This window comes from Bidens hawaiensis, unplaced genomic scaffold (genome assembly GCF_021521415.1).
Source record: "Bidens hawaiensis isolate Kalapana, Puna unplaced genomic scaffold, B.hawaiensis_p1.1 tig00025707_1, whole genome shotgun sequence".
NCBI lineage: Eukaryota > Viridiplantae > Streptophyta > Magnoliopsida > Asterales > Asteraceae > Bidens > Bidens hawaiensis.
In genome coordinates, this window is record NW_027494110.1 from 288756 (window position 1) to 356471 (window position 67716).

At 38.0% G+C, this 67716-nt stretch overlaps 2 protein-coding genes and 3 pseudogenes across 3 annotated transcripts; 3 read left to right on the forward strand and 2 right to left on the reverse strand.

Annotated features, from left to right (window-relative positions):
- LOC143572069 (receptor-like protein EIX2) overlaps positions 1–2516 on the forward strand; it is a 3589-nt pseudogene extending 1073 nt beyond the window's left edge.
- A 2956-nt stretch (positions 2517–5472) lies between these two features.
- Positions 5473–12406, forward strand: LOC143572063 (receptor-like protein EIX1; annotated as a pseudogene).
- Positions 12407–13542: 1136 nt separating this feature from the next.
- Positions 13543–18111, forward strand: LOC143572074 (beta-glucosidase 24-like). Its single transcript, XM_077057330.1, has 12 exons — positions 13543–14030; positions 14121–14190; positions 14259–14317; positions 14552–14627; positions 14820–14897; positions 14983–15070; positions 16481–16733; positions 16802–16917; positions 17011–17228; positions 17331–17362; positions 17451–17740; positions 17823–18111. The coding sequence occupies exons 1-12, from the start codon at positions 13845–13847 to the stop codon at positions 17995–17997; spliced, it is 1641 nt and encodes a 546-aa protein (XP_076913445.1). The 5' UTR covers positions 13543–13844; the 3' UTR covers positions 17998–18111.
- Positions 18046–36208, reverse strand: LOC143572073 (lipoxygenase 2, chloroplastic-like; annotated as a pseudogene). The gene is made up of 9 exons (XR_013142206.1): positions 35900–36208; positions 30154–30419; positions 28602–28839; positions 27945–28262; positions 27781–27866; positions 27482–27590; positions 26763–27330; positions 25312–25759; positions 18046–18509 (listed from the first exon to the last, which is right to left on the reverse strand). The product of XR_013142206.1 is annotated as a lipoxygenase 2, chloroplastic-like (transcript).
- Positions 36209–39949: 3741 nt separating this feature from the next.
- LOC143572076 (lipoxygenase 2, chloroplastic-like) lies at positions 39950–47695 on the reverse strand. Its single transcript, XM_077057332.1, has 8 exons — positions 47278–47695; positions 46020–46279; positions 44152–44389; positions 42053–42370; positions 41876–41961; positions 41681–41791; positions 41045–41613; positions 39950–40894 (listed from the first exon to the last, which is right to left on the reverse strand). The coding sequence occupies exons 1-8, from the start codon at positions 47642–47644 to the stop codon at positions 40135–40137; spliced, it is 2709 nt and encodes a 902-aa protein (XP_076913447.1). The 5' UTR covers positions 47645–47695; the 3' UTR covers positions 39950–40134.
- Positions 47696–67716: the final 20021 nt, after the last annotated feature.

Below are 67716 nucleotides of genomic sequence, written 5' to 3' on the forward strand. Positions count from 1 at the left end.
AACTTCGTGATCTTTCTCTGTCTAAAAACATGTTAGATGGCAATGGCAAATCTTTGGGTTATCTTTGTAGTGTGAAATATTTAGATTTTAGTTACAACTCTGCCACTGTCAAATTTCATGATTTCCTGAACAACTGGTCTCGATGTATATCAGTTGAGTTACAATCATTGTATGCGTCATACAACAAGTTCACGGGGTCATTACCTGATGAGGTCCAAATGTTTCCCTCTCTGGATTATCTAGCCCTTGATCATAATGAGTTAAATGGATCAATAAGTTATAAGGTGTGGGAACTACCCAAGCTTGAAACTCTTGACATTTCTTCCAACTTTTTTGGAGATAACATCTTTGAAAACACTAGCAAATCTAAGATTCATTATATTAATCTTTCAAACAACTCACTTAAAGGAGTTACTTCCGAAGCTCACCTGTCAAACCTTTCTTATGTAGTATCTATAGATTTGAGCTCCTGCAACCTAGGGCCTCGCTTCCCTAATTGGATTCAAAATTTTAAAAATCTTACCGAACTTAAGATTGCCACCAATAAAATTTTTGACACAATCCCTGTGGAGTTTTGGAAGATTTGGTCTTCCCAATTAACATATTTGAATCTCTCAACCAACAACATCAGTGGGGAAGTACCAGATTTACTACCCAGCTTTGACCTAACTTTTCCTCAAAAATAGATTTGAGTTTGAACAACTTTTATGGCCTTAAACCGAGCGTTCCATATACTTCAGCATACTTAGATCTATCTAGAAACCAATTCAATGGTGGAATATCCTTTTTATGCAAAATTTCCAATGGGGTTTTAACATATCTAGACCTCTCGCATAACTCATTTACTGGAAAACTTCCCAACTGCTTGTGGCATTTCAAAGAACTTGGAGTTCTTAATCTCGGATACAACAATTTGTCTGGAAGGCTTCCTCCCTCTTTTGCTTCTTTGATTGAACTTGAGGTGTTGTCTTTATACAACAATAACTTCTTCGGAGAATTGCCTTTGTCGTTAAAAAATTGTACGAAGTTAACATTTTTGGATTTAGGGGCCAACAAGTTTACTGGTAATGTGCCTCTTTGGATAGGGGAAAGCTTATCAAGGTTGTATTTCTTAGCCTAACGTCAAATAAACTTCGCGGACCCATCCCTTTACAATTATGTCAACTTGCAAACCTTCAAATCCTAGACTTGTCACTGAACAATCTTTATTGAACCATACCCTCATGCATGAATAATCTGACTACCATGGCGAATTATCTTACTACCATGATTCAAGATGGGTTCTTACATCAACAAAATGTACATGTAATTTCGGATGGTACTTCAAGTGGTTCCCAGATTACTAACCCCCAATCCATTTATGCTGACCACAAAATGATCCATTGGCAAGGATATGCATGTGAATTCAGCACAAATCTAGGGCTTTTTAAGGGCATTGATCTATCAAGCAACAATCTGATAGGACAAATCCCTTATGAGTTAACCGAGCTCCATGGATTGCTTGCATTGAACTTGTCAAACAATGCTATACTTGGGAAAATTCCAAGGAATATTGGTAGCATGAGAAACAATCTGGCTTTGGATTTATCAAGAAACAATCTTTCAGGGGAGATACCATCAAGCATATCCGAGATGAATTCATTAGATTATCTGGACGTGTCATATAATAACTTGTTGGGAAGAATTCCATCTGGCACTCAACTCCAATCCTTTGAACCTTCAAGATACGCAGGAAATGCTCGACTATGTGGACTTCCCTTGACCAGGTATTGTCCTGGTGATAAACAATCAGAAGTACCACTTGTGGTAGTAGGTGAAAGTGAGGATGACAAGAAAGATATATATGAACTTTGGAGATGGTTTTATATAGGCGCACACTGGTTTCCCAATCGGATTTTGTATTGTGTGCGGCACTTTACTTCTCAACCACCGTGCGAGAAATGCTTTCTTTCATTTTCAGGATAGCTTGCAAAACATGGTTTACGTAGAGGTGATGGTTTTCATTTCAAAATTGAAAAGGTTTGTAGGCAATTAGTTGTGTGTTGTCTCTAGTACTTAAGTTGCTTTGAACTACTTATTCGTGTTAGCATTTGAGGATACAAGTGTAGTAGCTATGAAAGATGTAATGTTTGCCTTGTATTTGGATGGGGCTTTGAGTCCCCTTTTTAAATAAAGTTTCCACTCACCATTGTGGTCATTTCTCTGCACCAAAATTCAGAAAAAAAAATAGATCAACAACAAAGACTTCACATCATTTTTCAAGTGTTGCACGTGTTACTATCCTAAAAATCAGATAACATCTCGGTTTCAGAACATGAGTCTGTTGAATGGGATAAACATAATGGATATGCTCTAGCTTGCATTAATGTAACCCTCGATTCACGGTTTAGCAATCGAAAACATTTTAATTCTTAAAACAAGGCCATTTGTTATATAAACAGTGTAAATTATGATTCAATTCAGCCCCCGAGCTTAACAATTTTTGCTCAGACATTTCATCGAGCCAAGCTTATTCATCGTCTTAATTGTCTTACATTGCGCCAACGTGTTCTGATTCTGAGAAGTACTTGAGGATTCATTTTTTCTTTCTATACATTTTGGGTATTTTGGCATGTGTTAGTTACAAAAGCATTGAGACATGTCTCACAAGTAGAGCTATGTTGCATGTTAACCGGACCCATTTATTTAAAAGTTTATGATTTGTGAACTCGATTCGAGTCAAACATCATCTAGTTTGACCATGCTATAAAAGATGGTTTGCAACAAATGGTCAAAATTGCAAAATCCTGCAGCTTTTTGCTAACAATAATCCTCTGTTTGTAGACTTTCTTCCCTCTTTTTATTCATTTAATTATTTTCAAGGTTTTTAGCACTATAAACTCAACAACTATTGGTTTAGACTTTGTAATATGATTAGGGTGGTATAGTGGTTGGGGTGGGCGAGTTGTGTAACGGATTAGAACAGGTCATGTCAAAATTATATACCTTTATAGCAAGAAGATTTAAGGATCGCACTTTAGATGAATTTTCTCTGGTTGATCAATGTCTCTTTTCTATAAAAATGAGTCGTTTTAGAAAAACAGATCTTACTAAATTTGACAAACGTTGTATGTAAACAAATTTTCTCAAATTTATAAATTTGATATTGTATACTAATTATTTGTACTATAATTTTATTCATTTCTTTCAAGTAATAGACCTTATTAATTTTTTATTATTTGACAAATCTCGTATAACGGGTTCAAATGATAATACTTTAGTGCATTTACTAATTAGTGGGTTTTTTTAGCTGGTGGAATTCCATGAGGATATAAAAGCTTTAAAATAAGAACCCGATTGCAAAAATGGCTCAACAAAGCCACTTTGAAGTTTTTTAAAGTCAGACGCTTAAAGTAGTGGAGACGCCAACCCAATATGGATTATATGCGTTTTTGCCACTTGCATGGCCCCACCGTCAAGGGTGGTGTATACACACTACACAAGCACAAATGCTATATAGACAAGCAATTATATCTTGTAATATCTTACTATTATTTTATTGAATTAATATATTGTTTTTCTTTTTCGAACAACCAACGATTCCTTTAAATGGGCTACTAGTTGCATCAGGATATACTTGTCTTCGATCTGGGGAACACCCTCACATGAGGCGCACGCCTGTTAACGCTCGTCCGAAGGTACGACAGTACGGTGAGATAAAACTCGGTCACTTCAACGATCCGACTAGTAAATGTCACATACTCGCCTAGTCTCTCATCATCACCCGTTGTCGCCAATACTAAACGATTGGGGCATGAGTCAAATGTATGTCACACAGAACACCAAGTCTCTTTCTTATCACTTCACAACCAAGTAACTTACAGTTAATATGTTGTTTTAGTTAGGCATATTAGTTTCTTTTTTAATTTATATCACATGAAATTGGGACAAATCAATTTCTTTGTCCCATTTACTCGTCATAACTAAGTGTTTCATTTAATTTAATTTGATATGTTCACACTAAGGTGTTTAATTCGCATATTTTATTTAAGGAATTGGAATTGTGAATCCAAAAGAATTGTATTTGAATTTTAATTTCCTTAAGTATTTTAAATTTTAAGAAACGAAAATTTGATAAAGAAACTTGAATTTGTAATGATTTATGGTGACATAATGACAATCAAAGAATTGAAATCTACACCTACCACAATCACCTACCAGTCACATCACCATTGACGACACCAATTTACGCCCCTGCCCCGCCACCTCCGCATCGCCACCCAACCATTATCACCATCAAAGGTGCCATTGGGGGATGTCAGCGGTTGGGCTGGCGAAAGAGGAGTGCGAAGACGCGTGAAAAATAATTATAATTCTACATATTCGCTTAAATTTACATTTTTTCTAAACAAAATTCTTGATTTGGGCTCACAATTAATTGCTAGTAATAATTATGTTGTGTAAAGAGGTCAATTCTAATACGTAGAATGTTTAGAATATGATGGATGTCATGGTTATCACATAATATTGCTAATGATTATTTTAAGAATAAATTGGTTTCTTTAGACCACGTGATAACTTTAGTAGGTGGAAAAGGATGAATTTTGAAGACTCAAAAGTCAAAAGTCTTTGGTGTAAGTTGGGACCAATAATTCCAAGAGTCTTTGAAAGTCTTTGAAGGTGTATAAGTTGGGACCAATATTTATTGAAATTTGATGTTTTCAACGGGGTTACAAGATGAGGTTAGATAACCGATTCATTAACGAAACCAAACACATTAAGGACAAAATTGAAATTATAATTCCAACAAATTCTATGAACCAAACATATTAAAAAACGGATTATTAAACCTATCTGGATTTCAAACTAAACCGTGATTTGATATCAGTTTGAGAACTCCTTCGTTTGAGAACCGGTTACAATTGGTTTTAAATCGAACCGACCCTTTTCACTTACAATATCGGTTTCAACCAGAACCGGTTTGCCAAAACGAACGGATTTCTTAGCTAAAATATATTTTACATATTTAGTTATTACTTAAGAGATCAAAACTATTAGACCACTTATTTTTTTCTCCCGGCGATGTTTATGTTCCACTTATTGTGTTAATATTCTAATATCTTTTTTGGAATAATATCATCTTGGCTGCCTATATCACATAATAACCAATTATATATATGGGGTTTGGATCAAATACAAATGAAATTAACGTGCTAAACGTGATAATTAAGTAGAGTAATTATATATACAAGTAGAGTAATTATGTAATTACTCTATGATAATTACTCTATGACTTAATTACATAATTATGCTACTTGTATATATAATTACTCTACTTGATTCTCACGTTTAGCACGTTAATTTCATTTATACGTTAACCTTTCCATATATATATATATCAATTCTTGTCTATATTTTGGTCAATGATGTCACAAGGTAGAAAAAATATAATAAGGAAAAGTTGCCTAGACTCAAGCCATTGGACGTGTAATATGGGTCACACTAGGTCTTTTTAGGATATAAATACAATTTAGGGGTCAAACTGTATGTGAGGCTTGTCTCTTCAAACTCTGTTTATATAATTCGGTGCATATGTGTTGATGTTACAGATAAAAGAAAAGCCTTTGACACAATACAATGACAAATAAGATTTGCCAAAAGTTTCTGTATCTTAATTTGTTTATTTTCTCACTTCTCTTGCTACATATAAAAACTACAACTTCCACTTCAGTTAGCCACAGACTCGTACCGGCAGCTGCTCATTATAAGTGTATCGATAAGGAGAGAGATGCCCTTCTTGATTTCAAAGCTCACATTGATCAAGACCCTGATAGCCATCACAGTACATGGACAACTGAAAAGGAAGAAGACTATGAGTGTTGTAACTGGAGTGGAGTTACATGCAACAACCAAACGGGTCATGTCACACAACTTGATCTTTACTACTCTAGTCTTGGAGGTAAGATTAACCCTTCTTCACTCAACTTCAGTCACTTGAGTTATCTTGACCTTTCCTTTAATTATTTTAATGGAACCATTCCCGTGTTTATTGGTTCCATGAGTCAGTTAAGCTATCTTGATCTTTCTAATAATTCTTTCAGTGGTACCATGCCCTCGTCCATTGGTTCCTTGGTCAGATTAACAGATCTTCGCCTTTCCAATAACTCTTTTAGCGGAACCATTCCTGCGTCCATTGGTTCTTTGACCAAATTAACATATCTAGACCTTTCTTACAACTATCATTTAGACGGAACTTGCATTCCCCCAGAACTTGGAAACCTCACAAACTTGCAAGAGCTTTCACACCGAGGACTCACAAGTTGCACCATTGAAAACTTATATTGGTTGTCCCGTATGTCTAATTTGAACTACCTCTCTATGGATGGTACTTCTTTGGCCAAAGCAAATAAATGGGTAGACGTGATTATAAATCTTCAAAAACTATCAATTTTAAGTTTATCCGGATGTGACCTCTCACATGTTATGCATCCATATTCTTCTCCATTTCTCAACTCTTCTTCATCATCTATTAATACCCTTTATCTAGGCGATAACAATCTCAACGCATCCATGTATCATTGGTTGTTGCCATTAACTAGCAATAAGCTTGCTATGCTTGATCTCTCTAAAAACATGTTAGATGGCATATCCTTTGGTAATCTATGCAATTTGACATCTTTAAATTTTGCTCACAACTCTGTTCCTATAAAATTACCTGATTTCCTCAACAACTGGTCCGAATGCACATCAGTTGCGTTAACAGATTTGTAAGCTCCATTCAGCCAGTTCACAGGGTCATTATCTGATGAGATCCAAATGTTTTCATCTTTGGAATATCTGGCCCTTGATCATAATGTGTTAAATGGATCAATAAGTAAAAAGGTGTGGGAACTACCCAACCTTCAAAGTCTTGACATTTCTTCTAACTATCTTAAAGATGGCATCTCAGAAAACATTGGGAAATCAAAGCTTCGTGATATTAATCTTTCAAACAACTCACTCAAAGGAGTTATTAACACAGCTCACATGTCAAACCTTTCTTATGTAAAATCTATTGATTTGAGCTCCTGTAGCCTAGGGCCACACTTTCCTAAATGGATTCAAAATATTAAAAATCTTACCCACCTTAATATTGCGAGTAATAGAAGTCTTGACAATGTTCCTGTGGAGTTTTGGAACAACTGGCATTTTCAATTGACATATTTGAATCTTTCATCCAACAACATTAGTGGAGAGGTACCAAATTTGCAATCCAACTTTGATCCTAATGATGTTTCAGTAATAGATTTGAGTTCTAACAAATTTTATGGCCATATAACGAAGGTTCCATCTAGTTTAGTGTCTTTAGATCTTTCTAGAAACAAATTCCATGGAGGATTGTCCTTTTTATGTAAAATTGCCGTTGGGTCTTTAGGATATCTAGACCTATCGCGCAATTCATTTACAGGAAAACTTCCAGATTGTCTGTGGCATTTCACAGGACTTGAAGTTCTTAATCTTGGGTATAACAATCTATCTGGAAGGCTTCCTATCTCTATTGAACATTTGACCGAGCTTCAAGTGTTGTCTTTATACAACAACAACCTCTTTGGAGAATTGTCTTTCCTGGAGAGAGCGATGTGCATGGACCAGGTGAGTAGGGATGCAGCTCCGTGGACCGCTCATCGGGCCTGATAGGTGGTGGTATCACACCCTTCTCAAAGGAACCGTACGTGAGACTCTCACGTCATACGGCTCCGTCCCGGAATCAGGACCCCTTTCCTTTGACCAACGGGTCCTCAAACCAACTTGTCCTTCCTTTTTATTTCTCGGTAAGCGGTTTTGTTTTTCATTCATTGATTGAAGTCGAAATTGCTGAATGATATTTAGACAAAAATGGAATTGTAATGCTGTATTATATGTATTTAACTAAGACCCTCTTTTTTATATTACTTTTATATTAATATAAAAAAGAGGGTCTTAGTTAATGTCATTAAAAAATTGCACGCGGTTAACATTTTTGGATTTAGGGGCCAATAAGTTTACTGGTAACGTTCCTCTTTGGATAGGGGAAAGCTTACCAGAGTTGTATGTTCTTAGCCTAGCATCAAACAAACTCCTTGGACACATCCCTTTACAATTATGTCAACTCGCAAATCTTCAAATCCTAGACTTGTCAATGAACAATCTTCATGGAACCATACCCTCATGCATTAATAATCTTACTACGATGGTTCAAGGAAGATCCTTTAATCGACAAAATGTACATAGAGTTTTAGATTCGAAGTACAATTATGGGGGTTCCGTGTTAGGATTAAACTCACACACGAAACCGAACACGAGACGAAAACAATAAACGAACACGAGGATTTAACGTGGTTCGGTCTAAACTGACCTACGTCTACGGGTGGCAACTAGGTATATCTTTATTGAGTGACCAAATATTACAAGTACATAATGTTGTTTATATAGAGACTGAACTAGGGTTAGTAAATTATTATGCAAGAAATCTAAACCGGGCCGGGCTTGGGCCTGACCGCCCACACCCGTCTCCTCTTTTGACTTCATATAATAAACCGGGCCAACAAGGCCTACGAACCCAACAATCTCCCACTCGGAGGCCTTGAGTACTCTCGTCTGCACTCCTGATTGTACTTCTGTAATCTGAACATTAAACTTCTTCTAGTTGCCACCGCCTTCTCATCAATTAACCTGAAGGCCCGTTGAAGCTCCCCGGAGCTCCAACACGTCAGTCACGGCTGAAACTGCCCCTGACCCATTCTCTGTCCCTACCGGCTTCCACTGTAACGAACTACCGGATCCTGAGATAACCTGAGAACAAACACTCTCCATATTCAGCAAGTAATTCATTGGAGAGACTTTTACAGCTGGAATACTGGTTTTCTTAATCCACTGTCGACCTGGAACTGTAACTGAAACACGACCTGTGCTCCCACTGTCACGATGTCCCCCAACTGATTTAACCTTCCTATCTCGTTCATCCTGAATCTTCACTTTGGCTCTGGGTTTGTTACTTGCAAAACGAACCTTCTTCTGCCCACGAGATTCTGTGAACCCGATTTTGTCTTTCACCAAAACTTGATCCACTCCTTTCGATGACATATCGACCATATACAACGAACCCATTTTCTTGCCACGAGCAACAACGAGATTCCCTTTGACTACTTTCCACTGCCCATTCCCGAACTTAACATCGTGCCCTTGGTCATCCAACTGCCCAACTGATATCAAACGTTTCTTCAAACTTGGAATAACCCTCACGTCTTTCAAAGTCCAAGAAGTACCGGCTGAAGTTATCAAATCAACGTCTCCCATACCCGTAACCTCTAAAATATCATCATTCGCTAGTCGAACCTTTCCAAAATCCCCAAATTTAAGATTCTTCATCGTTTCACTACAGTGAGTGGCATGAAACGATGCACCAGAATCCATCACCCAAGCATCAATGCTACTCTCAACACTACAAACCAAAGCCTCATCACTACTGACCCCGTCATCTGTGTCGTCTTCTGTAACGTTCACCTCTTTCTTACCATTCGGACACTGATTCCTGAAGTGTCCTTTCTCTTTACAACCCCAACATTCAATATCCTTACGAGTCTTAGACTGACTCCTCTTCCTGCTCCCACTGCCTCGCTGTTTTCCCCTACCTCTACCTTCTGTGACTGATGATTCACCTGAACTTCTGCGTCTTGATTCTTCTCCCAGAATCAGATCTCGAATCCCATCGAAAGTAATATTTGTAGACGAACTACAAACTGCAGTCACTGTTTGCGACCAACTGTCGGGCAAAGAGGATAATAACAAGAGGCCTTGAACTTCATCATCAAACTTAATGTCAACTGACACTAAGCGGGACAAGATCGAATTAAGATTATTGATATGAGTTGTAACTGACCCACCCTCTTTCATTCTTGTTGTCACTAGCTCTCGGATAAGATAGACTTTATTCGCTGCCGAAGGCTTCTCATACATGTTGGATAGCGCCTCCATCATACCACGTGCTGTGGTTTCTTTCATGATGTTAAACGCCACATCTTCAGACAACGACAAAGTAATACAAGCTCTAGCTTTCTTGTCTAACTTCTTCCAATCTGCTTCTGACAGCTTTTCTGGTTTTTCATCCTCAAGCACTACATCCAAGTCTTTCTGACAAAGTAGTGCCTCAATCTGCATCTTCCACCAACCGAACTTCTGTCCGTCAAACTTCTGTATCGAAACCTTTCCGTCTTCTGCCATAACAATGACTAAAACGAAAAACTGGATAAAAAACAGAGACAGACACAGCAACACAAGCCTGAACTTAACAACTGTTCTACTGAACTCTGTTAAAAAATCAACCTATTTAAACCGCAGCGGAAATACGAACTGTAAATCAGAAAACAGAAACTTTAACCGAAACGATAAAACCTGACAAACGCGGTTGGCACTGGTTCTCCGTTTCTTTAAACGACTTCTTCTGATTGACAACGGTTCTTCAATAAAAATAGGATCTTGATTCAACTATTCTTGGCTCGTATTTTGCAACTATGATCTTGACCCAATATTATTTATGGGCTAAACTACCCAAACTTTGGTCCACACAATTAATCAAATTAGGGCCTGCTGCCCTTATAATTTAAAAGCCCAAAAAAAACTGATCTGGTCTAACTCCTAAGCCCAAACACAACTTCAATTGAACGTGGCTAAATGAAAATAAATATGTGGTTCAAACAAAAAAACTAGGTCAACACTTATCTTGATGGCGGCTGTGGATACTATGGTATTTCACCAAACTCAATTGTTTATTCTTCTTCAATAACCTGTCGACTACAACGACGAACAAGTCTAGAAACAGTAAAGAAAAAATATCGACGGAACTGCCGATTTATTTATTTTTCTTTCTTTTTACTCCGATCGGCGGTTGGTAGCGGCGGTACACGTTGGTGATGCGGTGGACCTGCTTTCGAACAGTAACAAAACCTTCAATCGACGGCGGAAACCCTAACGGCGATCAGAAAACCGTAGGCGGCGGCGGAACCCTAGCGCAGTAGGGTGGCGGCGGCTGGATGGTTTGGCGGCGACTCGGCTGGTTCAACGTGTTCTTCGCGTGATCTGAACCTAAGCTCTAGATACCACTTGTTAGGATTAAACTCACACACGAAACCGAACACGAGACGAAAGCAATAAACGAACACGAGGATTTAACGTGGTTCGGTCTAAACTGACCTACGTCCACGGGTGGCAACTAGGTATATCTTTATTGAGTGACCAAATATTACAAGTACATAATGTTGTTTATATAGAGACTGAACTAGGGTTAGTAAATTATTATGCAAGAAATCTAAACCGGGGCGGGCTTGGGCCCGACCGCCCACACCCGTCTCCTCTTTTGACTTCATATAATAAACCGGGCCAACAAGGCCTACGAACCCAACATTCCGCACTATATTACTTGGAAACCAATTATGTTGACCGTGCAATGATCCTTTGGCAAGGAAATATGCATGAATTCAGCACAAATCTAGGATTTTTAATAGGCATTGATCTATCAAGAAACAATCTAATAGGACAAATCCCTCATGAACTTGTTGATCTCCATGGATTGGTTGCACTGAACGTGTCAAACAATGATCTAGATGGGAATATTCCATGGAAAATTGGTGATATGAGAAACCTTATTGCTTTGGATTTATCAAGAAACAATCTTTCATGAGAGATGCCTTCAAGCATGTCGAAAATGATCTCATTAGGTTATCTAGACGTGTCATATAATAACTTGTCAGGGAGAATTCCATCTAGCACTCAACTCCAGTCCTTTGAACCTTCAAGATACACGGGAAATACTAAACTATGTGGACTTCCATTGTACAAATACTGTCCAGGAGATAAAGGTTCAGAAGTACCACCCATGGTAGCTGAAAGGGAGGATGACGAAAAAAGGATAGATGACCTTTCGAAATGGTTTTATATAGGTGGTGCCACCGGTTTCCTTATCGGATTTTGGATATTGTGTGGCACTTTACTTCTCAACCATCATGCGATATACGCTGTTTTTCACTCTCTGGAAAGATTGCAAGACAGGGTGTATGTCGTGGTGGTTGTGTTCATTGCGAAATTGAAAAGGTTTGCTTGTAAATAATTGTATGTTGTGTCTAGTATTTAAGTTGTTTTGAAATTCTTAATCGTGTTAGTATTTAAGGATACCAAGTGTAGTATCAATCAAAGATGTAATGCTTGTATTGTATTTGGATTTTGTTTTGTGAATAAAGTTGCCACCAACACCACGGGTGACCATTTTCGTGCCTTGTGTCAAATAGAATAATCTAAGGTATAAAAAGATTCATGAAATCCATGATATACTTAATTTTCATTTGGAGAACAATAGATTCAAAACTGAAACAAGAAATTTTATGCAGTTTTGAATGTTACTAAAACCATTCATTTAATTGGATAGGTTTTTCAAAATGTACCTAAAATCCTGCACTCCACAATATACCTTATAACATTGTCAGATAATTTAAATGATAATTAATTCATAAATGACAAATGACAATCCTAACCCTATGTGCATTATTACTATGATGGCATGATATTCATTTGCAAGTTACAAACAACAAATCCAAATATTTGGAAGGAAGCAATGTGAATATTACTTGAGATTTATAAGAAAGGGAAGCAATGATGACGACGACGACGATGATGATGATGGTAAGAGGAAACAAAACAAAGAGGGAAAGGAAAAGAAGTAAAGTACAAGCTAGTAAAAGAGGAAAGCCGAATGGAGCCCAGTCTAACAGTTTACGCAATACTGCGAGCAGACGGAAAAACAAACCTCATCAAGCCACGGAAGTTGATGTCATATGCAAGTGTGGAATGGCATATTTGCTTTACATTTGAGGCTAGTGTTGGGTTTTAGTCATGTTTTTGTTAATCCTTGTTTTTATTGTGTGATCATTAGGAAGCTTTTGATAAAACATCTAAGCATATAACCGGTTTCTTGCATTGTATTAGTACTACATTTTGTGGCCTAGCCCATAATAGTAGTGTTGAGTGGTTACTGGCTTACAACAAACTATAAAGTATATATATTTATGTACTGAGTTGGTTGCATGAGGCTTTAGGATTTGATTTTAATAGGTGTCAAAGCCAGGTTATTTCTTAAACTGATTATGGTTTTAAACCGGTTTTATTTCGGTCATCAAGTCAAAATCTGTTTTTTCCTAAATTGGTTTCCAACTGGATGACTGAGTTTAGCTTCAAACCAGTTTCGGTTATTTACTGGTTCAGTTCTTTTTAACTAGTTTGAATGGAGGGATTCCTAACACGACTAAAAACCATGGGGTTCGGTTCGACCCCTAACCGGTTCTTGCCAAACCGGTTTCAATATCGATTCCCCTTTCCGAACCTACTTTTTTTTTGTACGCCTCCAATATTAGAGATCGCACGTGACCTGAAAATATTTTGTTTTTATATATAAACATTTATACTCCTAACACGATTGATACTCCTAGTAATTACTACTCAAATCCTCCACATTTTTTTGATAAATAATTTGTAAACATAAATAAAACATGCATGTACATATACGGGTATACACAATACATACATATGGTTTTGCACACAAATGATAAAAGTAGGTAGATCATGTATTTAACTAAGGTAGATAGGACATGCATTTCATTGATCACAAGATAATCCCACGTTTCCTGGGCTTCCCATCATACATAGCAAAGACATAACAACCATCATACTATAACTCGACATTAGAAAACTTAATACTTGCTAAAATGTTGTCTGTGTTTTCATCGGTCCAGGTTGTTTAACAGAAAACAATATAATCATATACATTTTCTAACCATAGAAGATTAAACTAGTGTTTAAAAATGCATTTAGAAGCTAGTGTTGTGATTCTTGGGCTCATAACAACAATTATTTATGTGTGTTCAAATATTAAAGGGTTGGAAGCAATTTCTAGTGTTGGGTTACCTCCCAACTGGGCTTTAGCTACTATAAACCGGTCTAGTTTTCCTAGTGAATTTACTTTCGGTTCTGCGTCTTCTTCATTTCAGGTAAATTAGTTATAATTAAGTTTATATTTATTAAATATTTGCGATATTTATAGCGTACTTGTTAGTTATATATGTTGATTATATTTACAGAATGAGGGTGGAGCAAATGATGATGGTAGAGGTCCAAGTATATGGGATACTTTTGCTCGAAGACATCCTGGTACGTTTTTCCTATAATTATTGCTCGAATATATATGTTTTTAACATACGTGTTTGTTATAACGTCAGACAAGATTGCTGATCACAGTAATGCGATTACGGCCACTGACAGTTACCATCGATACAAGGTTTTGTTTTTTTTTCCTATGCGCATTTTATCAGTGTTTTGAAAACCAAATGTTAAATGTATTGTCTAGTTCAAACAAAATCTGGTGGTTAAACCAAACCATGACACATACGGATTTTTGGTTTAACCACTTCAAACCAACCAACCTGTCGGTCTGGTTTTCAAAACACTGAATTTGTATTTGAAATTCGCTACTTCTTATTATATTTTTAAAATGCAATTTTTGTATTTAAAGGAGGATGTGAAGATGTTAAGGCAAATGAGCATGGATGCATACAGTTTTTCAATCTCATGGTCTCGAGTTATACCACGTAAGTAAATCAATATCAGAGTCGGCTCAACATTTTTTGTGGCCTAAAGCATATTCTAAAACAAACACGTTTTGTAAAAAAAAATTACTTTTTCTCCGGGTCTTAAAACGTAGGAATATGACACATTTTGTATATATATCAGTTATAGCTTGATTGTGTCTATTTTAGAATGTAGCATTCTTATTGTTGCAGTTGGGAGAATAAGCAGTGGTGTTAATGAGCATGGAATCTCATACTACAATAATCTCATAAACGAATTGCGTTCAAACGGTTATTATTTCTAACTTAAAAAAAGTTATATTCATACTATATCACACTTACATGATTAATTATTTTGATTTTCATTGATATATAGATATTGAACCCTTTGTTACTCTATTTCACTGGGATCTTCCTCAAGCTCTAGAAGAAGAGTATGGAGGTTTCTTGAGTTCCCGTATTGTGTAAGTAATTGACCTTAAAGAAACAAATTATTAATTTGTGACATGAAATTAAACCTTAAAATCATGCTTTTTAATCTTAAAATATTTTTAGCTAAAGAAACACCACGGACATGAAATTAAACCTTAAAATCACAAAAGGGGGTGGCGGCGCACAGGGCCGTCTCTAAGAATTTAAATACCTCGGTCGAATCAAAATAAAAAGGCCCGTAGGCCTTAACGAGTAACCAGTGGCGAAAATAAAAATTTTTAGTTGGGGAATTTTTTTTTGCGTTCTTAATTCAATAAGCCGTGTTACTAATTCATCTTGTGAAAACGCAACTTTGCATTTAATGAATTTAGTGAAGTCTTGGTGTTTGGTTTAAGCTTAGTGTATCTTTTAAAAACGCGTTTATAATAATAATAAACTCTTTTTAGAAACTAAAAAATAATCTTAAATTAAAATAAAATTATTATTTTGTTAAGGGCAGATAAGATTATTAAATTTAATATTTAACTAACAAAAATCTAAAATGTTAAATAAAAAGAACTTCATATATAATTAGTTTATTCCACTGATATTTAATCAATAACGAAACAAAAAGAAACCTATACCTTATCTTTGAAGTGTAGTTGCTTGAAAAGAGGGCAGCAAAAACAGTAGGTTAACTTATTTGGGCTTGCAAACAAAACTAAGAAGGCTAGCAGTTATTGGGTTTTGTTTAAAAAAATGCCCATAATAAGATACTAATTAAAAACTTTAAATATACTAAGTCAACATCTTCCGCTTGTCTTCTTTCATGTTACATCCACCTTTTACAGTCACTGATCTGAGCCGCAACCGCCACCGGTCGGAATATCTTTTAACCTTGCATTTCTTTTTTAACTTTGAAGCTCTATGAGAGATAACTATGAGGGTCAAAAAGTAAAACATTTACATTTGAGAACTCCGGCACACGATAAATTAAGCCCTCAAAAATTACGTACCTCGGACGGTCGTCTGGCTCGCCTACCATAGGGCCGGCCTTGGTGGCGCAGCTTGTTGCCCGCTTATATACATCTATATTGTAATTGGATCATTTTATTTAACATATGTAATCACAAACTATTGACTTTTTACAGTAGTCTTATAGACTGTACGTATAACATGCAAAAATGGTCATCTAGGTTGTATGACTGGCTGAAAATGACAATGTGGTCATTTGAGGGGATGTATGACGTGGTGTTCACCAAATCATACAGGTCATAAGACGTGTTTGACTAACACGGAAATGAATGATGTGATCACCATCAAAGTCATACGGTTTGTATGACCATTTTCCGCTCTGTTATATGGCTTGTATGATGTGACAGAGACGCTGATGCATGTATAGACATGGGGTGGCGTGTCTTTATCATTATCCACTATAAAACTAATTAACTACATGCATGCAGCAACGATTTTCGTGATTTTGCCGAGCTATGTTTTAGAAGATTTGGTGATCGGGTCAAATACTGGATCACCCTAAATGAACCATGGAGTTACAGTGTCGGAGGTTACGAAAAAGGCTATTATGCCCCTGGTCGGTGTTCTCACTTTGTCGGTAACTGTTCAGCCGGTGATTCAGGAATCGAGCCATATATTGTTACCCATAATCTGCTTCTAGCCCACGCTGCGGCGGTTAAGTTGTACCATGATATTTATAAGGTTGAAACCTTTGTCTAATATTTTTATGTCTACGATCCTTTTAAATGACACGTTGGAAACATTAATAGGGACCTCAAAGGGGCAAAATCGGAATATCACTCGTGACACGATGGATGGTACCGTACTCTGATGAGAAATTACATCGGGACGCTGCACTTCGTGCTATAGATTTTGAGTTTGGTTGGTAGGTACTCGTTACTAGAAAACTGACTTTCAATGACGAAAAAAATCACATGTAATATTCGTCCATTGCTAGAAAACTGACTTTCACTGACAGGTTTATGAATCCATTAACGTTCGGGGAATACCCTGAGGCTATGCGAACAAATGTCTTGAATAGATTACCCCGATTCACAACAGAAGAATCATACACATTGAGGAACTCACTAGATTTCCTCGGATTAAACTATTACACTGCAAATTATGTGCAACATGTTTCTGAGGCCGTCACTGATAATATGACCCGATCATCTGATGCTCAAGCTAGATTATCAAGTACGTATGTTAGAAAGAACGGGCTGTATAGTATAACTAATATTACCATATACACGTATTCATCATGTATATAACATTTAATGAGCTTTTTATTTTTAATAGTTGAAAGGAATGGAGTTCCAATTGGTAACAAGGTATTAATTTCTTTTGTTAAACCTTATTTTTTTTTATTGTAAACAAGATGAAAATGTTTAGAAAACTCAAACACGACTTCGATTGCAGGGTGGGACGGAATGGCTTCGCTCATACCCGCAAGGGCTGCACGATCTTCTCATCTACATCAAGAACAATTACAACAATCCCACAATTTACATTACTGAAAATGGTATGTACTTAGTAACATGTTTTTTAATACTTTTGGTACCATATCTTGTTTATATAAAAACTTTATATTTTCTTGAAGGAGTTGACGAGACTAGCAATTCATCGTTATCCCTACGAACGGTTCTCCAAGACGATTTCAGGGTTCAATACTACGTCGGTCATCTCCAAAAGCTTCTACAAGCTATCAAGTAAACTATAATAACCAAAAAACTAACCATGAAATATTTTTATTTAGAAACAAAATGACACAAAGTTGTTGGATGAATATAGTGCAGGGGTGAATGTTAAAGGCTACTTTGCATGGTCATTATTGGACAACTTTCAATGGGATCGTGGCTATGCGGTTCGGTTCGGGCTGCATTTTGTAGATTATGGGAACGAGTTGAGACGATACCCAAAGTTTTCATCCACTTGGTTCACTAATTTCCTACGCATTCGAGGCTAGAAACCTGAAATATAGACTAAATATGTCAAAGTTCTATTTCTCTTTGAATAAGAGATGGATATCTTGTTATGGTTTACCAATGAAAAACAACAATGAATAATGAATTAATCTTTGTTTTTTGCTACATAACAATTAGTACAAACGTTTAATCAATCATGTATGTAATTATGTTACCATCTTAAAGTGAAACTTGAAGATAGTTAGATAGATATGCTATACGGAACACCCTTTCCGGTCAACCCGGGTTCAGAAAATGGTTTGAGAAGTTGATATGGCACGATCCCGGCTCCACTTCGGTTCCTTAAGTTTGGATCATGGTTCCTTGAGTCTATGATAGATTCAAGCTCCTTCAACCGACCACTAAACTCTTCAAATGCAGCCTTTATAGTTGGCTCAGCCGCCCAAGCGGACTCTATGTTTGTACCAATATACTCCTCATCCGGTGAACGGGTTGATAAAACAGCCAAAATGGACATTACCCGAGTAGCTTGAATTTGAGTAGGGAAAGAATTGTTAGGTATTACGTGTACGCGGCTGACCCGAAAGGAATCGGATAGGGCTACAGAAATCAATACAATACAACGGCTCGGGCCTTAAGAACTTAACGGTATTTTAATTGATTTCTAAAACGAATAACGTGCAGCGGAATAAACGAGAAGTAAACAGAAATTAATAACCTAAAACAAAACCGAAATCAGAACCTGAAACAAGCTGGTCGGCGACAATAACCCTCGGTAGCGGCGTGCTTCTGTTTCTACGTGATTGGCGATGGGTTGACTTTTTCACAATCACAGATTGTAAGAAAGCACACTTTCAAATTCCATATATAATATTTAATGGTGACGGCGGCAGAGAGTTTCACACAAACACAAAACACCAACTAACAATATTGTAATATATAATAATTCTATGGCGGCAGTGGGTTACGAACATACAACTTCAAACAAACAATAATAATAATCATCGTAAAGCAGAGAGAAAGAGATAAGAACACGGGATTTACGTGGTTCGGTCACGGTGTGTAACCTACGTCCACGGGCAACGAACAGGGTCTCTTCTTTTATTGAGGTGCTCAAGAAATAACAAGATACAACATTGTTTATATAGGGAGGCTAACTAGGGTTTATTTCTTTCTACATAAGTTACAAGAAATAATATAAAACGGGCCAGTAAAGTTGAGTGGGTGGCCAGCCCATTCAACCCTTCTAGTCTTCAACTGCCCAACCCAAGACGGGCCGGGGCTACACCCGTATTAAACCCAACAATCTCCCACTTGGAGCCTCGGAACGTCTTCACTTGCTCCACCTGTAAACACACCCGTACCTGTAATCTTTTGTCTTCAATGTAAACCATGTCTTCTACCTGTTCGTCGCCACCTCCTCAACACTATTCCTGGAGACCAACTGAAGCTACACATAGCTTCAGTTTGTCCAAGGTCACAACCTTGGTAAACATATCCGCCGGATTCCTGTCTCCCCTAATGTTGTCCAACCGAATAGTCCCATCACTGACTAAACCCTGAATGTAATGATAACGCATATGAATGTGCTTTGTTTTACCATGATACACAGGATTCTTGGCTAATTTCACAGCACTTTCATTATCGCAGTACAATGGATAATCTGTTTGTTCCCTGCCTAACTCCTCTAAGAAAGTCCTCAACCAAACAAGCTCTTTACTCGCTTCAGCAGCTGCCATATACTCAGCTTCTGTGGTTGAGAGTGTCACACTCTTTTGCAGTTTAGACTTCCAACAGATTGCAGTATCCCCCATAGTGAACACATATCCCGTAGTACTCTTATAAGTCTCCTTACATCCGCCCAAGTCAGCATCTGAAAACCCTTTAAGAATTGCATTCTTGCCTTTAAAGCATAACGCTATCTTTGAAGTTCCCTTTAGGTACTTAAGCAGCCACTTCACTGCTTCCCAATGTGCTTTCCCTGGATTTGATATGAACCTGCTAATAACTCCCACTGCGTGAGCGATATCAGGTCTCGTGCATACCATTGCATACATAAGACTACCCACTGCAGATGCATAAGGAATCTTTGCCATCTCTGCCTTTTCTCCATCAGTACTTGGAGACTGATCCTTAGAAAGTTTAATATGACTACCCATAGGTGTACTTCGAGTAGCGGTTTTCTCATCGCTCATGTTAAACTTCTCTAAAATCTTCCATATGTATTTCTCCTGAGACAAAGTTAGAGAACTGTCCTTCTTGTTTCTGGTGATGCTCATACCAAGAATTTGCTTGGCTGGACCTAAATCTTTCATTTCAAATTCTTCAGACATCTGTCGCTTCAACTTATTAATCTCTGACATGTCTGAACCGGCAATCAACATGTCATCTACATACAACAGTAGAATGATATAAGAACTGGCGAATTTCTTGAGATAACAACAGTGGTCCATCTCACATCTTTTGTATCCATTCCTGCCCATAAAATCATCAAACTTGATATACCACTGCCTGGGCGCCTGCTTCAACCCATAAAGACTCTTCTTTAACTTGCACACCATGCTTTCTTTACCAACTGTTTGAAACCCCTCTGGCTGTGCCATGTAGATATCCTCCTCAAGGTCACCATGTAGAAAAGCTGTCTTCACATCCAACTGCTCCAGATGTAAGTTTTCTGCAGCCACAATACTAAGCACCAGTCTGATTGTAGTCATTTTTACCACAGGGGAAAATATCTCATTATAATCAACCCCATGCTTTTGTTGGAACCCTTTCACTACCAATCGTGCTTTGTATCTCTTTGTATCATCACTTTCATCCTTGATCCTGAATACCCATCGGTTCTGAAGAGCTTTCTTCCCGGCCGGAAGCTTTGTAAGAACCCAAGTCTCGTTCTTGTTAAGTGAATCCATCTCTTCTCTCATCGCTTTCTCCCACTGAGACGAGTCTTTCAAGCTCATTACTTCAGAGTAACACTGTGGTTCACCATTCTCTGTCAGTAGAAGGTAATTAACAGAAGGAGAATATCTCTTAGGAGGTCTAATGGTTCTGGAAGACCTCCTAACCTCTAGCTGAGGTGTAATCATTTCTTGTTCTAGTGGAGACTGTTCAGTATTAGGCTCTGAACTCCCACTGTCAGAGAAATCCTCAAATTCATCTGCATTTTCTTCCAAAACCTCTTCTGATGTTTCGGAGCTCTGACTATCAACCTTCTCACTTGAATCTTCAAACTCTACATGTTCTTTATCAACTTCTTGTGTGAATGACTTTCTATCTTTGTAAAGTCTTGCTTCATTAAAAACCGGATCACGAGCCCGACATACCTTTCTGGCCTCTGGATCCCAAAGCCTATAGCCCATCTTTGCGTCTCCATAGCCTATAAAAGTACACTTCTTCGCCTTAGGGTCAAGCTTGTCCCTCTCAGTATCTTTTATCCCAATGTAAGCATCACAACCGAACACTTTAAGATGTTTGAATTTAACCTCTTTTCCACTCCATACTTCCTCTGGAAGTCTGAATCCAAGAGGAACTGACGGTCCTCTATTTATAAGATATGCAGCAGTGTTGACTGCATCTGCCCATAAGGTCTTTGGAAGCCCTGCATTTAACCTCATTGCCCTAGCTCTTTCATTCAGTGTCCTATTAATTCTTTCGGCTACTCCATTCTGCTGTGGCGTACCGGGAACGGTATTAATCATCTTTATACCCCTCTCAGCACAATAATTAACGAATTCCTTGCTGATGTACTCCCCACCATTGTCAGACTTTAAACACTTCACTTTCAGATTCGTTTCCATCTCCACGGCTGCCCTCCATTTCTTAAAAATCTCAAATACCTTGAACTTGTTTTTGAGAAAATAGACCCATAGCTTCCGTGTAGCGTCATCAATGAAAGTAACGTAGTAGTTGGAGCCTCCTAATGATGATACTGGTGTTGGTTCATACACATCAGTATGAACGAGCTCAAGTTTCTTTGCTTTAAGTGGTTTTCCTGATTTTATGAAGGTGACCCGTTTCTTCTTGCCAAGCACACAAGGTTCACAGAACCCTGTATCAAGTTCCACCTTTTTCCAATCAGGGAATTTTCCTTTCTCTGCCAGTATCTTCAAACCTTTCTCACTCATGTGGCCGAGTCGTTGATGCCACAAACATGATGGACTCGGTCCACTAGCCACTGAATTCACCTCTCCCGCTGAGATTTCTGCCATGTACAACGTACCCTTTTTCTTCCCGCGAGCAATTACCAAGTTACCTTTTATGACCTTCCATTGCCCTCCTCTGAAAGTAACACTATAACCTTCAACATCAAGCTGCCCAATAGAAATCAGCATCTTCCTTAACCCAGGAATTATTCTGACATCTTTCAGAGTCCATGTAGTTCCTAAAGAAGTCTTCAAGTCGATATCCCCCATCCCGATAATATCTAGAGCCTCATTATTCGCCAAACGGACTTTACCAAAGTTTCCTGTTCTAACATTCATTAGGCTCTTTGTGCTAAACGTGGCATGGAAAGACGCACCAGAGTCCATGATCCAAGACTCAACTGTGTTCTCAACACAACAGACTAGGGCTTCATCATCTCAGTATCTTTTATCCCAATGTAAGCATCACAACCGAACACTTTAAGATGTTTGAATTTAACCTCTTTTCCACTCCATACTTCCTCTGGAAGTCTGAATCCAAGAGGAACTGACGGTCCTCTATTTATAAGATATGCAGCAGTGTTGACTGCATCTGCCCATAAGGTCTTTGGAAGCCCTGCATTTAACCTCATTGCCCTAGCTCTTTCATTCAGTGTCCTATTAATTCTTTCGGCTACTCCATTCTGCTGTGGCGTACCGGGAACGGTATTAATCATCTTTATACCCCTCTCAGCACAATAATTAACGAATTCCTTGCTGATGTACTCCCCACCATTGTCAGACTTTAAACACTTCACTTTCAGATTCGTTTCCATCTCCACGGCTGCCCTCCATTTCTTAAAAATCTCAAATACCTTGAACTTGTTTTTGAGAAAATAGACCCATAGCTTCCGTGTAGCGTCATCAATGAAAGTAACGTAGTAGTTGGAGCCTCCTAATGATGATACTGGTGTTGGTTCATACACATCAGTATGAACGAGCTCAAGTTTCTTTGCTTTAAGTGTTTTTCCTGATTTTATGAAGGTGACCCGTTTCTTCTTGCCAAGCACACAAGGTTCACAGAACCCTGTATCAAGTTCCACCTTTTTCCAATCAGGGAATTTTCCTTTCTCTGCCAGTATCTTCAAACCTTTCTCACTCATGTGGCCGAGTCGTTGATGCCACAAACAAGATGGACTCGGTCCACTAGCCACTGAATTCACCTCTCCCGCTGAGATTTCTGCCATGTACAACGTACCCTTTTTCTTCCCGCGAGCAATTACCAAGTTACCTTTTATGACCTTCCATTGCCCTCCTCTGAAAGTAACACTATAACCTTCAACATCAAGCTGCCCAATAGAAATCAGCATCTTCCTTAACCCAGGAATTATTCTGACATCTTTCAGAGTCCATGTAGTTCCTAAAGAAGTCTTCAAGTCGATATCCCCCATCCCGATAATATCTAGAGCCTCATTATTCGCCAAACGGACTTTACCAAAGTTTCCTGTTCTAACATTCATTAGGCTCTTTGTGCTAAACGTGGCATGGAAAGACGCACCAGAGTCCATGATCCAAGACTCAACTGTGTTCTCAACACAACAGACTAGGGCTTCATCATCTGAAACTTCATTTGTAGCAGCATTTACTTCCGAAGTAGATTTTACTTCCTTTTTCTGTTGAGGTGCTGGAGGGTTGGTACATTGACTTCTGAAATGCCCATTCTCCTGGCAATTCCAGCAGGTAATATCTTTTCTTGGTCTAGACTTGCTTCTTTTCTTAGATTTTGATCTACCCCTGTTGCCTCCTTTGTTCTTGCTTCTCCCTCTACCTTCAGCACTTAGCAAAGTGCTTGATGATTCTCCATTATTCCTCCTTCTAGAATCTTCATTCAAAATCAGGTCACGAACTTTGTTGAAAGTCAAGGCATCCGAACCAACTGAACTGGTGACTGCAGTGATAGTTCCTGACCAGCTGTCAGGTAATGAAGACAAAAGTAGGCAAGCTTGCAATTCATCATCAATCTTGAACTTCACCGATGATAAACGTCTCAGGTGAGAATTGAAGGTGTATATGTGTTCGGTAACAGAACCTCCCTCTTTCATGCGTGTGTTTACCAACTCCCGGATTAGGAACACCTTATTTGCAGATGATGGCTTCTCATACATGTTTGACAACGCCTCCATGATTCCACGCGCTGTGGTTTCGTCTAAGATGTTGTACGCCACGTTTATAGACAAGGCAAGCCTAATTGTTGACTTCGCCTTCTTGTCAATAGCTTTCCACTCATCTGTAATCTTTTCTGGCAGTTCCTCCAAAGCCACATCTAGATCTTTCTGTATTAGCAAATCCGTGATTTGCATCTTCCACCATCCAAAGTTTTGTCCATCGAACTTCTCGATTTTCGTTTTACCCTCATCAACCATAATATCGGAGATCAAAGAGTGAGAGCCAACACTGGCTCTGATACCACTTGTTAGGTATTACGTGTACGCGGCTGACCCGAAAGGAATCGGATAGGGCTACAGAAATCAATACAATACAACGGCTCGGGCCTTAAGAACTTAACGGTATTTTAATTGATTTCTAAAATGAATAACGTGCAGCGGAATAAACGAGAAGTAAACAGAAATTAATAACCCAAAACAAAACCGAAATCAGAACCTGAAACAAGCTGGTCGGCGACAATAACCCTCGGTAGCGGCGTGCTTCTGTTTCTACGTGATTGGCGATGGGTTGGCTTTTTCACAATCACAGATTGTAAGAAAGCACACTTTCAAATTCCATATATAATATTTAATGGTGACGGCGGCAGAGAGTTTCACACAAACACAAACACACCAACTAACAATATTGTAATATATAATAATTCTATGGCGGCAGTGGGTTACGAACATACAACTTCAAACAAACAATAATAATAATAATAATCGTAAAGCAGAGAGAAAGAGATACGAACACGGGATTTACGTGGTTCGGTCACGGTGTGTAACCTACGTCCACGGGCAACGAACAGGGTCTCTTCTTTTATTGAGGTGCTCAAGAAATAACAAGATACAACATTGTTTATATAGGGAGGCTAACTAGGGTTTATTTCTTTCTACATAAGTTACAAGAAATAATATAAAACGGGCCACTAAAGTTGAGTGGGTGGCCAGCCCATTCAACCCTTCTAGTCTTCAACTGCCCAACCCAAGACGGGCCGGGGCTACACCCGTATTAAACCCAACAAGAATCCAATAACGCATCCTTGGGCTTACTAATAAATGCTTCCCATTCTTCAGCGGTTGGATCTTCGTTAGGCATTTTAGTTCTTGCAATAGTTGGTCAGTTTGGGAAGTAACCCGCGAAATCATATTGACCAAAGTTGACCGCTGAATGGTGGCCAGAAGCCACCCACATTATTGTTGTGACAATTTTGATAAGATCCTTTTGTGTTTTGAGTTGTGGCCACCATGGTTCATCTTTTTTGTCTCCATGACCAACGATTCGGATCTCGGTCCACCATGCTTGAAGTTCGGTGTCGGAGGTTATAAGGCTCGGTTGCGGGTAGTAGTGATTGATGTATGTTGTAGCCCATTGATTAATGGCATCCCAAAGAAGTAGACCATCATTGGCAAATGGGTAGTCTTCAATTGTTAGTTTTAAACCATGTGGTGCACTTTCATCTTCAACTGCCATTCCCCTATTGATTAAGGAAATTATTTATCTTAATTTCACTAATTGTGTAATATACAAAATGATGGGTAGGGTATTAATTAAGCAAAATAAGCTTTTGGGCCGAGTAGGTATATCAAAATAACCATTTGGCCAAGGTTTTTTAACCCGCACAATAGGCATTTGACTTCTCAACAAGTTTGTCAAGATTCCACATGCAACCTCTAGCTAGTTTCTCAAATGTATATGTTGGTATACATATAGGTAGAGTTGCAAACGAACCGAACGTTCAATGAACCATTCGTTTGACAGAAAACTTGTTTATGTTCGTTTGTTTAGTAAACTAACGAATATGAACAATTTTTGTGTTCATCTAGTTAAACAACGAACATAAACACGACTCGTTCGTGTATATATGTTAGTGAACTACTTACACTTACGTTGGTTCATTTAAATTCGTTTGTTAACATTTGTACATTTATTTAAATTGTCCGGCATATGTTTGTTAGTTAAAGCTTGTTTAAGTTCGTTTGTTAACATTTGTACATTTATTTAAATTGTCCGGCATATGTTTCTTAGTTTTAATAATGTTTTAGACCCCGTATATTAATTGTTGTTCATGTTTACTTATAGGTAGTTTTGGATTGTTATCTTTGTTCATCCATGTTATGTTTGTTCGTCTACATTCGTGTCCGTATATGCTATTAACGAATGCACACAAACAAACACACTCATTTTCTTAAACAACACGGACACAAAAACCTTGATTTTTTACTTGTTGTGCTCGGTAATTTGTTCAATTAAAGTTAAACTCACGAATACGAACATGCTCCATTCATGTTCGTTATGTTTTTATATAGGCCTACATATTGGTAAAATAGGGTGTGTATTTTCATGATTTTCTCGTTTTTTAAATAAAATCACTAAATCATAACCAACTTTCATCAGTGTGTTATGTAGGCCACTCAAAGGCTCATCTTACTAAGGTTTAACCACTCATTGTCAATGTTATGTAATTTTAAAAATATTACCTGTTAATTAAGTCAGCTGGAAGTGCCTCGTGATCAAATCGCCATTTTTTATATGCATCAGAGGAAAGATGCATAGAATATTTTCTAGGAGAGAAAGATGTCTCAATAGTACCACCAGCATTAACGAGAGCTAGTCGAGCTAAGGCATTAATTTGCATTGTGTATCTGAGATGAGGACTTAATAAGCTTTGTATCGGGTGCATTTTGCTGAGGTGGCGGTTGGTGGCAATTATATAAGGCTCAGTAACAGCATGAGTTCTTAAAAAATGGCTAACAAGTTGGTGATAACCAGAATCATGAGCAAGAACATGAGCCTTGGCTAGCTTCCAAAGCCACGCACCAGTAGCCTCGCGACTTGGTGTGTACACATGCTTCCATTGTGGTTTACCGTTGTTAGGTGGGCGAGTTAACTCAATGGCTAGTGGTCTTAGTGTTCCGTTTGATGTGAGAAACATTAAGGTTCTTGAACCGTATAGAGTTGTCCCTTGAATCTCACTTACTTTGTTAACATGAGGTAAGAGGAGATCATGGTAATCCAACATGAATAATTTCTTTTGTTCCAATGCCTTTTTACCGGAAAAAAAAAGTGAAAATAACATGGTTACAAAATTTCATAAATTATTATTATTATTATTATTATTATTATTATTATTATTATTATTATTATTATTATTATGTTGTTGTTGTTGTTGTTGTTGTTGTTGTTGTTATTATTCCCTCTTCAAGAGTCATTAAACCTTCTATCTCTTGCTCTACAATCTCTTTGGTAATTGCTGACTCAGTTGGTCCATAAACTTCAGGGTCTAACTTGCTCATCAATGGCCATTCCTACATATTTGGTCAAGCAATTAGATTCATAATTATCCAAAATTTTTTCAAATAATATTGTTAAAACATAGCTACTAAATTTTTTTCAACTTTTTTTTGCATATTATCTGATAACATATTCTTTTTTGAAACATAAATCTTGAAGTTTTTCAAAATAATATTTCAAGTTTGTCTATAAGTTATGACACACCGTGACTAATTGTATGCTATATGGATTGAGACCAGCGAGTGTTTGTCGACAAAATTCCTCATCCCGATACCAAGAAAACGGATCCTCTGAGGTTGCAAATCAACAAACCATATATAAAATTAGTGCATATGTCTTTGTTGAAAATATTGAAATAACAAGCTTACTCTCTTTGATTCGAGGAGTCTCAAACTGCAATAAATCTCCTGTAGCACTGGTTATAGTATTAACAAGTCTTTGTAACACATTTAGAAGTCCATTGGTAGGGAGATCAACATCAACACCTTCTTCATAAAGTGACTCAATGTCTCTAAATGATGAAAAACCCTTGTTCGGGTTCGTTAATCTTGACTCTAGCATCGGTATAATTCCTTCTAATACCGAAAACAATGTGGTTGCCCCAAATGTTACCTCTTTTATCTCTGAAAAATCTTCATCTCTCGGCACGTAAAATGGAACCACCTTCCTTGACTCAGACCATGGTTCTAAAATTTCACGAAAGTTTTTGGTTTATCCATACTATATTATATGAGATGGACAAAAAAATAACTTTACATAATTTTAAGAGTTTAAGTAATTGCATGTTTTAAGACATATGGTACCGTCTTTTTAAACATATTGTTCACTTTTAAACCAACTTCTCTCGAATGATTTTATACAGTCATAACTTTTTCATACGTTAATATTAATAAAAAAAATACACCCTAAAACAAATATTTTATTTCTTTAATTTGAGTATAGTATTGCTATAATTTTTTTAATTAAAAATGAACATGTTAAGTAATAGATTGTAAGCGATTAACTGAGTATATATGTGTATGTACCTGTGGGGATCATTTCGCGACCAGTTCGGCAACGCCTAGGGTAAGGATGCAATTCACCACCGAGAACTGGATGAGAGAGATCTGAGCTGGTTTCAGGATCGCCAATATCATTGTACGTATCATAATCGTAAATCCTTTCAAATGTTTTGCGCTCTCCTTCACCATTGCCTCGAAGAGACTCGAGATCTTTCTCCCTTAAAGACCTTAAGCCCACCGGCGTGTCCAATGGTAGATATAACTGTTTCAAAAAACCGGGCGGATTAACAATTTTATTTTCAGATGAATATGAACAGTTTTATATGTCATTCAAATAAGTGCATACTTTTACAATTTAAAAATGTTTAAGATAATAATAATAAGAGTTAATTAGGCTTGGAGCCTATGGTTTTACTAACATGTTTGAGTATTATGCTTTATTTTCATATACACTTAATTAGATACTAACACTAAAAGATGTTTAAACTTAACTGAGAAGCCTCTCACATACCTAATATGTGAGGATATTTTTATCATTTTTTGATTGAATCGACCAAACAAATCATTTTTTAGATAAATATCCATTTTAAAAATCCCAACTCTTATTCGTCACAATTCCAACCTTGTTCAAAAACTAATCAAGACGCCAATTACGATCGTAATATATGGTTAATGTGAAGGTATTATTTCAATTTTGATTATGATATATATTATAAGTATACTTGAATAGTTTAAATTTTTGTTAACTTCTTTGTGAGATTATGTTAAAGTATGGAAATTCATTAAAAATTGAATTTTTGGATTTGTTCATTTTTATCCTAAAGTCAAAATACTGGCCATTTTTAATTAGGATTTTAAGTCAAAGTTTAAACCCTAATCTGATATGGATTATCCCATTCTCCGTGTCGAATACGGTTTACGAGTTAACTTTCAAAATCACATACTCATTCTTTAGGTTGTTTGGGTTGTATCTGATTAATTTATTTAGAGATCCACTAAATAGTTTAACTCTGAAAATGATACAACTCTCAAATAATCCGAATAAAAATTTGATATTTCCCGACCCCTAAACTATTAAAGACATGCATTAAGTATCGTACAACAAGTATTAATACTTGTATTAGTTAAATTTAAGATGCCCTTGTGTTATGCATTAGAATATAGTATGGATCCTAGGTTATTGCCGAAGGCCTTCTGGTTCAGCGGCACCATGGGTTTCTCCCAAATTTCCACTGGGGAGACCCGGGTTTGAACGTTATTTCCAGCAATTCCTTTGGTAGGCAAGTCATGAGGTTTTACGAGCTAATCAGTTTCCTCCTCGAATGGTTTGGCGTCATCTTCGAGCATCAAACTAACAATGGACAGTTGTAACTCCGTCTGAGATGTGGGTATATACCTTTAAGCTCAAATACGTTGTCGTTCATAAAAATTGATACTCGGTTGTTATAAGCAGGATATGAGCTTATAGATGCATCTCTCTTTAAAGTTCTCTTAGACTTTAAACTTATCAATGGCCTTTTTACAGTTTCGAAATAAATAACTAAAACTAAATAATGTTTTTCAAAATATAACTCACTTTGTTCGTGAAGAAGATTCTTTTATCAGGATTATCATACTTGGAGTGAACCCAAGATTCACACGAAAATGTCACGTTGCCATCGTCAAGCACAATACTCTTGATGTACGACTCTTTACGAAGTTCATTCTCTACTAGTACCGCACCTATATCGCCAAAGTCATAAGGAACACTAAACTCAAACTTGTATTTGTACAATTTACTCCCATCGTCTGACCCGTCAAAACTCGCATATGCCTTAATCGTCTCCTTCTCTTTCCCTAATGCTTCATAGACATGTCAAATACGAAATCATATTAAGCTTAGTTGGATGATGATTTGATAAACTAGATTGAATCTTGTTGTATGGTGATTGTTGTGTCTTTGATTTGAGTTCAAACACAAACCCTAATCTTGTATGTAATGTGAAATTGATGTGCATGGATGGTGTTTATGGGTCTAGAGGGTTATATGGATGCATGATAGTTCATAGATTGTTATTATGTTGAGTTTGGATGTAAACAGATTCTGGACAGAATGTGTATACGATGTTTAAGTGACTGTAACGAAGTGTAAACGTTAAAATTGGTTGAGATTGTGGGTACTGCAGTAAACTAGGTTGAGTCTAGTTTCTATAAAGTATAAATTTGTAATTTTTGGACAAGTAGAAGTTAATGTTTATGATTTTACAAAAACGTTGTGCAAAGCTGAGCTGTTAGACCTGCTGTTAGGTTGTTTTGTAAATGTTATATCTCATGAACTACGAGACCAATTGGGTTGGTTCCACTTCTGGAAGTTGACTTATTGAGTTAGGAACCTAACCCAAGTGGTCTTGCATTTATTGGATTTTTCGTTTAACAGGAATTACAAATAAAATTCTGTTGCGCATGAATTTGACTGTTATGAGTTTGCTGTAATGATTTGATGATTGTGAGAAAACTATGTGGAATAAAAATATAATAAAATATGTTCTGGAAACCTAAGACATATATTCTTCTGTGATGATTTTTTGGTAAATTAATTGAGATGCTATGATCGGTGGAATAGTACAATCTTGTAAGTAGAATTTCTGTCTCGGTGAAACTAGCTGCTGAGTTTTGTGAAAATGCATGAAATATGATACTTGCTAATTTATTATCGTGTTTTGACCAAATTGCCCTTGAGAGGAATGATTGCAAGATAATTGTCGTGTTTTGACTAAAATGCCCTTGCGGGGAATAACTGCTAATTGATTGTCATAATTTGACCAAATTGCCCTTATGGGGAATAATGGCTAATTAATTGTCATGATTTGACCAAAATGCCCTTACGGGGAATAATTGCTAGTAATGTACGTTATGAATACATGACATGTAACATCCTAAAAATTTTAATGATGAATAAAGGAAGTTATGTTTAGTGTTTTCGCGTAATTAATTAGTATCGGGTAGGGAGCGGGTCTTGGACGTGGATTAATTGAGATGGGTTAAATAAGAATGGGATTTCAGGGATATAAATACCCCCAAAATCCCAAAAATATCTTCATTTACATCTATTTCTTCACACACTCAAAACACACACATTCTAACCGATCAAGATTCGAAGCCGAGACCCGAGATTTTGTTGATAGATCTGAGTTGGTAAGGTAAGAACAAATCCAACAAAGCTAATATTACTGAAAATGGTTAGGATTGGATGGGTTAACCGGACCCGAAACCCAAACTGCCCAAATCGGACCCCTAAAACGTCGATTTTAGGCCGATTTGATGGTTGGGATTTGTAGGCGCCGATCATACGATTCCGTGGGTACCAAAATCGAGTTATTTGGCTAAGAAACGAAGGATTTATGGGCAAACAGATCTGCAGCGCGATAACTTCGCCTGCAAGATTAAGTTCGCCTGATGAACTTCGCCTTCAAGCGTAACTTCGCCTTCAAGCGTAACTTCGCCTAAGGTTTAACTTCGCCTGAAGCCAAGTTCGCCTAAGGTTTAACTTCGCCTGAAGCCAAGTTCGCCTAAGGTTTAACTTCGCCTGAAGCCAAGTTCGCCTAAGGTTTAACTTCGCCTGAAGCCAAGTTCGCCTAAGGTTTAACTTCGCCTGAAGCCAAGTTCGCCTAAGGTTTAACTTCGCCTAAAGTGAAGTTCGTTTAGAAAATAAATTAAAAACCTAATGGAAAATGTGTTAAGACAGTTATTGGAAATAAAATTTTTCCAAGCTGACCTGGCAGCTCGACCCCAGCCAGGGGCTCTGCCCCTTGGACCCTGCTAGGGGCTGCCGCCCCTAGACCCCGCTGCCAGGGGCGCTGCCCCCGGACCCCCGTTCGTTGTGGGTAGTAATTAAGACTAGAAAGATGTTATAAGTAGTGATAGTTAAATTGATATGTATACTTGTTATACAGTCAGCCGTGCACAACTGAAGAAAGGGATTTCGATCAACGGAGAACGTAACCGTGTTCAGGTGAGTTTCTAGCCCCATTTATGTGTTATGTTTTCGGGGCTGTGTGCATACTCAACATGTTTGTTAATACACTTATCCTAAGAGATAAGTGTATGCCTTATGTGGATAATGTGAAATGTATGAATGATTGCTTGATGGTACGTGAACGATCTCCGGATATTGCACGTACTGTCAGGTTGTAACGCTATGTATAAGGTAAGTATGCTATGTATGTTTATGTGTATGAACATGATAGAGATAATAGAAGAAAGAAATGATAATGTATGGTTGTATGGTTACGAAAAGGGTACCGAGCCCTAGTAATACTCGAGGTATGATGTATGGTTGTATGGTAACGAAGAGGGAATCGAACCCTACTAATATTCGAGAACTAGGGTACCGAGCCCTAATAATACTCGAGGAAAGAGGGTACCGAGCCCTAATAATACTCGAGGAAAGAGGGTACCGAGCCCTAATAATACTCGAGGAATGTAGGGCGTAATGCTCTTTATAACATAAGATATGAAAGTAAGTTAATACAAAAGAAAGTAAGAAAGTATGAAAGTAAGAAAGTATGAATGTAAGAAAGTATGAAAGTATGAAAGTATGAAAATATAAACGTATGAATGTAAGAAAGTATGAAAGTATGAAAGTATAAAAGTATGAATGAAAGAATATAATGTTATGTGGATGGTATGATTATGTGATTATCTAGAACTCACTCAGCGTAGCTGACTTTTAGTATGCACGCAGGTGAGTAGGATGAGGCAGCTCGCTTGAGGAGACACATGGCACTGAACAAGAATCTGGCATCTGAGGACTTATGATGTTTTAATTTTAATGCTTTAATGTTGAAAGACAATGGATGTTTTGAGACAAGTTATGAATTATGTAATGTTTTATGAAAGTTTTATATTCCGCGTAAATATTTTAATTAACTCTGATATTTAGAACTGTGTTTATGAGTAAATCCAACACGAAAGTAGGGCTACCGGTAACGGGGCCTTACATGACACGTATATGATTGCTTACACATGTAATGTGTCACAAAAACACTTGTTAAAGTCACACACGATTCACAAACGAAACACGAAACATGTTATGTGCATAGGTATTATGTGCCGGGTCTAGAGTCTCGATAATATTCCGACACTTAGAAAAATCTCTTTATTGTTTTAGAACGCTAGAGAGAGTTTTTCGGTGACGCGCATCTTGGTGATTTAATTTGGGAAATTCTTCGCAAACAGTGAGTTTCACTTTCCCCTCTTTAAACTATTTTCAAACGCTTTTCACTTGGGGGAGATAACATACTCCACAACGCATTTAAGATTTTGTTATAAATTATATATCACTTGTAAAGGCTAAGTGGCAAACGAAACATTTGAAGTCCTACACATCGAACCGGTTAATATTTTGAATAGCGAGTCACTGTTGAGTAGTACTACTGGGTTTGACAAACCCCACCCAACGCTAAACTCGACTGGAGGTCGAGCGGGTGTAATTTTGGCTAACACGTACCATGGTCTGGAGGACCTGGTGACAAGGCACTTATTAAACGAGTCAGCTTCGGTGTCGAACACTTAGTAATACTTGTTGTATAGACTAGCTACCTATCTATATATAATTGACATAACACTATCTGGTAACGCAAAACGATGTAACGCTGTAACGCAAAACGCTGTAACGCTGTAACGCCTAACGCTGAACGCAAACGCTGAACGCTTTATTTTTATTTAAACTTGTGAACTCACCAACCTTGTGTTGACACTTTTAGTATGTTATTCTCAGGTAGCCGAGGCGGGCGCGCGGTTTAGGAACATGCATTGCTTGATAAACTTTTAACTATGCAAACTTACTGTTAACTGTTATCATTGGTTTTAAATCGTCCTGCGTGACGTAACATTGTTTCTATGGTTTTACGCTTCCGCACTTATTTTCATTTAAACGTTTTTATGGTTTGATTATAACTAATGATTCCGATCCTGTTAGTTCACACCCTCTGACGGTAAAACTCCGTTAGTGGATTTTGAGGGTGTGACATCATATACTGATTAGATTTTTTTTTTTTTTTTTTTTTGTAAATAGGTTGTCATTAATTTTATTGTGATATAATTTGTGATATAGTTAATAATAAACTTACTATATTCTTTTAAATTTGATTTGTTTTTTAAATTTTAGAACTGAACCAGATCAAATAGCGAGTTAACCGTTTGACCTGACCCGATCCAATTGGTTGGACCGATGTTTATCAGATTCAATAACTAAATAATTAAATTAGTGTTAATTCAAAATCTAAAAAAAAATTTAAGACAAATAATTTATATTTAAAATTTTAGTGTTATTTATTAGTTAACATAAAGCAAATAAATAAATAATTAAAAAACACTATATAACACAAACCCTAAAAAAATCAAACATATTCTCCCTCAACCATCAACCAAACCACCGTCTTCCATAAACCATCCCCTATCTTCACCATCTTTAAAAACAAGAACCAAAAAAAAAAAAAACGAAACAAAGAAAATGAAGGAGGACTCTGTGACCTACGTGACGGCGTGACCTAGCTCAGGCTGGTCACGTCACGTAACTTCTACTCTTTTCTCATTAGAGCACTCAGTCACTCACAATAGGGTGGAATACCCAAGGTTTGAATTTAGGTGAATTGCTATGGATTTTAAGCAACCGAACTTCAGCATTATTATGGGCACCAAGTCCATGGTTGAAGACTACATATTAATATACATACATAGATACACACATAACTTTAATAAATTTTTAACGGGTTTGTGGAGTTTTGGTGTTGTGAAAGATAATGAAGGTTTTTTAAAAAAATTTGGAATCTGATGTGACGATTTTTGGAGGTTTGATTTGTGGATACTCTTATGTGTAACAAAACATAAAACCTAAATAACTTGTTTTGTTTTAATATATAACAAACCTTGTCTGTGAAAAAGATTCGTTTATCTGGATCATCATACTTAGAGTGAATCCAAGATTCACAAGGAAATATCACACTTCCATCATCAAGAACAATATCCTTGACATACGCCTCTTTATGAAGCATATTCTCTACCAATACCGCACCTATATCCCCAAAGTCGCTAGGAACTTCAAACTCGAATTCAAATTTGTATTTACTTCCATCTAATAACCCGCCGTGACTTGCATATGCCTTCACCGTCTCCTTCGCTTTTCCCAATGCTTCAAACAATGTATAAGACAATTAAGTAAAAGCAAGTTTGCTAGACTAAACTATTTCGTGGTTATTACTTATTCAAATAGTTATAGGTTATAATAGTTTTAAACTAAAATTGTTTGTTAATTTATTTAAAACCGCGATGAATTTACTTACAATCAAGATCATTAGAAACGAGCTCCACGAGAAACGACTTCCCTAAAAGATCAATAACACCATCGGCAACACTTCCTACAATACCCACAGTCACTTGGGCAAGAGCATCGGTAATGGTGGGTAGAACAGTAATGACACCTTTCATCGTCGCCTTACGATTGGATTTTATGTTACGGGGTCTATGGTGGTGATGTGGAGGAGGCCGTGCGGTGGACCGGTGATAAATGTGCACAAAGTGGTGGTAGTTAATAGTTTGACGTAGTGTGATTGGCTTGTAGTTTGTATAATAAGTAGGAAGTTATATTGGTTTATTTATAAGGAAAGTTTCATGCATGCCAAATTGTCAATACTATTCTTTTATTAGAAAATTAAATCTATATTAAATAAGTAGGAAGCTCTATTGGTTTATTTTCAACACGCATGTTTAAGGTCAACTTAAAAGTTCTTGTTTTAATATAAAGTTCAAGACTTGTATATTTGGCAACTTTCGCTTTGGCTTTATCAATTTTTCAAATTGTTGGGTTTTTACTCATATCAATTGGGTATAAACATTGTACAACCGGCGTTGAATCGGGTTATACCGGAGCGTCCAACCTGGTTGAATAGTTTATTCTTTAATTTCATATAAATACAACTTCAACTCAAAGAAATATTTGAAAGCATGATTCTATAGAAAAAATAATCCAAAAGTTATTTCATAATAAAAAAATAATTCAAAAACTAGGGTTGTGCGGTTCGGTGCGGTTTTCGGCTAAAACCAAACCAAAAACCAAAACTTAAGTTTTTGGAGTTTTTGAAACCGTTTGGTTTCAGTTTTTCATTTTCGTTTTGGTCTTAGTTCGGTTTCGGTTTTAGCCATTTGAGCTTAATAATTTTATAGGTCGAATTTTTTTTTTATAATAAAGAATGAATTTAGGTATAAATAAGTTAGTTAATTGTAAAATAATAGACTATTATAAATTTGACCAAATTATTTGAGTTATATATTTATTAAATTCTTATAAATCACTTAATATAAAATATAAAAAACAAAAATTTAGGAGTTCGGTTCGGTTTAGTTTTGTTGGTTTTGTTACATGCAAGACCAAAACGAACCGTTAGTTCGGTTTTTACAAAAACATAAAATCAAATCGTCTGTTTTTGTTTCGGTTCGGTTTTTTTGTTTTGAATATTTCGGTTTTCTTGATTTCGGATCGGTTTTTTCGGTTTCTTACACACCCCTACTAAAAACAATCAATTTCCATGCAACGATTTTAAAAATAAAATTAATTCAAAAGCACATGTTTCAATTTTATCCACTAGTTTAAAGTGGATCATTTAAAAAATATGTAAACCGTAAAAAAAATATTAAAAATCTCTTGGACTTAAAACTGGTATTAAAAGAAAAAGGTTAGATGTTTTAACAAACTACCTTAAAATGATGGCTTGTAAATGCCGGCTGCTTGTCCGGAAATCCGGAATTAGGTATAGCCGGTTCGTCCCGGTTTTCAAAACATTGATTTTTCTTCATGATATTTAAACACATTTTATAAATGTGAATATTTACGAATCTAGGGTGTTGTTGCAAGTTGCCTACCTATGAGAACTGTAGTCAATTTATACAGCGGGTGTCATAACTTATAAACAAGTGATTTTAGTTTAAACACGTATATTTTAGGTAACGGTGGGGTATAGCTATTTGTACAATAGCAATATATCACTTCTTTTCGTCGGTCATCCTAACAGTGGGGTATATTATAGCTAAAACGTGTAGTTTAGTCTAACCGCTCCTAAATCTATGTCATCCAGGTTAAACCAATAGTAAAAGACGACCCATGCATTCATGATTGGAGACAGCGCTAAGTAGCCTAAAATCTAAATTAACCCACCATCTCATGTTACTGGAAACCCCGTCTGAAAGCCCATGATGATAAAACTCAGTTAAAATCGAATCCGAACTTGAGGCTTTGCGTCCTTGAATCCAAAATAATGACTTTTCCATGTTTATCGTCTTTGCATGTGGCACATCTAATGGATAATATTGGGTGGACAATAGAGCATTGGAGCACGTACGTATGATGATTTATGATCAAGAGTATTTAATTCAACAAATGAACAAAACGTGTGTGCATATATTTTTCTATTTTTATTTATTTGACATTTTAAGGAAGATAAGACTTGCACATGTGATGATAATTAGATTTTGTTTAACAAACAAAGATGCTCCATGTAGTTTACGTACATTGTAAGTTTAATCTTCAAATACTTAAAATGACCATGATGATCAGATATTTTCTTTTCGATAACACTAGTGATCATTATCATCGTATTCAGTAAATCCCACCACTAGCAAAGCTATGGTAGGGTCTGAGGAGGGTAAGATGTAGACAGTCTTACCGCTAACACTAATGATCCATAGCATTAAAGCCGTTGATACTTTGTGTTAGATTTTCCTAAAATGACAAAACTACCCTTGTTTTACTAAAGTTCATTAACAAAGTACGTATTCAAGAGATTTTAAATAAATATAAGAAGCCTAATTAAGTAATTAGGACCCATATACTATATTTGAACAAAATATATAATACATATGAATCATCAAGCCTGCCTTGTGTCAAATTGACAACCATCTTTTTCACTAATTTCATGAGTCAATTTGATTCCCTCACCATTTATCAATTATGTTTGTTAATTGATCGCTGGCCTTGTCATATACTCAACGAATATTAGGCTTGAATTTTGCTTCATCCTTGATGTGGATAGATCACTGTCTTGATAATGGAATTAATTTAGCCAAATTTTTGTATCACATCAAGATGGTGTTTTTTTTATAATATTGACTGTTAGGCTATGACGTGCCGGCGCCATCCAGCCACATCACAAAGATTGGTGCTAGCAACTCGGGGGCGTGCAAGTGAAGAACGGCGCCAAAGGGGGAGTGTTGCCATCCTCTTTCCCGTTAGTGTGTTAGTGCCTAAATGGGCTCAAAAGGTGTGGTCCATCCCCACTAACAAACAATTACTTTTCTTTAAAAAGTTTCTTTCGGTGTCTAGTATGTTACACCATAGCACCCTTATTAAATGATTGGTTTGTTAAAATTTACATTCTACGTAGCAGTGACGTGGTGTTGATGTGACGTTTTAACTAAGCTTGTTAGTTAAATCATAACAAATAACCTTATTATCACATCTCTCTCTCATTTGTTTCCCTAAAAAATCAGTAGTGGCGGATCTAGATTTTTTGTCATGAGGGGCGAAAATTTTTAGGATCCTTTGTCTATCACTATAATACCAGTTCAAATAAAAAAAGAGATAATCAAACTAAGTTTTCTATAATCAATTAAATTACGTCAAACGACATTACAAATGTATAATGAAAATATATTTCATTCTTTACGAGTTTTCATTTCTTGAAATCTAGTCATTATTTTTTGAGGAATTAATCTATTATCTATCTGACTCATAATACCTATTTTAAATTAAACTAAAACACTAAAATTTACCAAGTTACCATTATTCTCTGGCAAGTATTCAATCTAAAGTTTATAACTTATAGGTAATAGATTAATTCCTAAAAAAATAATGACTAGATTTAAAGAAATGAAAACTCGTAAAGAATGAATTTTTTTTAATAAGGTTTAAAATCATAGGCTAAGAGACATTATTAATTCGGATATTGGGGCTAAGAACTAAGTCCATACAAGATTAAGATGAAAGCAATTGAAAAATCTTATGGAAGCAGTGGCCACCCTCATCTTTAAGCAAGGCTAACAAGTACTACTTATACCGAGAGTTATTTGCATTTAGAAAGTAAATCAGATTATTTAAGAACTGGGTATCAGTTCCTCGAAAAAACGTACCTGTAACTAGATCCAACCCGATCCTGCCAGAACCAGTTCCACCTCTACCCGGTCAAAACTTGGACCTGGCCTAGCCCAAAATTGATTAAAACAAATGGCAAACCCGGTCAAAATCCGACCATTCCCGGAACCGATTCTGAATTGTGCCCCTCTAATCACAACCAACTAGGTATTAAGTTTTGTTTGGTTAAAAATGAAATATTAACTAGGAGAAACCAATGGATACAAATTTATTCCAGTTGCTACTTCATTACATTGAGAATGACGTGCATTAACAATACAACATGATACATATATAACCTTATTCCAAATAACAACAAAACACAACTAAACCATGGCTTATGACTATATTACACAACACACAGACTATGTATCACACTTCACCAAACCAAACCAACTAGATAGATATGCTGTTTGGAACACCTCTACCGGTCACACCATCTTCAGAATACGGTTTAAGAAGCTGATACGGAACCAAGCCGGCACCAGTACGGTTCTTCAAACTAGGATCCGTGTTCCTCGAGTCTATGATTGCTTCTAGCTCATTTAGCCTCCCACGAAACTCCTCAAACGCTGCCTTTATAGCAGGCTCCGCCTCCCATGCTGCCTCGATATTACCACCAATGTACTCTTCATCCACTGAATGACTTGATAAAACATCCAAAACCGACATCACTTGTATAGCTTGAAATTGAGAGGGGAAGCATTTTAACAAAGCATCCTCGGGACGCTTAATAAACGACTGCCATTCTTCGTCTATGGGATCTTCGTCAGGCATTTTGGTGCGGGCAATTGTTGGTCGGTTAGGGAAGTAACCCGCAAAGTCATATTGACCGAAGTTGACCGCGGAATGGTGGCCAGATGTCACCCACATTATGGTTGTAACAATTCCAATCAAATCTTGTTGGGTTTTCAGTTGTGGCCACCATGGTTCGTCTTTCTTGTCTCCATGACCAACTGATCGGATTTCATTTAACCATGCCTGAAGCTCTTCATCGGACTCCACTAGACTCGGTTGTGGGTAATAATGATTGACATAAGAAGTTGCCCATTGTTTAATGGCATCATAAATGAGTAAACCATCATTAGCAAACGGATAATCCTCGATTGTTAGTTTCACACCGTGTGGTGCAGTTGGATCTTCAACCGCCATACCCCTAAACAAATTTTTTATTATAATTATTAGAATAATTTACATAGTAATATTTTTTATAAAAAAATTGCATGAAAATTTTCAAATGAGTAAACTACAAGACCAAACATGTAACTAAACCTTATATGTATTCTCTTTTAGGCAAAAAGAATACCTGCTAATGAGGTCAGACGGAAGTGCTTCATGATCAAAGCGCCATAGCTGATCATATGCATCAGAGCAAATTTGCATACAATATTTTCCAGGAGTAAATGTTGACTCTATGATACCATCGGCATTAACAAGAAGCCATCGAGCTAGAGAATTAATTTGCATAGTGTAACGAAAATGAGGGAGAAGTAGTCGTCGAATAGGGTGCATCTGGCTGAGCTGACGGTTGGTAGCAATTATGTAAGGCTCGGTAACAGCATGAGTTCTTAACCAATGGCTAACAAGTTGGTGAATACCAGAATCATGGGAAAGAACATGAGCCTTAGCTAGCTTCCAAAGCCATGCACCTGTGGCATCCATTGCGGGCGTATAAACATGTTTCCACTGTGGTTTACCATCAGACGGTGGGCGAGTCAACTCAATAGCTAGTGGCTTTAATGTTCCACCGGGAGTAAGGAACATTAAAGTTTTTGAACCATATAAAACAGACCCTTTAAGCTCTCTTGTTTTGTTAACATAAGGTAAAAGCAAATCATGGTAATCCAACATGAACAATTTCTTTTGTGCTAAAGCCTGCAAGAACATAAGGCATGAGAACATAATCATAAAGCATTATGATCGGTTTTATGTTTTTCATTACCTCGTCAAGAGTCATGAAACCTTTAATCTCTTCCTCTACAATCTCCTTTGTGATTGCGGATTCAGCTGGCCCATAGATTTCAGGGTCCAATTTACTCGTCAATGGCCATTCCTAAATATGCACACATGTCATAAACTCATAATCATTTACAAAACATCTTATTAAGGATTATAAGTTAAAATGTTAAATACATACTGTAACCAGTTGTATGCTATAAGGATTGAGACCAGCAAGCATTTGTCTGCAAAATTCCTCATCACGGAACCATGAGAACGTGTCTCCTACAATTAGAGCCACCGATTATAAGCAAAAACTTAAACAAACAAACATACACAAAAACATAAAAGACGCAAACTGTTGAAAAATGCTTACTGTCAATGGTTTCAGGGGTCTCGAACTTGATAACGGCGTTTGTAGCGTCGGTAGCCCCTTTGATAAGTCTAGGTAAGACACTAATAATCCCATTATCAGGTGGAGGAACATTAACACCTTCATTATAAAGCTTGTCTATGGACGTGAATAACGGAAACCCCTCGGTTTTGTCTGTCACGACTGATTCTAGAATTGGTACAACTCCATGAAGCACCGAGTATAATGTCCTTGCTCCAAAGGTAGCTGTCTTTATCTCGGAGAAATCTTCGTCCGCGGGTACATAAAACGGCGTCAAAGTTCTGGTCTCCGTCAATGGATCTGTAATTCAATACTGTTTTTAGTTAATTTTCTATGAATTCTTCTCTTAATCAAAATTCTAAATCCTACCTATATTCATTCAAATTAGATCAAATATTTTAACAAATGTGACATTCATACCAAATCAAATATTTTAACAATTATCAGTAATTTCATTACATAATTTGGCAAATTTTAAATTCGATCTTACAATAAATCATAGCATATTGAATATTTAAACACTTTTCAGTACATTCTTCTTATAATTGGCTTATATTTGCATTCATTCATCTAAGATCAAACTACTTTCAATAAAAAGACTATATCCTATTATATATAACAACATTCATCTCAGATCATATATTTAAACAGTTTCAGTTTTGTTTGCAAATCAAATAACTAACAGACATTAAGAACAATGCATATTATAATATATATATAGGGAAAAATTAATGTACAAATTAAATTAACGTATAATTGTTCGAATCAAATAGTGTAATTATTTACAAGTAGTGTAATTAAGTAATTAGATCGTAATGTAGTTACACTACACGATAATTACACCATGGTGTATATATAATTACATTACTTGATTTGCATAGTTAGCATGTTAATTTAATTTGTGTGTGTGTATGTATAGGTGTGGTCAACAGAGAACTTCTATTATAAAGAAAACTCGGGAACAAATAAATAGATACTTTTAACATTTTTATAAAATATATTTTAAAGTTATTTTTCTTTCAGACTTTCTTATATGTTGTTATTTTTCACTAAAAATAAATTATAAAAATAAGAAAAATATTAAAAAATAAAATAATTATAAAAAGTCGATGTAGTACAGATATACAATAGGGATCAGGATCATGAGAGAACTTTTTTGAAATTGAGAATCATGAGAACCATTTTGGACCATAAAAAACCCAAAAATAAAAAAAAATCATAAAATAAAAAAAACACAAAAATGAAAAACGTAAAAAAACCAAAATTCTTATTTTAACATCCCGGTTTCATAAAAAAAACATCGGTTTAGCCAAATTATATACACATATGTATAATATATACATATATATACATTTACATGATTTTTTTATATACATGTGTATAATTTAAGATAAAGGACATTGTACATATGTGTATATTACGTAACTAAAGATTAAATAAAATTATACATATGTGTATAATACGACGTTTTTTTAATTTTTTATTTTATTTTATTTTTTTTAATGAAACCAGAATGAAATATAAGAATTTTGGTTTTTTTACTTTTTTAAAATTTTTGTTATTTTTTGTTTTATGATTTTTTTTGAATACTTTTTTCAAAGGTGTTTTTAATGGTCCAAAATGGTTCTCAAAGTTCTCAATTTGTAAAGGGTTCTCTTAGGATCCTTACCCTATACAATAGTGTATTGCATATATGCAATTATGTTGTGTTGCATGCAAGACAACACTATTGCACATATTTAATACACAATATTGCATGTATGTAAATACAACACTATTGCACATATGGAATACACGTTATTACATATATGTAACACAACACTATTGCATACATGTCTTACATCAACTTTTTTTCTTTTATTTTATTTTTGCGTATAATACAATTATATTGCACATATGTAATAAAAAAAGTCGATATATTGCATATGCGCACTGCATCTTTTTTTCTGGTGAAAATAACAACATATAAAAAAGATGAAACAAAAAAATTGAAAATATTTTTTAAAAAATATTTCTTTATAAGTTCTCTAATTTTTTTGTAATAAGAAGTTCTCTCTTGTGATATATTGATAGATATGTACCTTTAGAGGACATTTTACGGCCAGTACGACACCGCCTAGGGTAAGGATGTTCATCACCACCTAGCACCGGTCGTGCTGAACTTAAGCTCAAATCCGGAGCTCCGAGATCATTGTACACGTCATAATCGTAAATCCTCTCAGGTGATTTACGCTCTCCTTGGCCGTTGCCTCGGAGCGATTCTAGATCTTTCTCTCTTAACGACTTCAGTGCCTTAGGTGTTTCCGATGGAAGATACGACTACACAAACAATTCAAATTATGATTATTGAATGTCCATTTTTGTATTTTTAAGTATTTAGTTTTAGAAAACTTTTGGTCCTTTTTAACTTTTTAAGGTAGCATTTAAGCACTTTAAAAGTTTATACTAATTACTAAAGGTTCAAAAACTGGTTCAGTTTAGTCGATAAAAGTCAAAACATGTTTATAATTGGTTTCGGTCCGGGTTAAAGCCGTTTTATTGACTGGTTTACAATCGGTTTCGTTCGAGTTATGATAAGTTTTTTTCAGGTTTAGCTGGTTTTGGTTTGCTTAATCGGTTTCGATAGAGAGAATTACAAACCGGTTTATGATTGGTTTTAGTTTTGGTTGAAACCGGTTTGTTGACTAGGTTTACAATAAGTTTCGTTCGGGTTATGATAGGTTTTTACAAGTTTTAGGCAGTTTCGTAGAGAGAATTATAAACTGGATCTGAATCTACGGTTTCAATCGATTCCAAACTGGTTTCTACATAATCGGTTTTAAACTAATTCGATTTTGGCTTAATTTTCAAATAGTTGGGTTAACCAGTTTTTATCCCACCTCTACTAATGACTAAACTACAACATATCAATTTAATCAACTAAAAAATTGATTTATGGAGCAAGTTAAAAAGATATCTTATTGTCCTATTTATCTTATCAATTGTTGAGATTAAAATGTAAATAACTTTTGTTAAAAGTTTTCAAGCTCCCCTTATTTTCTTAAACGTTAAGACATTTAAGTTACACCATAAAATCATTTATTTGTTTAATGCCAGTTAGAAAAACTACGAAAACTGTGATGTATGGATTTGTTCTACTATTATGATGTAGTTTTGTGTTGTATTAATATCGTGTTTTATTTTTTTGTATTTTATTTTTGTCATGTATTTGAGAAAATAAAACGAGATGAGTTTGTTGTTTAGAACCAAAAATGTTAGGAGTCACAGATGTCACATTCTCAATTTTCTTAACCTACTTAAGACAAAATACATTTTTTTATTTGATCTAGTGCCAAATTTTCTTAGCCTACTTTAGACAAAATACACTTTTTTTTATGTGATCTAGTGCGGTACTAGGGCCTGTATATATATAATTAATTATTTGTATGGATAACAATGAGTCGGGTTAGATATTTTTAAACACATGCCTGATTATAAAAGTTATGATCTGTCGGGTTTTAATTGGATAATTACCTGTCGGGTTTTGGATTTTCAATCAGGTTTTGTCAAAATACCCGTTGGGTATACCCGGCTCAAACCCGTAGAATTTTGAAAAAAATATACTCATTTACAAATAACGATTAACACAAGAATAATATGTATCAAATAATTGTTATAAACAAGTTCCAACAAATAATATATTAAATATTTAAAGTATATTATATATTAATATAAAAAAGTTATGTTAGGTGCATCAGGTATATAATCGGGTAAATTGGTCAATGTTATCGGGTAATCGGGTATATCACAAATCCTAAACTCATGAAAAATTTCAAAACTAATCCCAAACCCTAATATGTCAGGTATTACACGTCCCAGTTATGTCAGGTTTTATGTTTTTCGAGCGGGTTCGGGTTTCACTATCATCCCTGATTATTAGATATAAAAAGTAAATAAGGCTAGGGTCTACCTTGTCAGTGAAAAATATTCTTTTCTCAGGATTATCATATTTGGAGTGAACCCATGATTCACATGTGAAAGTAACACCATTATCAAGAACAATAGTTTTAAAGAACATCTTCTTGCTATACTCATTTTCAACCAACACAGCTCCAATTTCTCCAAAATCATCAGGGACATCAAAGTCACACTTATATGTGTACACACTGATGTCAAAATCCAATGCATCATATTTTGCAAACGCCTTCACCGTCTTTTGATTTCCTTTTGCTGTAATCAAAAAATCAAAAAGAAATTACAACCTCGAACACAGACGTGTTGATATATAGCTAACGTAAGTTTTCAAAGCAAACAAAACTCTATAAGTTACGTGAAGTTTTACAAATATGTGTTTATTATGTGGTAAGTAGGGCTGTTCAAAAAGCTCGTGGCTCGCTCGATAAAAGCTCGAATAAAACTAGCTAAAAAAACTTAATTTGAAACATTCTGAGTTGAGTTGGCTCATATTTGTAACCAAGCTCGGCTCGACGTAGGCTCGGCTCGATCATGGCTCGGCTCGTTGGCTCGATTTAAATCTCGTTTAGCTTCAAAATCAAGCTAGAGCCTTAGCTGAGTACGTCTTCTTTATATATAGATCCAAAAACCTAATTCTAAACCTATGTTCTTAGCTTTTTGTAATTTTTTAATTTAAGAAAAACCAATGTGTTATTCAGTACATGGCGGATCTTGAACATCTAGTATGGATGAGCTGAAATTCACAAAACCCAATTTTCTTTTCTTATGTCTAAGTTTCGGGTCGGAAATCCAGTTCAGGTCGGGTCGTCAAACAATAAATTAAAACTCTATATTCAATTCAATCATATTATTTGTGTCATATATTATGTGTGGGTGGACACAATTAATATGACATGCAGGACTCACTACATATAATATTTTCTGATTTTTTCAAAAAAATTACCCTACTAAGCAAAAAAGACGAATGAGTCCACTTTGGCCCCTTATAAGATCCGCCAATGGTGTTGGTAGCATCCATGTTCAAGCAAATTTTTCTTCATTAGTACTCGCATAAAGTTCGTGTAACAAACTCGTGCTTATTATGTCGTATGTCTCGTTTTAAATGCAAAAACTAAGGTCTTTAATAATCCATCTAATATCAATATTAAAGAAAACAAACGCAAAAAGGGTTTTATAATCTAACCTTTAAAATGTCATTTATCATTTATCTATATTCTTGTTTATGAATATGTAATAACATTAAATATACATACCATCAAGGTCATTAGAAACGATCTCCAGCAAGAACGAAAGTCCTAGAAGATCAGTTGCAACATCAACAACGCCACCAACACTTACACCGTCAAGGGCGGAACTAATAGTTGGTTGAATCGTGATGACACCCTTGACGGTCGTTCCCTTGGTAAGAAAGGGAATTGTTATGGCTTTAATACTACCTACATTTGAGGTAGGTCTAGCACGGGTTGCATTAGATTTCTTGGTGGAAGTGTGTTGGTGGAGGATGGCTGGGGAGTAGGCGGAGGAAGAGGAATGGTTGGTGGTGTCACCGCTAACGAAAGGCTTGCGAATTGGGATTCGGTTGTAAAGAGAGTGAGACCGGTTGATTTGAGACTTCAACATGGTTTGGTTTGTTTCCTTTTGTTACTACTCTCACTCTTGTTTTTATGATTTCAAAGTTGGAACATGAACCTCTATTTATAGATGGGAAATGTGCTATGCTATAAGTATAATAAGGTGTTTATTATTGGAAATTATTGGATATGGAAAGATGAATTTAGGTTTAATTTCACGTGTTTTTAATCATTGTTACATATTTTTTAATGTTGTGTTAATGTTCTAGAATACTTCTTGAATGCATTGCATGAGGTAGAAATATTATCGTTTATAACTATTGAATACAATGTTTTAAAAACTGGTATTTCACTTGTATCGGATTGGGATAAAAAATGGTACAACCGGTTAAACGGGGTTGAATAGTCACCTTATAATTTCCTATAAGTGTAATCTTAATCCAAAATAACCCAAAAGTAAATAATTTCATAATAAAAAATAATATAAAAGTTAATCCATATTAAAAAATAATACAAAAGTACTTAATTTTTTTTAAAAAAAATAGTCATAAAGTTTACACGTTTGAATGTTAATTGTTGGGGTTAAAAGTAATTTAAAAAAAAAATATGGGCTGCAAATATTAAAAAATTTTAGACATAAAACCGGTTTGCCGGTAAAAACCGGTATTTTAGATAAAAACCGCCGGCACAATATTCTAGCAAACCGGTCAAAAATACCGAACTCGAAATACCGGCATGTTGTGCGAAATCCGGTTCAACCGGCTGGTTTGAACCGGTTTTCAAAACATTGATTGAATATAATATTATAAATTACAATATGCATCACATGAAAGTAATCAACTAAAGTGTAGAGACGATAGAAGTTTAATACGGTTTTTTTGGTAATGTCTTATCCACTATACCGCCAATAAATATATATTAACTAGTTGATGTTGACACATGATTTATTGGTTAGTGATTTAGTGTTACCATTCACATAATAAGATGATGAATTCAATTGTTGCATGTGTAAGATTTGAAAAAAAAAATTGTGAACAAATTAATGTTAAAAAAAAATCATAGTTGACGTTTAACAAGAAAAACCTAACACAATAAACAATAAGTATGTGTCTTTGTAACGATAATTAAAAATGTATATGACGTGTATCAGTATTATATTTATGTACAATCAGAGCAAACAAATTATTAAAAGTCAATGATTAGTACTAATGTATTTTTAATATTTTTATCAAACGTTTATTACAACTTTGAAATTATATTGTGGTTGAAATTATACATAATAGACTACTTGGATTTAAATAATGGAGAAGTAATAATTTTTTTCTTTATATGATGGATCTTGTGAGAAGTGATATTACAGCGAGAAGTGCGAGAAGTGAATGTGTAACTCCATTAATCCATAATTTTTCACTCCCTTGCTTATGATATTACCTACATGTATGTAGGTTGGTTGTATTTATGTCATAATACACATTCAAACCTACCTATACACATACAAATGTACCGTGCCACATTGAAACCTACATACATACAAACATACATACACATATACAAACATACGTACCTACACACGTACATACGCACCTACAAAATAAGAAAGAGAGTGAAATTAGGGATTATTGGAGTTACACATCTCGCACTTCTCGATGTAAAAAAACTTCTGAAATAATCCAATACCTTTATATATATATATATATATATATATATATATATATATATATATATATATATATATATATATATAACCGTTGGTGTAAAGGACTAAAACTGATGTGAAAATCACTATAAAGGTAAAAACTGGAAGTTATTTTAAAAAAGGACACATTCTACAACTTTGAATATTTGAAAGAACAAAAACTATAAATTCGGTCTTGTTGACCTCCATACAATATTTTACGCCGCCTCGCGGTTCGTTCGAAATTTTACCCTTATTGCCAAAGGGGTATGTTCACTAAGCCGGAGAAAGACTGAGTATCGGGTCAAACCACTGAATCAGATTAGAAATTCGGTCTTGGTGACCTCCATACAATATTTTATGACCCTACGAAAGAATCGGATCAATAACTATGCCCTGACGCCACCTCGTGGCTCGTTCAAAATTTTGCAGTAATTGCTAAAGGGGTATGTTCATTGAGCCGGAGAAAAAACTGACTATGGGTCGAACCACTGAATCGGATCAGAAATTCGGTCTTGGTGACCTCCATACAATATTTTATGACCCTACGAAAGAATCGGATCAATTACTATGCCCAGACGCCACCTCGCGGCCCGTTCGAAATTTTTCCGTAACTGCCAAAGGGGAATGTTCACTGGGCAGGAGAAAAAACTAAGTATGGGTCGAACCACTGAAACGGATTATAAATTCGGTCTTGGTGACCTCCATACAATATTTTATGACCCTACGAAATAATCGGATCAATAACTATGCCCTGTCGCCACCTTACGGCCCGCTCAAAATTTTGCTAGTATTGCCAAAGAGGTATGTTCACTGAGCCGGAGAAAGACTGAGTATGGGTTAAATCACTGAATCGGATTAGAAATTCGGTCTTGGTGACCCCCATACAATATTTTATGACCCTACGAAAGAATCGTATTAATAACTATGCCCAGACGCCACCTCGCGGCCCGTTCGAAATTTTTCCGTAACAGCCAAAGGGGAATGTTCACTGAGCCGGAGAAAAAACTGAGTATGGGTCGAACCACTGAAACGGATTATAAATTCGGTCTTGGTGACCTCTATTCAATATTTTATGACCCTACGAAATAATCGGATCAACAACTATGCCCTGACGCCACCTCGTGGCTAGTTCTAAATTTTGCAGTAATTGCTAAAGGGGTATGTTCATTGAGCCGGAGAAAAAACTGACTATGGGTCGAATCACTGAATCGGATCAGAAATTCGGTCTTGGTGACCTCCATACATTATTTTATGACCCTACGAAAGAATCGGATCAATAACTATGCCCTGACGCCACCACGCATCCCGTTCGATATTTTGCCGTAATTGCCAAAGGGGTATGCTCACTAAGCCGGAGAAAAAACTGAGTATGGGTCGAAGCACTGAATCGGATCAGAATTTCGGTTTTGGTGACCTCCATACAATATTTATGACCCTACGAAATAATCGGATCAACAACTATGCCCTGTCGCCACCTCAAGGGCTGTTCAAAATTTTGCTAGTATTGCCAAAGAGGTATGTTCACTGAGCCGGAGAAAAAACTGAGGATGGGTCGAACAACTGAATCGGATCAGAAATTCGGTCTTGGTTACCTCCATACAATATTTAATGACCCTACGAAATAATCGGATCAATAACTATGCCCTGACGCCACCTCGCTGCCCGTTCGAAATTTTGCCGTTATTACCAAAGAGGTATGTGCACTGAGCCGGAGAAAAAATTGAGTATGGGTCGAACCCCTGAATAGGATCAGAAATTCGGTCTTGGTTACCTCCATACATTATTTTATCACCCTACGAAAGAATCGGATCAATAACAATGCCCTAACGCCGTCTCTCGGTTCGTTCGAAATTTTACCATTATTGCCAAAGGGGTATGTTCTCTGAGCCGGAATAAGACTGAGTATCGGGTTAAACCACTGAATCGGATTAGAAATTCGATCTTGGTGACCTCCAATCAATTTTTTATGACACTAAAAAAAAATCATATCAATAACTATGCCCTGACGCCACGTCGCTGCCCGTTCGAAATTTTTCCGTAATTGCCAAAGGGGTATGTTCACTGAGCCGGAGAAAAAACTGAGTATGGCTCGAACCACTGAAACGGACCTTAAATTCGGTCTTGGTGACCTCTATTCAATATTTTTTGACCCTACGAAAGAATCGGATCAATAACAATGCCCTGACGCCGCCTCGCGGTTCGTTCGAAATTTTACCCTTATTGCCAAAGGGGTATGTTCACTAAGCCGGAGAAAGACTGAGTATCGGGTCATACCACTGAATCAGATTAGAAATTCGGTCTTGGTGACCTCCATACAATATTTTATGACCCTACGAAAGAATCGAATCAATAACTATGCCTGACGCCACCTCGTGGCTCGTTCGAAATTTTGCAGTAATTGCTAAAGGGGTATGTTCATTGAGCCGGAGAAAAAACTGACTATGGGTCGAACCACTGAATCGGATCAGAAATTCGGTCTTGGTGACCTCCATACAATATTTTATGACCCTACGAAAGAATCGGATCAATTACTATGCTCTGACGCCTCTTCGCGTCCTGTTCGATATTTTACCGTAATTGCCAAAGGGGTATGCTCACTAAGCCGGAGAAAAAACTGAGTATGGGTCGAAGTACTGAATCGGATCAAAATTTCGGTCCTGGTGACCTCCATACAATATTTATAACCCTACGAAATAATCGGATCAACAACTATGCCTTGTCGCCACCTCAAGGGCCGTTCGAAATTTTTCCGTGATTGCCAAAGAGGTATGTTCACTGAGCCAGAGAAAAAACTGAGGATGGGTCGAACACTTGTATCGGATCAGAAATTCGGTCTTGGTTACCTCCATACATTATTTTATCACCCTACGAAAGAATCGGATCAATAATTATGCCCTAACGCCGCCTCGCGGTTCGTTCGAAATTTTACCATTATTGCCAAAGGGCTATGTTCTCTGAGCCGGATGAAGACTGAGTATCGGGTCAAACCACTGAATCGGATTAGAAATTCGGTCGTGGTGACCTCCTATCAATTTTTTATGACACTAAGAAAAAATCATATCAATAACTATGCCCTGACGCCACGTCGCTGCCCGTTCGAAATTTTTCCGTAATTGCCAAAGGGGTATGTTCACTGAGCCGGAGAAAAAACTGAGTATGGATCGAACCACTGAAACGGACCTTAAATTCGGTTTTGGTGACCTCTATTCAATATTTTATGACCCTACGAAAGAATCGGATCAGTAACAATGCCCTGACGCTGCCTCGCGGTTCGTTCGAAATTTTACCCTTATTGCCATAGGGGTATGTTCACTGAGCCGGAGAAAGACTGAGTATCGGGTCAAACCACTGAATCAGATTAGAAATTCGGTCTTGGTGACCTCCATACAATATTTTATGACCCTACGAAAGAATCGGATCAATAACTATACCTTGACGCCACCTCGTGGCTCGTTCGAAATTTTGCAGTAATTGCTAAAGGGGTATGTTCATTGAGCCGGAGAAAAAACTGACTATGGGTCGAACCACTGAATCGGATCAGAAATTAAGTCTTAGTGACCTCCATACAATATTTTATGACCCTACGAAAGAATCGGATCAATTACTATGCCCTGACGCCTCTTCGCGTCCCGTTTGATATTTTGCCGTAATTGCCAAAGGGGTGTGCTCACTAAGCCGGAGAAAAAACTGAGTATGGGTCGAAGCACTGAATCGGATCAGAATTTCGGTCTTGGTGACCTCCATACAATATTTATGACCCTACGAAATAATCGGATCAACAACTATGCCCTGTCGCCACCTCAAGGGCCGTTCAAAATTTTGCTAGTATTGCCAAAGAGATATGTTCACTTAGCCGGAGAAAAAACTGAGGATGGTCGAACACCTGAATCGGATCAGAATACAATATTTAATGACCATACGAAATAATCGGATCAATAACTATGCCCTAACGCCGCCTCGCGGTTCGTTCGAAATTTTACCATTATTGCCAAAGGGGTATGTTCTCTGAGCCGGAATAAGACTGAGTATCGGGTCAAACCACTGAATCGGATTAGAAATTCGGTCTTGGTGACCTCCAATCAATTTTTTATGACACTAAGAAAAAATCATATCAATAACTATGCCCTGACGCCACGTCGCTGCCCGTTCGAAATTTTTCCGTAATTGCCAAAGGGGTATGTTCACTAAGCCGGAGAAAAAACTGAGTATGGGTTGAACCACTGAAACGGACCTTAAATTCGGTCTTGGTGACCTCTATTCAATATTTTATGACCCTACGAAACAATCGGATCAATAACAATGCCCTGACGCCGCCTCGCGGTTCTTTCGAAATTTTAGCTTTATTGCCAAAGGGGTATGTTCACTGAGCCGGAGAAAAAACTGAGGATGGGTCGAACACCTGAGTCGGATCAGAAATTCGGTCTTGGTTACCTCCATACAATATTTAATGACCCTACGAAATAATCGGATCAATAACTATGCCCTGACGCCACCTCGCTGCCCGGTCGAAATTTTGCCGTGATTGCCAAAGAGGTATGATCACTAAGCCGGAGAAAGACTGAGTATGGGTAAAATCACTGAACCGTATTAGAAATTCGGTCTTAGTGACCCCCATACAATATTTTATGACCCAACGAAAGAATCGGATCAATAACTATGCCCTGACGCCACCTCACGACCCGTTCGAAATTTTTCCGTAACTGCCAAAGGGGAATGTTCACTGAGCCGGAGAAAAAACTGAGTTTGGGTCGAACCACTGAAAAGGGATCATAAATTCTGTCTTGTTGACCTCCATTCAATATTTTATGACCCTACGAAAGAATCCGATCAATAACTATGGCCTGACGCCAGCTCGCGGCCCGTTCGAAATTTTGCCGGAATTGTCTAAGGGGTATGTTGACTGAGCCGGAGAAAAATGTGAGTATGGGTCGAACCACTTAATAGGATCAGAAATTCGGTCTTGGTTACCTCCATACAATATGTTATCACCCTACGAAAGAATCGGATCAATAACATTGCCCTGACGTCACCTCGCGGTTCGTTCGAAATTTTATCATTATTGCCAAAAGGGTATGTTTACTGAGCCGGAGAAAGACTGAGTATCGGGTCAAACCACTTAATCGGATTAGAAATTCGGTCTTGGTGACCTCCATACAATATTTTATGACCCTACGAAAGAATCGGATCAATAACTATGCCCTGACGCCACCTCGTGGCTCGTTCGAAATTTTGAAGTAATTGCTAAAGGGGTATGTACATTGAGCTAGAGAAAAAACTGACTATGGGTCGAACCACTGAATCGGATCAGAAATTCGGTCTTGGTGATCTCCATACAGTATTTTATTACCCTACGAAAGAATCGGATAAATAACTACGCCCTGACGCCACCTCGCGGCCCGTTCGAAATTTTGCCGTAATTGCAAAAGGCGTATGCTTTCTGAGCCGGAGAAAAAACTGATTAAATCGGAACAATAACTATACCCTGACGCCACTTCGTGGCCCGTTCGATATTTTGCCGTAATTGCCAAAGGGGTATGTTCACTGAGCCGGAGAAAGACTGAGTATCGGGTCAAACCACTTAATCGGATTAGAAATTCGATCTTGGTGACCTCCATACAATATTTATGACCCTACGAAATGATTGGATCAATAACTATGCCCTGTCGCCACCTCACGGCTTGTTAAAAATTTTTCTAGTATTGCCAAAGAGGTATGTTCACTGAGCCGGAGAAAAAACTGAGGATGGGTCGAACAATTGAATCGGATCAGAAATTCGGTCTTGGTGACCTCATCCAATATTTTATAACCCTACGAAATAATCGGATCAATAACTATGCCCTGACGCCGCCTCGCAGTTCTTTCGAAATTTTACATTATTGCCATAGGGGTATGTTCACTGAGCCGTAGAAAAAATTGAGTATGGGTCAAACCACTGATTCGGATCAGAATTTCGGTCTTGGTGACCTCCGATCTATTTTTTATGACACTAAGAATAAATCATATCAATAACTATGCCCTGACGCCACCTCGCTGCCCGTTCAAAATTTTTCCGTAATTGCCGAAGTGGTATGTTCACTGAGCAGGAGAAAAAACTGAGTATGGGTCGAAACACTGAAACGGACCATAAATTCGGTCTTGGTGACCTCTATTCAATATTTTATGACCCTACGAAAGAATCGGATCAATAACAATGCTTTGACGCCGCCTCGCGGTTCGTTCGAAATTTTACCATTATTGCCAAAGGGGTATGTTCACTGAGCCGGAGAAATACTGAGTATCGGGTCAAATCGTTGAATCAGATTAGAAATTCGGTCTTGGTGACCTCCATACAATATTTATGACCCTACGAAAGAATCGGATCAATAACTATGCCCTGACGCCACCTCGTGGCTCGTTCGAAATTTTGCAGTAATTGCGAAAGGGGTATGTTCATTGAGACGGAGAAAAAACTAACTATGGGTCGAACCTCTGAATCGGATCAGAAATTCGGTCTTGTTGACCTCCACACAGTATTTTATGACCCTACGAAAGAATCGGATCAATAACTTTGCGCTGACGCCACCTCGTGGCCCGTTCGATATTTTGCCGTAATTTCCAAAGGGGTATGCTCACTGAGCCGAAGAAAAAACTGAGTATGGGTCGAAGCACTGAATCGGATCAGAATTTCGGTCTTGTTGACCTCCATACAATATTTACGACCCTACGAAATATTCGGATCAGTAACTATGCCCTGTCGCCACCTCACGGCCCGTTCAAGATTTTGCTAGTATTGCCAAAGAGGTATGTTCACTGAGCCGGAGAAAAAACTGAGGATGGGTCGAACACCTGAATCGGATCAGAAATTCGGTCTTGGTGACCTCCATACATTATTTTATGACCCTACGAAATAATCGGATCAATAACTATGCCCTGACGCCACCTCGTGGCTCGTTCGAAATTTTGCAATAATTGCTAAAGGGGTATGTTCATTGAGCCAGAGAAAAAACTGACTATGGGTCGAACCACTGAATCGGATCAGAAATTCGGTCTTGGTGACCTCCATACAATATTTTATGACCCTACGAAAGAATCGGATCAATAACTATGCCCTGACGCCACCTCGCGTCCCGTTCGATATTTTTCCGTAATTGCCAAAGGGGTATGCTCACTGAGGCGGAGAAAAAACTGAGTATGGGTCGAAGCACTGAATCGGATCAGAATTTCAGTCTTGGTGACCTCCATACAATATTTATTACCCTACGAAATAATCGGATCAATAACTATGCCCTGTCGCCACATCGCGGCCCGTTCGAAATTTTTCCATAACTGCCAAAGGGGAATGTTCACTAAGCCGGAGAAACACTGAGGGGTTCTAATCACTGAATCGTATTAGAAATTCGGTCTTGGTGACCTCCAGACAATATTTTATCACCGTACGAAAGAGTCGGAACAATAACAATGCACTGACGCCGCCTCGCGGTTCGATCGCAATTTTACCATTATTGCCAAAGGGGTATGTTCACTGAGCCGGAGTAAGATTGAGTATCGAGTCAAACCACTGAATCGGATTAAATTCGGTCTTGGTGACCTCCAAACAATATTTATGACCCTACGAAATGACTGGATCAATAACTATGCCCTGTCGCCACCTCTCGGCCCGTTCAAAATTTTGCTAGTAATGCCAAAGAGGTATGTTCACTGAGCCGGAGAAAAAACTGAGGATGGGTTGAACAACTGAATCGGATCAGAAATTCGGTCTTGGTGACCTCCATACAATATTTTATAACCCTACGAAATAATTGGATCAATAACTATGCCCTGACGCCGTCTCGCTGTTCGTTCGAAATTTTACCATTATTGCCATAGGGGTATGTTCACTGAGCAGGAGAAAAAACTGAGTATGGGTCGAACCACTGATTCGGATCAGAAATTCGGTCTTGGTGACCTCCGATCAATTTTTTATGACACTAAGAAAAAATCATATCAATAACTATGCCCTGACGCCACCTTGCTGTCCGTTCGAAATTTTTTCGTAATTGCCAAAGGGGTATGTTCACTTAGCCGGTGAAAAAACTGAGTATGGGTCGAACCATTGAAACGGAATAATTTTTTTGTCTTGATGACCTCTATTCAATATTTTATGACCATACGAAAGAATCGAATCAATAACAATGCCCTGATGCCGCCTCGCGGTTCGTTCGAAATTTTACCAATATTGACAAAGGGGTATGTTCACTGAGCCGGAGAAAGACTGAGTATCGGGTCAAACCATTGAATCAGATTAGAAATTCGGTCTTGGTGACCTCCATACAATATTTTATAACCCTACGAAATAATTGGATCAATAACTATGCCCTGACGCCGTCTCGCTGTTCGTTCGAAATTTTACCATTATTGCCATAGGGGTATGTTCACTGAGCAGGAGAAAAAACTTAGTATGGGTCGAACCACTGATTCGGATCAGAAATTCGGTCTTGGTGACCTCCGATCAATTTTTTATGACACTAAGAAAAAATCATATCAATAACTATGCCCTGACGCCACCTTGCTGTCCGTTCGAAATTTTTTCGTAATTGCCAAAGTGGTATGTTCACTGAGCCGGAGAAAAAACTGAGTATGGGTCGAACCACTGAAACGGACCTTAAATTCGGTGTTGGTGACCTCTATTCAATATTTTTTGACCCTACGAAAGAAACGGATCAATAACAATGCCCTGACGCCGCCTCGCGGTTCGTTCGAAATTTTACCATTATTGCCAAAGGGGTATGTTCACTGAGCCGGAGAAATACTGAGTATCGGGTCAAATCATTGAATCAGATTAGAAATTCGGTCTTGGTGACCTCCATACAATATTTTATGACCCTACGAAAGAATCAGATCAATAACTATGCCCTGACGCCACCTCGTGGCTCGTTCGAAATTTTGCAGTAATTACGAAAGGGGTATGTTCATTGAGACGGAGAAAAAACTGACTATGGGTCGAACCTCTGAATCGGATCAGAAATTCGGTCTTGGTGACCTCCATACAGTATTTTATGACCCTACGAAAGAATCGGATCAATAACTTTGCCCTGACGCCACCTCGTGGCCCGTTCGATATTTTGCCGTAATTTCCAATGGGGTATGCTCACTGAGCCGGAGAAAAAACTGAGTATGGGTCGAAGCACTGAATCGGATCAGAATTTCGGTCTTGTTGACCTCCATACAATATTTACGACCCTACGAAATAATCGGATCAGTAACTATGCCCTGTCGCCACCTCACGGCCCGTTCAAGATTTTGCTAGTATTGCCAAAGAGGTATGTTCACTGAGCCGGAGAAAAAACTGAGGATGGGTCGAACACCTGAATCGGATCAGAAATTCGGTCTTGGTTACCTCCATACAATATTTAATGACCCTACGAAATAATCGGATCAATAACTATGCCCTGACGCCACTTCGTGGCTCGTTCGAAATTTTGCAGTAATTACGAAAGGGGTATGTTCATTGAGACGGAGAAAAAACTGACTATGGGTCGAACCTCTGAATCGGATCAGAAATTCGGTCTTGGTGACCTCCATACAGTATTTTATGACCCTACGAAAGAATCGGATCAATAACTTTGCCCTGACGCAACCTCGTGGCCCGTTCGATATTTTGCCGTAATTTCCAATGGGGTATGCTCACTGAGCCGGAGAAAAAACTGAGTATGGGTCGAAGCACTGAATCGGATCAGAATTTCGGTCTTGTTGACCTCCATACAATATTTACGACCCTACGAAATAATCGGATCAGTAACTATGCCCTGTCGCCACCTCACGGCCCGTTCAAGATTTTGCTAGTATTGCCAAAGAGGTATGTTCACTGAGCCGGAGAAAAAATTGAGGATGGGTCGAACACCTGAATCGGATCAGAAATTCGGTCTTGGTGACCTCCATACAGTATTTTATGACCCTACGAAAGAATCGGATAAATAACAATGCCCTGACGCCGCCTCGCGATTCGTTCCATATTTTGCAGTAATTGCCAAAGGGGTATTTTCATTGAGCCGGAGAAAAAACTGATTATGGGTCGAACCACTGAATTGGATCAGAAGTTCGGTCTTGGTGACCTCCATACTATATTTTATGACCCTATGAAAGAATCGGATCAATAACTATGCCCTGACGCCACCTTGCGGCCCGTTCGATATTTTGCCGTAATTGCCAAATGAGTATGCTCACTAAGCCGGAGAAAAAACTGAGTATGGGTCGAAGCACTGAATCGGATCAGAATTTCAGTCTTGGTGACCTCCATACAATATTTATTACCCTACGAAATAATCGGATCAATAACTATGCCCTGTCGCCACCTCGCGGCCCGTTCGAAATTTTTCCATAACTGCCAAAGGGGAATGTTCACTAAGCCGGAGAAACACTGAGGGGTTCTAATCACTGAATCGTATTAGAAATTCGGTCTTGGTGACATCCAGACAATATTTTATCACCCTACGAAAGAGTCGGATCAATAACAATGCCCTGACTCCGCCTCGCGGTTCGATCGAAATTTTACCATTATTGCCAAAGGGGTATGTTCACTGAGCCAGAGTAAGATTGAGTATCGAGTCAAACCACTGAATCGGATTAGAAATTCGGTCTTGATGACCTTCAAACAATATTTATGACCCTACGAAATCACTGGATCAATAACTATGCCCTGTCGCCACCTCTCGGCCCGTTCAAAATTTTGCTAGTAATGCCAAAGAGGTATGTTCACTGAGCCGGAGAAAAAACTGAGGATGGGTTGAACAACTGAATCGGATTAGAAATTCGGTCTTGGTGACCTCCATACAATATTTTATAACCCTACGAAATAATTGGATCAATAACTATGACCTGACGCCGTCTCGCTGTTCGTTCGAAATTTTACCATTATTGCCATAGGGGTATGTTCACTGAGCCGGAGAAAAAACTGAGTATGGGTCGAACCACTGATTCGGATCAGAAATTCGGTCTTGGTGACCTCCGATCAATTTTTTATGACACTAAGAAAAAATCATATCAATAACTATGCCCTGACGCCACCTTGCTGTCCGTTCGAAAATTTTTCGTAATTGCCAAAGGGGTATGTTCACTTAGCCGGAGAAAAAACTGAGTATGGGTCGAACCATTGAAACGGACCATAAATTCGGTCTTGGTGACCTCTATTCAATATTTTATGACCATACGAAAGAATCGGATCAATAACAACGCCCTGACGCCGCCTCGCGTTTCGTTCGAAATTTTACCATTATTGACAAAGGGGTATGTTCACTGAGCCGGAGAAAGACTGAGTATCGGGTCAAACCGTTGAATTAGATTAGAAATTCGGTCTTGGTGACATTCATACAATATTTATGACCCTACGAAATGATTGCATCAATAACTATGCCCTGTCGCCACCTCACGGCCCGTTCAAAATTTTGCTAGTATTGCCAAAGAGGTATGTTCACTGAGCCGGAGAAAAAACTGAGGATGAGTCGAACACCTGAATCGGATCAGAAATTCGGTCTTGGTTACCTCCATACAATATTTAATGACCCTACGAAATAATCGGATCAATAACTATGCCCTGACGCCACCTCGCTGCCCGTTTGAAATTTTGCCGCAATTGCCTAAGGGGTATGTTGACTGAGCCGGAGAAAAAATTGAGTATGGGTCGAACCACTGAATAGGATCAGAAATTCGGTCTTGGTGACCTCCATACAATATTTTATCACCCTAAGAAAGAGTCAGATCAATAACAATGCCCTGACGCCGCCTCGCGTTCGTTCGAAATTTTACCAATATTGCCAAAGGGGTATGTTCACTGAGCCGGAGTAAGACTGAGTATCGAGTCAAACCACGGAATCGGATTAGAAATTCGTCTTGGTGACCTCCAAACAATATTTATGACCCTACGAAATGATTGGATCAATAACAATGCCCTGTCGCCACCTCACGGCCCGTTCAAACTTTTGCTAGTATTGCCAAAGAGGTATGTTCACTAAGCCGGAGAAAAAACTGAGGATGGGTTGAACAACTGAATCGAATCAGAAATTCGGTCTTGGTGACCTCCATACAATATTTTATAACCCTACGAAATAATCGGATCAATAAATATGCCCTGACGACGCCTCGATGTTCGTTCGAAATTTTACCATTATTGCCATAGGGGTATGTTCACTGAGCCGGAGAAAAAACTAAGTATGGGTCGAACCACTGATTCGGATCTGAAATTCGGTCTTGGTGACCTCCGATCAATTTTTTATGACACTAAGAAAAAATCATATCAATAACTATGCCCTGACGCCACCTTGCTGCCCGTTCGAAATTTTTCCGTAATTGCCAAAGGGGTAGGTTCACTGAGCCGGAGAAAAAACTGAGTATGGGTCGAACCACTGAAACGGACCATAAATTCGGTCTTGGTGACCTCTATTCAATATTTTATGACCCTACGAAAAAATCGGATCAATAACAATGCCCTGACGCCGCCTCGCGGTTCGTTCGAAATTTTACCATTATTGCCAAAGGGGTATGTTCACTGAGCCGGAGAAAGACTGAGTATCGGGTCAAACCATTGAATCAGATTAGAAATTCGTTCTTGGTGACCTCCATACAACATTTATAACCCTACGAAATGATTGGATCAATAACTATGCCCTGTCGCCACCTCACGGCCCGTTCAAAATTTTGCTAGTATTGCGAAAGAGGTATGTTCACTGAGCCGGAGAAAAAACTGAGGATGGGTCGAACAACAAAATCGGATCAAAAATTCGGCCTTGGTGACCTCCATACAATATTTTATGACCCTACGAAAGAATCAGATCAATAACTATGCCCTGACGCCACCTCGTGGCTCGTTCGAAATTTTGCAATAATTGCTAAAGGTGTATGTTCATTGAGCCGGAGAAAAAACTCACTATGGGTCGAACCACTGAATCGGATCAGAAATTCGGTCTTAGTGACCTCCATACAATATTTTATGACTCTACGAAAGAATCGGATCAATAACTATTCCCTGACGCCACCTCGGGGCTCGTTCGAAATTTTGCAGTAATTGCTAAAGGGGTATGTTCATTGAGCCGGTGAAAAAACTGACTATGGGTCGAACCACTGAATCGGATCAGAAATTCGGTCTTGGTGACCTCCATACAATATTTTATGACACTACGAAAGAATCGGATCAATAACTATGCCCTGACGCCACCTCGCGGCCCGTTTGATATTTTGCCGTAATTGCCAAAGGTGTATGCTCACTGAGCCGGAGAAAAAACTGAGTATGGGTCGAAGCACTGAATCGGATCAGAATTTCGGTCTTGGTGACCTCCATACAATATTTATAACCCTAGGAAATAATCGGATCAATAACTATGCCCTGTCGCCACCTCACGGCCCGTTCGAAATTTTTCCGTAACTACCAAAGGGGAATGTTCACTAAGCCGGAGAAAGACTGAGGGGGTCAAATCACTGAATCGTATTAGAAATTCGGTCTTGGTGATCCCCATACAATATTTTATGACCCTACGAAAGAATCGGATCAATAACTATGCCTTGACGCCACCTCGAGGCCCGTTCGAAATTTTTCCGTAACCGCCAAAGGGGAATGTTCACTGAGCTGGAGAAAAAACTGAGTATGGGTCGAACCACTGAAACGGATCATAAATCGGTCTTGGGGACCTCCATTCAATATTTTATGACACTACGAAAGAATCGGATCAATAACTATGCCCGGACGCCAGCTCGCGGCCCGTTCAAAATTTTGCTAGTATTGCCAAAGAGGTATGTTCACTGAGCCGGAGAAAAAACTGAGGATGGGTTGAACAACTGAATCGGATCAAAAATTCAGTCTTGGTGACCTCCATACAATATTTTATAACCCTACGAAATAATCGGATCAATAACTATGCCCTGACGCCGCCTGTCTGTTCATTCGAAATTTTACCATTATTGCCATAGGGGTATGTTCACTGAGCCGGAGAAAAAACTGAGTATGGGTCGAACCACTGATTCGGATCAAAAATTCGGTCTTGGGGACCTCCGATCAATTTTTTATGACACTAAGAAAAAATCATATCAATAACCATGCCCTGACGCCACCTTGCTGCCCGTTCGAAATTTTTCTGTAATTACCAAAGGGGTATGTTCACTGAGCCGGAGAAAAAACTGAGTATGGGTCGAACCACTGAAACGGACCATAAATTCGGTCTTGGTGACCTCTATTCAATATTTTATGACCCTACGAAAGAATCGGATCAATAACAATGTCCTGACTCCGCCTCGCGGTTCGTTCGAAATTTTACCATTATTGCCAAAGGGGTATGTTCACTAAGCTGGAGAAAGACTGATTGGATAAATAACTATGCCCTGTCGCCACCTCACGGCCCGTTCAAAATTTTGATAGTATTGCCAAAGAGGTATGTTCACTGAGCCGGAGAAAAAACTAAGGATGGGTCGAACACCTGAATCGGATCAGAAATTCGGTCATGGTTACCTCCATACAATATTTAATGACCCTACGAAATAATCGGATCAATAACTATGCCCTGACGCCACCTCGTGGCTCGTTCAAAATTTTGCCGTAATTGCCAAAGGGGTATGCTCACTGAGCCGGAGAAACATCTGAGTATGGGTCGAAGCACTGAATCGGATCAGAATTTCGGTCTTGGTGACCTCCATACAATATTTATGACCCTACGAAATGATTGGATCAATAACTACGCCCTGTCGCCACCTCACGGCCCGTTCAAAATTTTGCTAGTATTGTCAAAAATGTATGTTCACTGAGGATGGGTCGAACACCTGAAATGGATCAGAAATTCGGTCTTGGTGACCTCCATACAATATTTAATGACCCTATGAAATAATCGGATCAATAACTATGCCCTGACGCCACCTCGCTGCCCGTTCGAAATTTTGCCGTAATTGCCAAAGAGTTATGTTCACTAGGCCGGAGAAAGACTGAGTATGGGTCAAATCACTGAATCGGATTAGAAATTCGGTCTTGGCGACCCCCATATAAAATTTTATCACCCTACGAAAGAATCGGATCAATAACAATGACCTGACGCCACCTCGTGGTTCGTTCAAAATTTTACCATTATTGCCAAAGGGGCATGTTCACTGAGCCGGAGAAAGACTGAGTATCGGGTCAAACCACTGAATCGGATTAGAAATTCGGTCTTGGTGACCTCCGTTCAATATTTTATGACCCTACGAAAGAATCGGATAAATAACTATGCCCTGACGCCACCTCATGGCTCGTTCGTTATTTTGCAGTAAATGCTAAGGGGGTATGTTCATTGAGCCGGAGAAAAAACTGACTATGGGTCGAACCACTGAATCGGATCTGAAATTCGGTCTTGGTGACCTCCATACAATATTTTATGACCCTATGAAAGAATCGGATCAATAACTTTGCCCTGACGCCACCTCGCGGCCAGTTCGATATTTTGACATAATTGACAAAGGGGTATGCTCACTAAGCCGGAAAAAAAATTGAGTATGAGTCGAAGCACTGAATCGGATCAGAATTTCGGTCTTGGTGACCTCCATACAATATTTATGACCCTACGAAATAATCAGATCAGTAACTATGCCCTGACGCCGCCTCGTAGTTCGTTCGAAATTTTACCATTATTGCCATAGGGGTATGTTCACTGAGCCGGAGACAAAACTGAGTATAGATCGAACCACTGATTCGGATCAGAAATTCGGTCTTGGTGACCTACAATCAATTTTTCATGACTCTAAGAAAAAATCAAATCAATAACTATGCCCTGACGCCACCTCGCTGCCCGTTCGAAATTTTTCCATAATTGCCAAAAGGGTATGTTCACTGAGCCGGAGAAAAAACTGAGTATCGGTCGAACCACTGAAACGGACCATAAATTCGGTCTTGGTGACCTCCATTCAATATTTTATGATCCTACGAAATAATCGGATCAATAACAATGCCCTGACGCCGCCTCGCGGTTCGTTCGAAATTTTACCATTATTGCCAACAGGGTAAGTTTACTGAGCCGGAGAAAGACTGAGTATGGGACGGACCACTGAATCGGATCAGAAACTCGGTCTTGGTGACCTCCATTCAATATTTTATGACCCTACGAAAGAATCGGATCAATAACTATGCCCTGACGCCACCTCGCGGCCCGTTCGATATTTTGCCGTAACTGCCAAAGGGGTATGCTCACTGAGCCGGAGAAAGACTGAGTATCGGGTCAAACCACGGAATCGGATTAGAAATTCGGTCTTGGTGACCTCCATACAATATTTTATGACCCTACGAAAGAATCAGATCAATAACTATGCCCTGATGCCACCTCGTGGCTCGTTCGAAATTTTGCAGTAATTGCTAAAGGGGTATGTTCATTGAGCCGGAGAAAAAACTGACTATGGGTCGAACCACTGAATCGGATCAGAAATTCGGTCTTGGTGACCTCCATACAATATTTTATGACCATACGAAATAATCGGATTAATAACCATGCCCTGACGCCGCCTCGTAGTTCGTTCGAAATTTTTGCAATATTGCCATAGGGGTATGTTCACTGAGCCGGAGAAAATACTGAGTATAGATCGAACCACTGATTCGGATCAGAAATTCTGTCTTGGTGACCTCCAATCAATTTTTTATGACACTAAGAAAAAATCATATCAATAACTATGCCCTGACGCCACCTCACTGCCCGTTCGAAAAACTGAGTGTGGGTCGAACCACTGAAACATACCATAAATTCGGTCTTGGTGACCTCCATTCAATAGTTTATGACCCTATGAAAGAATCGGATCAATAACAATGCCCTGACGCCGCCTCGCGGTTCGTTCGATATTTTGCAGTAATTGCCAAAGGGGTATGTTCATTGAGCCGGAGAAAAATTGATTATGGGTCGAACCACTGAATTGGATCAGAAGTTCGGTCTTGGTGACCTCCATACTATATTTTATGACCCTACGAAAGAATCGGATCAATAACTATGCCCTGACGCCACCTCGTGGCTCGTTCGAAATTTTGCAGTAATTGCTAAAGGGGTATGTTCATTGAGCTGGAGAAAAAACTGACTATGGGTCGAACCACTGAATCGGATCAGAAATTCGGTCTTGGTGACCTCCATACAATATTTTATGACCCTACGAAAGAATCGGATCAATAACTATGCCCTGACGCCACCTCGCTGCCCGTTCGATATTTTGCCGTAATTGCCAAACGGGTATGCTCACTGAGCCGGAGAAAAAACTGAGTATGGGTCGAAGCACTGAATCGGATCAGAATTTCGGTCTTGGTGACCTCCATACAATATTTATGACCCTACGAAATAATCGGATCAATAACTATGCCCTGTCGCCACCTCGCAGCCCGTTCGAAATTTTTCCGTAACTGCCAAAGGGGAATGTTCACTAAGCCGGAGAAAGACTAAGGAGTGGTCAAATCATTGAATCGTATTAGAAATTCGGTCTTGGTGACCTCCATACAATATTTTATGACCCTACGAAAGAATCGGATCAATAACTATGCCCTGACGCCACTTCGCGGCCCGTTCGATATTTTGCCGTAATTGCCAATCGGGTATGCTCACTGAGTCGGAGAAAAAACTGAGTATGGGTCGAACCATTGAAACGGAACATAAATCTGTGTTGGTGACCTCCATTCAATATTTTATGACCCTATAAAGAATCGGATCAATAACTATGCCCGGACGCCAGCTCGCGGCTCGTTCGAAATATTGCCGCAATTGCCTAAGGGGTATGTTGACTGAGCCGGAGAAAACTGAGTATGGGTCGAACCACTAAATAGGATTAGAAATTCGGTCTTGGTTACCTCCATACAATATTTAATGACCCTACGAAATAATTGGATCAATAACTATACCCTGACGCCACCTCGCTGCCCTGTCGAAATTTTGCCGTAATTTCCAAAGAGGTATGTTCACTGTGCCAGAGAAAGACTGAGTATGGGTTGAACCACTGAAACGGACCATAATTTCGGTCTTGGTGACCTCCATACAATATTTATGACCCTACGAAATAATCGGATCAATAACTATGCCCTAACGCCTTCTCGCAGCCCGTTCGAAATTTTTCCGTAACTGCCAAAGGGGAATGTTCACTAAGCCGGGGAAAGACTAAGGAGGGGTCAAATCACTGAATCGTATTAGAATTTCGGTCTTGGTGACCCCCATACAATATTTTATTACCCTACGAAAGAATCGGACCAATAACTATGCCCTGACGCCACCTCGCGGCCCGTTCGATATTTTGCCGCAATTGCCAAACGGGTATGCTCACTGAGCTGGAGAAAAAACTGAGTATGGGTCCAACCAATGAAACGGAACATAAATCGGTCTTGGTGACCTCCATTCAATATTTTATGAACCTACGAAAGAATCGGATCAATAACTATGCCCTGACGCCACCTCGCGGCCCGTTCGATATTTTGCCGTAATTGCCAAAGGGGTATGCTCACTGAGCCGGAGAAAAAACTGAGT

Coding starts and splice junctions, on each gene's coding strand:
- LOC143572074 (XM_077057330.1), top strand. CDS start 13,845: ATGCATTTAGAAGCTAGTGTTGTGATTCTTGGGCTCATAACAACAATT. Junction 16,734..16,801: donor TGTACCATGATATTTATAAG/GTTGAAACCTTT, acceptor AAACATTAATAG/GGACCTCAAAGGGGCAAAAT. Junction 17,363..17,450: donor GAGTTCCAATTGGTAACAAG/GTATTAATTTCT, acceptor CTTCGATTGCAG/GGTGGGACGGAATGGCTTCG.
- LOC143572076 (XM_077057332.1), bottom strand. CDS start 47,644: ATGTTGAAGTCTCAAATCAACCGGTCTCACTCTCTTTACAACCGAATC. Junction 41,962..42,052: donor GACCCCTGAAACCATTGACA/GTAAGCATTTTT, acceptor CTCTAATTGTAG/GAGACACGTTCTCATGGTTC. Junction 41,792..41,875: donor ATAGCATACAACTGGTTACA/GTATGTATTTAA, acceptor GTGCATATTTAG/GAATGGCCATTGACGAGTAA.